The following is a 72,089-nucleotide window of genomic DNA, read 5'->3' on the forward strand; positions in this document are numbered from 1 at the left end:
CTCCCATGTTTCTTCCGGGCACCAAGGTTTGGCTTTCCTCCAGAAATATCTGGTTGAGGGTGCCATTATATAAGTTTGCCCCCAGGTTCTTCGGACCCTTCAAGATTTTGCGAAAAATCAACCCTGTCTCCTACAAGCTTCGGCTGCCTCCTACCCTCAAGATCCCAAACTCTTTCCATGTCTCCCTGCTGAAACCTGTGATCTTGAACTGCTACTCCAAGACTTCCACTCCTGCAGTGGCTCCCAGCACTTCATCAGATACTTTGAGTTTAAGGAGGTCCTGGACACTAAAAAAGTAAGACGAAGAACCTTTTATTTAGTAGATTGGATGGGGTTTGGTCCAGAAGAGAGGTCCTGGGAACCAGAAGAGAATGTCAATGCTCCTAGCCTCATTAAAAAGTTTCTCTCTCGTTCTGGTCCCAAGAGGAGGGGACGTAAGAGGGGGGATACTGTAATGTCCGTGGTCGCTGACCATGAACTCCATCCATTTGGTCAACACCCTTCTCTTCAGAGATGTCTGCACATGCGGCCGTCCTGTTCCACAGTGACCACTAGGGTGCGCTCGTGAGCTCAGTCAAGACTTAAAGAGGCTCTGTCACCAGATTTTGCAACCCCTATCTGCTATTGCAGCAGATAGGCGCTGCAATGTAGATTACAGTAACGTTTTTATTTTTAAAAAACGAGCATTTTTGGCCAAGTTATGACCATTTTTGTAGTTATGCAAATGAGGCTTGCAAAAGTCCAAGTGGGCGTGTTGAAAAGTAAAAGTCCAAGTGGGTGTGTATTAGGTGCGTATATCGGGGCGTTTTTAATACTTTTACTAGCTGGGCGCTCTGATGAGAAGTATCATCCACTTCTCTTCAGAACGCCCAGCTTCTGGCAGTGCAGACACAGCGTGTTCTCGAGAGATCACACTGTGTCGTCACTCACAGGTCCTGAATCGTGTCAGATGAGCGAGGACACCGGCACCAGAGGCTACAGTTGATTCTGCAGCAGCATCAGCGTTTGCAGTTAAGTAGCCTTCTCTCAAATACGCACTTCTCCAACTTGGCATGCAGGCGATTCTCCCTTAATCGCAGCAAAACCTGACGGACATGTCTCTGATGAGTCATCGGCTCCGGAGAAAAAATCAAGATGTCATCAAGATAGACCACTGTAATGTCCGTGGCTGCGGGCTGTCATCTCCAGCCTCCCGCTGACAGCCGCAGCCACGAGTCGGCAAGCGCTGGCCCCAGCCTCCTCCTCAGGAGACGCCAGCACTTGCATCCACTCACCTTCGCCGGAGCCCGCAGGGTGCTGCGCACGCTCGCCCCCGCTCTTAAAGGGGCAGCGCGCGCACCGGACATCTTGAATGACCTTTGACCCGTGAGTACCCTGGGCTATAAGAGGGGTCCAGCCCCCTAGTTCGATGCCTGAGCGTTGTTAGTTTTCCCAGTCTGTCTTGCAAATGGTCCCTTAGTGTTCCTGTTGTTACCCGTACCTTGTTCCCCGTTCCTGTTTCCCGTGCTTTGCCCTAGTATCTAGCCGTGCCACGTCCAGAGGAATCTTCCACGTCTGGAGGAATCCGCCACGTCCTGTGTCATCTGCCACGTCCAGAGGAATCTGCCACGTCTGGAGGAATCCGCCATGTCCTGTGTCATCTGCCACGTCCAGAGGAATCTGCCACGTCTGGATGAATCAGCCACGTCCTGTGTCATCTGCCACGTCCAGAGGAATCTGCCACGTCTGGAGGAATCCGCCACGTCCTGTGTTATCTGCCACGTCCGGAGGAATCCGCCACGTCTGGCGCAACTTGCGGCTCCTGTGTCATCCGCCACGTTTGGCGCCATCTGCTGCACCCATTCCATCTGTGCCAGAGCTGCGGCCACCATCTGGACTATTCAGGTACCCTTGTGCGGGACATTGTATTTCTGGGGTGTCCTGTTGTTTGGCCAGCTGCCTTCCCGCTACGGCGGTACGGCCTAGTGGGTCCACTAACCCGCTTCGTGACAACCACAACACAAACCTAGAGGAGGTCACGGAAGATGTCATTAGCAAACTCCTGGAGGACCGCGGGAGCGTTACACAGGCTGAAGATATTCATAGTGTCCATCACGGGTGTTAAATGCCGTCTTCCATTCGTCACCCCGGCGAATCCGGATTAGGTTATAAGCCCCCAGCAGGTCTAGCTTAGAAAATTTTTTGGCTCCTCGTATGTGGTCAAACAGTTCTGAAATCAATGGCAATGGATATCTATTTTTTACCGTGATCTGGTTGAGACCTCGGTAGTCGATGCAGGGTCGCAGAGAACCATCCTTTTTCTTGACGAAGAATAACCCGGCTTCTGCCGGGGATCTGGACTTCCGTATGAAGCCCCTCTCCAGATTCTCCTTAACATAGGCGGACATGGACTGAGTCTCTGGCAAGGAAAGAGGATATACCCTACCACAGGGAAGGGATTTACCAGGAATCAGCTCAATAGGACAGTCATATGCCCAGTGTGGGGGCAGCGTCTCCACCTCCTTTTTGCTGAAGACATCCCAGAACGCAGAATAATGAGAAGGCAATCCAGCCAAAGACTGAGGCAGAGAAGGCTGGGCCGGATGAATCTGTACCAGGCAGCGGTTGAGACACTCGGGACCCCACTGGAGGACCTCTCCAGAATTCCAGTCCAGGACTGGAGCATGTAGTCAAAGCCAGGGCAGGCCCAGCAGTACAGGGTTGACGGCTGTCACGTTGGGTTCGTGGACCCACTGGGCCGAACCATCTTGGCGGTAAGGCAGCTGGCCAATAGGACGCAGGTCAAAGTCTATAGTTCGTATAGGTACTGTGGCAGCTTGGACAGTAGCAAGGCAGGCTTGGCAGGAACTTGGCAGCAGGTGAACGTCAGGCGTGGAGAAGCAGGACAAGCGTGGTATACAGCACAGCACGGCACTAGATCAGGATACAAATATAGGATACAGGAACACTGAGATCAGTAAACACTAGGACGTCATATGCAAGACAGACTAGGAATACACAACAAAGCTCAGGCAAAGAACTAGGGGCCTGGACCCCCCTACAGTCCAGAGTACTCACGGGTCAAGGTTCATGAACGAGGTCCAGTGCGCGCTGCCCCTTTAAGAGCGGGCACGAGCGTGCGCACGCAACCTACGGGACCCGGCTGTGGTGAGTAGACGCGAGCACCGGCCTCTCCCGAGGAGGAGACTGGGACCAGTACCCACCGACCAGCGGCCGCCAGGAGGAGAACAGAGCCCGCATCCACGGACATTACAACAGTCTTAGACAGGACAAAGAATGAGATGAGTTCGGAATGAAGGACTCCCACTTGGAGCTTCAGTGGCTTGGTCACAGCTACAACTGGGTCTGGCAGAGGTAGTCCATTCTCCGATGCAACCACAAAAGGCTTCTACACAGGGGTTGTTGGCAACTGGAGAAGATCCCAGGTCTCTCCGAATGAAGTTAGCTGTGGATCCAGAGTCCAGATAAGCAGAGACCTGGAGCGTTTTTCACCGAATACTATGGTCACGGGAATAGACAATTTAAAAGAAAGTCCTTCTACACCCAGGGTTGTCTCTCCAACCAACCCTAGGCTCTGGGGCTTTTGGGGGCACAGACACACAAGATGACCTCCGAGGCCGCAATACAGACAGAGTCCCGAAGTGCGTCTGCATTGTCTCCTCTGGGTAGACCGCTTGAAATGGTCTATCCACAAAGACTCATTTGAAGGAACAGCTGATGAGGACAGCAGGGGTTGTTGCAAAGTAGGATAGGCTAGAGGGTCCTCCCTCCCGACAGGCCTCTTGTAACCATTGTCGGATCCTTATGTCAATCCGGGCGGCAAGAAGGATGAGGTCATCCAGGGTGGAATGCAGATCTCGAGCGGCAAGTTTGTCCTTAATCTCAGGGGACAGTCCCTGCCAGAATGTAGCCACCAAGGCCTCGTTGTTTCACAAGAACTCTCCTGCCAGCGTGCGGAAGTGGATGGCGTACTCGGCCACGGAAGTTTGTCCCTGGCAAAGGTTCAGCAAGGAGGCAGCTGCCGACGAGACTCGTCCAGGCTCCTCAAATACTGTGCAAAATGTCCGTAGGAACCCCTGGAAGTCACGGGTCTCTGGTCCTTGTCTCTCCCAGATAGGGTTCGCCCATGCCTGGGCCCTGCCAGTGAGGAGAGAGACAATGATAGTGACCCTTGCGCCATCAGTAGCAAATGCCCTAGCATACAGACTGAAGTGGATCTGGCACTGGTTCAAAAATCCCCTACAGGTATTTGCATTTTCATCATAGCTATGAGGTAGCGGCAGAGACAATCGGGGATCATCAATGCCTGGAGGAGTTGATCCTGTCGAAACCGGAGGTCTAGCATATCCGCCAACATCACTTGTGACGTCATCATAGTCTTGGATTGAATAGCGGGGTCCATGGCCTGAGCATACTGTCACGTTGGGTGCGTGGAGCCACTGGGCCATACCACCTTAACGGTGTGGCAGCTGGCCAACAGGACACAGGTCATAGTCTATAGTTCAATTAGGTGTACCTGTGGTAACTTCAGACAGTAGCAAGACAGGCTCGGATGGGACTTTGGTAGCAGGCAGACACCAGGCGTGGTGTAACAGGACAGGCATAGTACTCAGCGCAGCACGACTCCAACTCTGGCACTTGGTTCTGGATAGCACGGGACACAGATTACAGGAAGCAGGAATGGGAACACTGGGAACTAGGAAACACTAAGGGACCATTTGCACAGACGAACAAAGGTAAAGGACAACAACGCTCAGGCAATGCAGGAAGGGGCTAGGCCCTTCTTATAGTCCAGGGTGCTAATGGGCTAATTTGGTTCTTTATTTCAGGTGTGCGCGCTGGCCCTTTAAGAGCGGGCAGAAGTGTGCACCCTACTGAACACGGCCAAGCGAAGTGGAAGTGAGCGCTGGTGTCTCCTGTGTAGCACTATATACAAGGGGGGTAGCGCTGTGTGACACTATATACAAGGGGCGTAGTACTGTGTGGCACTTTATACAAGAAGGGGTGGAAGTGCTGTGTAGTACTATATATAAAGGGGCGTAGCGCTGTGTGTCACTATATACAAGATGGGGGAGCGCTGTGTGGCACTATATACAAGAAGGAGCGGAAGCGCTGTGTAGTACTATATGAAAAAGGGGTAGCGCTGTGTGGCGCTATATCCATAAAGAGAAAGTGCTCTGTGGCACTATATACAAGGGGGCTAGAGCTATGTGACACTATATACAAAGGGAGGGCAGTGCTGTGTAGCACTATATACAAGGGGGATAGCGCTGTTTGACACTATAAACAATGGGGGGTAGCGCTGTGTGACGCTATATACAATGGGGTTGCGCTGTGTGGCACTACAGTGAAGGAAATAAGTATTTGATCCCTTGCTGATTTTGTAAGTTTGCCCACTGTCAAAGACATGAACAGTCTAGAATTTTTAGGCTAGGTTAATTTTACCAGTGAGAGAAGGATTATATTTAAAAAAAAACTGAAAATCACATTGTCAAAATTATATATATTTATTTGCATTGTGCACAGAGAAATAAGTATTTGATCCCTTTGGCAAACAAGACTTAATACTTGGTGGCAAAACCCTTGCTGGCAAGCACAGCAGTCAGACGTTTTTTGTAGTTGATGATGAGGTTTGCACACATGTTAGATGGAATTTTAGCCCACTCCTTGTTGCAGATCATCTGTAAATCATTAAGACTTCGAGGCTGTCGCTTGGCAAATCGGATCTTCAGCTCCCTCCATAAGTTTTCGATGGGATTAAGGTCTGGAGACTGGCTAGGCCACTCCATGACATTAATGTGCTTCTTTTTGAGCCACTCCTTTGTTGCCTTGGCTGTATGTTTCGGGTCATTGTCGTGCTGAAAGACCCAGCCACGAGCCACTTTTAATGTCCGGGTGGAGGGAAGGAGGTTGTCACTCAGGATTTGACGGTACATGGCTCCATCCATTCTCCCATTGATGCGGTGAAGTAGTTCTGTGCCCTTAGCAGAGAAACACCCCAAAAACATAATGTTTCCACCTCCATGCTTGACAGTGGGTTCGGTGTTCTTTGGGTCATAGGCAGCATTTCTCTTCCTCCAAACACGGCGAGTTGAGTTAATGCCAAAGAGCTCAATTTTAGTCTCATCTGACCACAGCACCTTCTCCCAATTTCTCTCAGAATCATCCAGATGTTCATTTGCAAACTTCAGACGGGCCTGTACTTGTGCCTTCTTGAGCAGGGGGACCTTGCGGGCACTGCAGGATTTTAATCCATTACGGAGTAATGTGTTACCAATGGTTTTCTTGGTGACTGTGGTCCCAGCTGCCTTGAGATCATTAACAAGTTCCCCCCGTGTAGTTTTCGGCTAAGCTCTCACCTTCCTCAGGATCAAGGATACCCCACGAGGTGAGATTTTGCATGGAGCCCCAGATCGATGTCGATTGACAGTCATTTTGTATGTCTTCCATTTTCTTACTATTGCACCAACAGTTGTCTCCTTGTCACCTAGCGTCTTACTTATGGTTTTGTAGCCCATTCCAGCCTTGTGCAGGTCTATGATCTTGTCCCTGACATCCTTAGACAGCTCTTTGGTCTTGCCCATGTTGTAGAGGTTAGAGTCAGACTGATTAATTGAGTCTGTGGACAGGAGTCTTTTATACAGGTGACCATTTAAGACAGCTGTCTTTAATGCAGGCACCAAGTTGATTTGAAGCGTGTAACTGGTCTGGAGGAGGCTGAACTCTTAATTGTTGGTAGGGGATCAAATACTTATTTCTCTGTGCACAATGCAAATAAATACATATAATTTTGACTATGTGATTTTTTTTCTTTTTTTATATATAATCTATCTCTCACTGGTAAAATTAACCTAGCCTAAACATTCTAGACTGTTCATGTCTTTGACAGTGGGCAAACTTACAAAATCAGCAAGGGATCAAATACTTATTTCCTTCATTGTATATACAAGAAGGGGGGCAAGTGCTGTGTAGCACGATTTACAAGGTTGTAGCCAGTGTGGCACTATATACAAGAAAGGGGCAGGTCTATGCACTATATGCATAAAGGGGAAGCGCTGTGTGGCACTATATACAAGGGGGTAGAGCTATTTGACACTATATAGAAGGGGAGGGGAGCGCTGCGTTGCACTATATACAAGGCGGATAGAGCTGTTTGACACTAAAGACAATGGGGGTAGTGCTGTGTGGCACTATATACAAGAAGGGGAGCGCTGTGTAGCACTATAAACAAGAAGGGGGAAAGTGCTGTGTAACACTATATACAAGAGTGGGGTAGGCAGCGTGGCACTATATACAATAAAGAGGGAGGGCTGTGTAGCACTATACAGTATATAAGGGGTGTGACACTATACACAAAGGGGATAGCGCTGTGTGACACTATATACAAGAAGGGGGGAAGTGCTGTGTAGCACTATATACAAGGGGGTAGCCAGTGTGGCATTATATACAAGGGGGGTAGCACTGTGTGACACTATATACAAGGGGGGTAGCACTGTGTGGCATATATACCAGAAGGGGAGAGCGCTGTGTGGCAATATATACAAGGGGGAAAGCTCTGTGTGACACTATATAATAGGAGGAAAGCGCAGAGGGACACTATATACAAGGGGCAGACAAAAAATGGACAGAGGCAGCACTCCAAAATGCATCAGCAGTTTATTTTCAGTCCAACAGGACTTTTTTCAAGCATAAAAAACACACATCAGGTCATAAGTATATAAAGGCTCACAAAGCCCAATCAAGATAAAACAGTGATTAAGACATGATACAATATAAAACAGACTGCACAAAGAAAAAATGCAATGTGAAGTTACAGAAATAAATGCCAGTGACAATGTAAACATGCATAGTGGTGATTAACCCCTTGAGGACCAAGCTCATTTTGGCCATCAGGACCAAACCCATTTTTTCAAATCTGACATATGTCACTTTATGTGGTAATGACTTGGGAATGCTTTTACCTATCAAAGCGATTCTGAGATAGTTTTCTCGTGACTTATTGTACTTTATGATAGTGGAAAAATTTAGTCGATAAATTAAATATTTATTAGTGGAAAAACACCAAAATTTTGTGAAAAATTTCAAAAATTTGCATTTTTCTCAATTTAAATGTATCTGCTTGTAAGACAGGCAGTTATACCACACAAAATTGTTCCTAATTAACATCCCCCATATGTCTACTTTAGATTGGCATAGTTTTTTGAACGTCCTTTTATTTTTCTAAGACGCTTAGAACTTTAGCAGCAATTTCTCACATTTTCAAGAAAATGTCAAAAAGCTATTTTTACAGGGGCCAGTTCAGTTGTGAAGCGGCTTTTAAGGCCTTATATATTAGAAACCGCCAAAAATTCACCCCATTTTAAAATCTTCACCCCTCAAAGTATTCAAAACAGCATTTAGAAAGTTTCTTAACCCTTTAAAAGTTTCACAGGAATTAAAGCACCAAAGAGGTGAAATTTTCAAATGTAATTTTGTTTTTTGCAGAAATTAATTTTGAATAATTTTTTTTTGTAACACAGAAGGTTTTATCAGAGAAATGCAACTCAATATTTATTGCCCAGATTCTGCAGCTTTTAGAAATATCCCACATGTGGCCCTAGTTTGGTAATGGACTGAAGCAGCGGCCTCAGATGCAAAGGAGCACCTAGTGGATTTTGGGCCTCCTTTTTATTAGAAAATATTTTAGGCACATATGTCAGGTTTGAAGGGCTCTTGCGGTGCCAAAACAGTGGAAATCCCCAAAAATTATCTAGGGGTATAGTGAGCATTTTGAACCCGCAGGTTTTTTGCAGAATTTATTGGAAGTAGGCCTTGAAAATTAAAATCTACATTCTTTCAAAGAAAATGTAAGTTTAGCTAATTTTTTCTAATTTCCACAAGGACTAAAGGAGAAAAAGCACCACAGCATTTGTAAAGCAATTTCTCCCGAGTAAAACAATACCCGACATGTGGGTATAAACGGCTGCTTAGAAGGGAAAGAGCGCCATTTGGCTTTTGGAGCTCAAATTTAGCAGGAATGGTTTGCGGAGGCCTTGTCGCATTTTCAAGCTCCTGAGGGGACAAAACAGTGGAAATGCCAAAAAAGTGACTCCATTGAGAAAACTACACCCCTTGAGGAATCCATCTAGGGGTGTAGTGAGCATTTTGACCCCACAGGTGTTTCATAACTTTTATTAGAATTGGGTAGTGAAAATAAGAAAAATCCTTTTTATTCAATAGCTTTAGCTCCACATTTTTCATTTTCTCAACAAATAAAGGAAAAAAAGAACCCCAACATTTGTAAAGCAAATGGAGTACGCGTGGTCATAAACTGCTGTTTGGGCACACGGCAGGGCTCAGAAGGGAAGGAGCGGCATTTGCTTTTGGAGTACATATTTTGCTGCATTTGGTTTCTGGTCGCTATGTCGCATTTGCAAAGTCCCTGTGGAACCAAAACACTGGTTCCCCCCCCCCCCAGAAGTGACCCCATTTTGGAAACAACACCCTCAAGGTATTTACCTAGGGGTGTAGTGAGCATGTTAACCCCACAGGTGTTTTGCAGAAATTCGTGTGCACATGATATGGGAGAATGAAAATGGGATTTTTTTTTTTTAGATATGCCAACATGTAGTGCCCGGCTTGTGCCACCATAACAAGACAGCTCTCAATTATTATGCTGTATTTCCCGGTTTTCGAATCACCCTACATGTGGCACTAATTTTTTGCCTGGACATTCGACAGGGCTCAGGAGTGAAAGAGTACCATGTAAAATTGAGGCCTAATTTGGCGACGTATAGAGTATTGGTTCACAATTGCAGAGGCTTTGATGTGAAATAATAAAAGAAACCCCTGACAAGTGACCCCATTTTGGAAACTGCACCCCTCAAGGCATTTATTAAGGGGTGTAGTGAGCATTTTCACCCCACGTGTCTTTTCCATAAATGATTGCGCTGCGGAAGGTGAAAATTAAAATTTTTCCCTAGATATGCCAATTCAGTGGCAAATATGTCGTGCCCAGCTCGTGCCACTGGGGACACACATCCAAAAATTGTTAAAAGGGTTCTCCCGGGTATGGCAATGCCATATATGTGGAAGTAAACAGCTGTTTGGGAACACTTTGGGGCTCAGAAGGGGGGGGGAGCGCCATTTGGCTTTTGGATAGTGGAATTTGCTTGGTAATATTTATAATGTGGGGAATATGTGAGCTGGGCAGAGTACATCAGGGGCAAAGTCAGGTGGTATAATGATAAGGTAAGAAAAATAATAAAATAATCCATAGATGTGTGTTACGCTGTGATCGATCCTTTCTGCACAGGCCGGTGTCGCACTGATAAATGTCCTTCATTATCCCCCTTTTGGTCCACACTCCGCACCTTTGCAGTTTGGGGAATTTTGCCGGGAAAGTGTTGTCCTGGTATAATACGGGCACCCTCGCTTCGAGCAGATATGTTTGGGCCCTCCCCTTCCTGGTTCCCTAATTTTAGTGCCTTGATACATCGCCTTTTGAAACAGAAGAAATATTCCCCTAGGGCTGCACAACTGGATATTTTTCTTTCCTGACTTATTGGAGCCTTAACTAATTTTATTTTTTCATCGACGTAGTGGTAATAGGGCTGTTTTTTTGTGGGACGAGCTGTAGTTTTTATTGGTACCTTATTGGTGTACATGCGACTTTTTGATCACTTGTTGTCCTTTTTTTGGGAGGCAAGGTGACAAAAAAACAGCAATTCTGGCATAGTTTTTTTAGTTTTTTTTATACAGCCTTCACCATGCGTTATAAACTACATGTTACCTTTATTCTGCGGGCCAGTACGATTCCGGCGATACCTAATTTATAGAACTTTTTTATAACTTTTTGCACAATAAAATTACTTTTGGAAAGAGAATGTATTTTTTCCGTCGCCATGTTGGGAGAGCCATAACGTTTTAATTTTTTCGTCGATGGAACTGTATGAGAGGTTGATTTTTGCGAGACGAGGTATAGATTTTATAGGCCCCATTTTTGGATACATGTGACTTTTTGATCACTTTTTATTAAAATTTTTGGAAGACAAAGTGACCAAAAAACAGCAATTATGGCAGTGTTTTTTAGGTTGTTTTCTTTTACGCCATTTACTGCACGGGATAAATAACATAATATTTTTATTGTTTATGTCGTTACGGTCACAGCAATACCAAATATGTATGGTTTATTATTTTTTTCAATAATAAATGACTTGATAAGGGATGTAGTGCAATGTATTGGAACTGTCAGTTGTTCACTGACAGCAAGCCGATCAGGCTCCGCCTCTGGGCTGGTCCTAATCCGCTTCCGTAATGGCAGACAGGAGGCCATTGTTAGGGCTCCTGATGCCATAGTAGCAGTCGCCAGCCTTGCCATCGCATGGCAGGCTGCCGATTTGCTACAAACCTCTATGATGCAGCGATCGCAATGGATTGCTGCATTGAAGGGGTTAATGCCAGGAATCGGAGCTAGCTCCGGTTCCTGACGATAGATCGGGGTGACCTCTGTAACATACAGCGGACACACACTGCAGATGACGCCGGCTCAGCTTCTGAGCCGGAAGCTGAGCCGGCGCCATCTTGCCGATGGTACTGGAAGTCTTTTAGGCCCGCCTTCCGTTGCTGGCAAACCGGGAGGTAAGTATTAGGCCTCCGATCGCCTTTGCAGCCACCGGCAACCCAGCGATCACATTGCTGGGGTTCCGGTGGCTAAAAACTGCTCACATGCTGCGATCTCTATTGAACGCAGCATCTGAGGGGTTAATCGGCCAGATCGGATGCTAGCTCCGGTCCTGGCCGATACCTCAGGGTGCCAGCTGTAACATACAGTTGTCACCCGGCGGTGATGGTGCGGGCTCAGCTCCTGACCTAGCTTCATCTCCTTCACGTACAGTTTCCATCACGTTACTGTACGTGATTGGGCGTGAAGGGGTTAAGGGACTGAAACAAAGAAAAGACAATCCTGGTATCAAAAAAAGTGTTAATAGTAAAATAAATCACCCAGTTGTATATAATAATTGAAGTCATTCCAACCTGTCATTTACACAAACTGGAAGTACGAATTCCTCTTGGTTTCAGATGTCTATGTGTGAATACAGCGTATGTCACACACGTGTATTGGAGCTGCAATCCCCACCTGCAGTACATCGCAAAATTGCGCAAGATTGCAAGTAGTTCCCGTGCATGCGCACTGAATTGCACACATCGCGGCGGCCATCTTGAAAAAAACTGCTCTACTAATTAGTGGCATGTATGTAGGCTGGCATGTATGTATATATGTGAATGTATGTATGTTTGTATGTATATATGTGTATGTATGTTTGCATGTATGTATGCATACATGTATGTATATTTGCATGTATGTATGTTTGCATGTATGTATGTATGTATGTTTGCATACATGCATGTATGTTTGCATGCATGTATGTTTGCATGCATGTATGTCTGTATGGCCATGTATGATACTGTCTGCTGGCGCCCTGTATCTAAGCCAACTTTACGGCAGGCTTCTATACGTGGTACAACAGTCAGTATCACACATGAAACTGAAACTAAGCCTACGACATGTTTTATTCTTTTTTTTAGAGTTTTTTTTTTACAGGTTTGGTCGTTGGACTACGTCGGTTTCGAGGACTACTTTGATGACGCCTCTTTTTTCTACAATAAAGTGGTTAATGAGGGTTGTGTTGGGGGTGCTTTATTTCAATAAAATATTTTATCTATATCTTTGTCTTTTCTTTTCAACTTTTATTGCTACCACTTTAGTAATGGCCGCTGTCTGACTGACAACATCCATTACTAAGGTGAGGCTTAGTGTTAGCCGGTGCAGAGGCTAACACTAACCACCATTATTACCCCTATACCCACCACCACCAGGGGTGCCGGGAAGAGCCAGGTACGATCCAGTACCCGACCATCTGTTGTGATGGTCGGTACCTGGGGCGGCCGCAGGCTGGTATTATGAGGCTGGGAAGGGCCAAAAACAGTGGACCTTCCCACCCTTGTAAAGCTAGGCTGCTTCTGTGTTGTATCTGACTGGTTATAAAAATGGGGGGGGGACCCCACGTCATTTTTTTAAATTATTTATTATTATTATTATTTTTTTAAAAGACATGGGGTTCCACCCAATTTATCATAACCAGACACAAACACCACAGTGTTATTAGCCTGGGAATGTACAAAACCAGTGGACCTTCCCACCCGTGTAATGCCAGGCTGCTGCGGCCTTGTATATGGCTGGTTATTAAAAATGTGGGGGACCCAACGTCTATTGTTAAATTTTAAAAAAAAAACGACGTGGGGTTCCCCCCCATTTTTATAACCAGCCCGATACAACACAGCAGCAGCAGCCTAGCATTACAAGGGTGGGAAGGTCCACTGTTTTTGGCCCTTCCCAGCTTCATAATACAACAGATGGTCAGGTACTGGATCGTACCTGGCTCTTCCCGGCACCCCTGGTGGTGGTGGGTACCGGGGTAATAATGGGTGGTTAGTGCTAGCCTCTGCCCCGGCTAACACTAAGTACCGCCTTAATAATGGACGCTGTCAATCAGCCAACTGCCATTATCTAGGCACTAATAAAGTTTTAAAAAAAACACAAACACAATTTTTTTATTGAAATAAGAAATCCCCAACAAAACCCTCGTTAACCATTTTATTAAAATTTGAAAAAACGTAGATCTATGCAGTAGTCCAAAGAATCGAAGATGTAGTCCAATCGGTACATCAAAATCTGCAACAACATAAAAAAAAGAAGTTATCAATGTGAACAATACCAATACTTATACTCACCTACACACACACACACACACACACACACACACACACACACAAACAACCACACACAAACATATACACAAACACATATAAACACACACCCATATATACACACACACACACACACACACACACACATACACAAAACACACACATATACAAAAACACACACAAACATATACACACAAACATATACATGTATGCACAAACACACACATATACACACAAACATATACACAAACACATGTACACAAACACACCCATATATACACATACACAAACACACACATATACAAAAACACACACAAACATACACACAAACATATACACAAACACGCCCATATATATACACACACACACACACACACACACACACATATACACAAAACACACACATATACAAAAACACACACAAACATATACATACAAACATATACATGTATGCACAAACACACCCATATATACACAAACACACACACACAAACACACACACACACACACACATATATACAAACACACATATATACACAAACACACACACACAAAAATATACACACAAACATATACACATACACATAAATACACCCATATATACACACACACACACACACACACACACACACACACATATACACAAGCACATATACACAAACATACCCATATACACACACATACACACACACACATACACAAACACACAGATATACACAAACACACACACAAAAATATACACACAAACATACACACAAATACACCCATATATCCACACATAAACACACACACACATATACACACAAACATATACACAAACACATATACACAAACACACCCATATATACACAAACACACACATAAACACACACACATAAAAATATACAGACAAACATATACACATACACATACACACAAATACACACATATATACACACACACACACACACACACACACACACAAACACATATACACAAACACACCCATATATACACAAACACACACACACATAAACGCACACACATACACACACACATATACACACACACACACACACATATAAAAACAAAGACACATACCAAAACACACATATATATATATATATATATATATATATATATTTATTTACCTTTAGCGGAGCGCAGACTTCTCCTCGCGATGGGTGCCTTCCACTGCATCTCCTGCGCATGCGCCGAGATGCGCCTAGATGCGCTTTCACGAGTAAATTACATCCTCTGCTCAGGACGGAGAGGATGTCATTACGCATGGCAGGCCACCGCTAAAGGTAAATAGCGATGGCCGGGAACCTAGACAACGCGCAGGATACAAAGAGGGACCGACCTGGACTTCAATCAAGAATCGCTGGAAAACGACATCGCTGGGCGACGGACAGGTAATTAGAAAACTTCTTATTTTTACATGGGGGAGCTTCATAGCTACATTTATCAACTTGGGAATAACCCTTTAAGTGCATGAGACCCACTCATCAAAAGGTGTGTGCGTATCATGCCAAAAATTGCCACAGTAATCTAAAAACCAAAAAGGCTCAGGTGCAGGAGACCCACACATCAGAATGTGTGTGCGTGTCGTACCAACCAAAAAATGATGATGAAAAAAATTATAAAATTGAATACTAAAGGTTATTAATGAATAAAAATTATTTTTAAAGAATGAAAAAATATATAAAATAAAAGGGAAGGAAAGAGAAGAAGAAGGAATGACAACCGCCGGGCAGGAGATTCGTCTATCTATCTATCTATCTATCTATCTATCTATCTATCTATCTATCTATCTATCTATCTATCTATCTATCTATCTATCTATCTATCTATCTATCTATCTATCTGATTTGAAATAATGGCGCAGATGTTCATATTGGACACACAGAAGACCTCTAGGCAAACTCATGGATCATCAAATGAATCTACAAAAACTAGAATAAAAGAAAAATGGTGTCAATTAAAACCATTATGTCATTACTGGACACCTTAAAACCACCACACAGGAGATCCCGACACCCGCTACAAAAATGCTGCAAAGCACAAATTCTCATTTAAGCCCATAGGATGTATTGTTTTTAATTTCCAAATTCATCAAAGACCCCCACCCCTTAGACGCATTTCTACATGATCAATACCCATAACTTGTAAATCCTTCAAATCACACTTATGGTGGAGAAAAAAGTGTCTAGGTAGAGTTTTTAACAACTCTACCATTTCAGGTTTAGTTCCTCTTGCAGCCTCAATGCCGTTCACATGCTCTGTTGTCTTCACCTTGAGTTCCCTTGTGGTCAACCCAATGTATATCCTCGGGCACGGGCACTGTGTATAGTATATAACCCCTTTGGTGTTACATGTGATAGGCCATATGATTCTATACTTTGTCTCCCATGTTGAGTCACAGAAATCCTTGCTTGCAACAATATTTGGACAGGCAGTACAACGTCCACATGGGCGATAGCCCCAGCGTGGTTTACCTGCACCAAAAATGGATTTCACTCTTGTGGAATTGTAATGGCTGTGAACTAGTGTGTCACAGAGGTTCCTTCGCTCGTCTGGAGGCAATAGCGGGTCTCAGGGGTAACAACTCCAACAATATAGGATCCGTCCGCAGTATTGGCCAAAATTTCAATAGACATTGTACCATTTCCCCCCATCTGTCATGGTAGGTCGTCACGTACCTAGTTTGTACAGGCAGGTATTTCCTGGCTACAGTTTGAAGTAGTTTGGATTGGGTAGTCTTACAAGCTCTTTTATACGCCTTCCATATATTCTTTCAGTTATACCCTCTGTCCAAAAAAACGCTGCCTCAGGATGGATGCTTGTTTCTCAAAGTCTTCTTCGGTAGAACAAAGTCTCTTCATTCGGAGGAATTGTCCCATAGGAATGGCACTTATCTTTTGTCTGGGGTGTGATGAGGATGCATGTAGATACGAATTTACAGAGGTCTCCTTCCTGTGCACATCCATCTGAATGTATCCATTGCAGTCACGCTTGATAAGCACATCCAGAAAATCAACCGCCAGATCCTCGACTCTCCATGTTAATCTGATGCTGGACACGTTACAGTTCAGTTCTGCCATAAAAGAAGGAAATTCTTCCTTAGTGCCATGCTATATAAGGAAGATGTTATCAATGAACCTGGTCCAGAGGACGACCCTGTTCACTGATGACATCTGGTCCGACAAAAATAAGCCCCTCTCCCAAAGAACCAGGAATAAATTGGCGTAGGAGGGTGCGCATGTCGTCCCCATTGTCGTACCCTGGAGCTGTAGGTAGAAGGAACCTCCAAAAGTAAAGAAGTTGTGCGTTAGCACAAATTCCAGAATGGTCAAAATAAACGTAATCATATCAGGATTCATGTCAGTCATCCTCAAGTAATAAGATACTGCATGTAAACCAAACTGGTGTCTGATGTTGGTATACAGTGACTCAACATCACAGGTGGCTAAAAGCATATCGGGTTCCAGATGAATGCCCTCCAGTTTCTGAATGAAATCAGCAGAATCCCTCAAATAGGAAGGGAGTGTTTCCACAAGAGGTTTCAAAATAGCATCTATGTACTTACTGATATTGTCACATAAGTTCCCTCTCCCTGAAATGATGGGACGACCAAGTGGTGGTTTGGGATTCTTATGAATCTTTGGCAGTAGGTAAAGGCTCACTATTGTAGGTTCTTGTACAGTGAGGCACTCCCTCAATACAGCAGAAATGATGCCATAATCCAGGGCCTTCTTTAATATGCCCATTAGTACTATGCTGAAAGGGAATTAAAGGTCAACTTTTTATAGCAGGTAGGATTTCTTAAATGACGATATGCCTCCTTCTCATACATGTCTCTTGGCCGGACAACTACATTACCACCTTTGTCTGCCGGTTTGTATATAATATTCTTTAAAGTTCTTTACAGTGTTTAACACAATTATATTCAGGGGCATAGTGTTTGGAACTATTTTATTCAGGAGAGCAGTGCATGGTGCTATTATATTTAGGGGGACAGTGTGTGGCACCATGATAATTTTATCTTCGTTTATGGGTGTGGAAATGTTGGAGAAGTGAGGAGCCGAAGACATCTGAGTGGCAAATTCTGCAGAACTGGGTCATGGCCGGGAGAAGTAGTCATGAAGTCTGGACTGGATGGTTTAGAAAAGAGGAAAAAAAACTACTAGAATCTGAGAAGTCGTCACCTGCGAGTCACTAGATTTAAAGAGAATCTGTCACCTCTCCTGAAATGTGTCCCTTTCCTTTTTCCTATTGGCGGCCATCCACACACCCACCTCCTAATCACGTCATCCTACGCTCCCATAAGAGGAGTAGTTTTCTCGCCGCGCCGCCATTAGCCCCGTGTACCCCTGAGGACGCTACAAGTTAGCGAAACATGTCGGGGGGGGGGGGGGCTCTATTGATTTTAATCCCTGCCTCAGCCGGACTTACTGTCTACATTTAGATAAAGGCATTATTTGCTTTTTGACTGACTGTGTGTTCGCTGACACTCAGCATTCACCTTAGTTATCAGATACTCTGCTGCGTTCCCTCCAGCTGTTCACTCTGACTTCGGCTCTTGGCAGTGGTAAATTTTAAACTTATGTGTATGGTTTGTCCTTTGCTATACGTAGCTTAATAAAAATTTAAATCTAATTCCTATTATTAATTGGGTGGTCAGGAAATAGGGTTCTGTTTGCCTGCAGGCATCCCTTCTTTGACTATATATATTGTACCCGCTGACTACCCAGGGTCAAAATTTGTGTTTTTGTCCTAGTACTGCTGGGTTAATTACCCTTTCTTCTTTGACCCTGTTCACACTGTGGAACCTCTTATACCTATTTTCTAACTACTTGATATGGCCGGTTTTTTGTCCAAGAAACCTAATATAGAGACTTTGTCCGCTGAGGTGGCATACGTCTTTTCTACTGATAATATTCCTTTACATCAATTCGACATCCATACAGCGTTTAGGGATTTGCAGAAGACCTACCAAAAATTTGTACGTTCCTGTTGGGAAATAGCCAGTCTTGAAATTTATATACAACAGAAAATTGTCTATAGGGGATTAAGAATTAACATCACGCCTAATTCCCATCGTGACAACACCACATTCACAAAGGGGTGGGAGGACCTTCTTACTGAGAGCTCTTTGCGGATGCTCCATTACTTGTTGGAATTTGAAAAACAGAGCCATAGTAAGGTTGGTGCTCAACTTGAAAAAGAAATAGCAGATATACAAGTGTTTCAATCACACCCTGAATTTGGCGCTTTAGAGGCGAAATTGCAAAAAAACATTGAGAAACTACAGGGGGAAATTAAAGAACGTAAACACCGGAAATATATTCGTGACCGGAGGGACTTTGACATAGGGCAAATCTATACGTATAAGCCTTCTTTGTTCCTGCTCCCAAACGCACCACTGTATATACCGACTTTTCTGAGTCAGACACTTCGGGTACCGAACATTCTAGACCCACTGGTGACAGCCCTAGATTCGGAACTAAGCGTAAGGTCAGGAACAACAAACCTGGTTTCTCAAAGAGAACACCTACCTCATCAAAACAGCCCCCCACGGATTTCTTGAGCAGAAATAGACCATGTCTACCAGCTGTCTCCAACTCGTCATCTATTTTGTCTGTACCTGTCTCTTCATATGCCCAAAATGCCACAACAATGGTGGGCAACTCCCCACTACCCACTCAGGGTACTGCTTTGGGCGGTGGGAATGGCACTACCAACACTACCATGGGCTCTTCCATTACGTCTCCTTTTTTAGGACCACTCAATCTGCACTGGGGTCTCAAACAATAACCCCTAGTACACTAGCTATTAACAATGACAACATGCAGATATTCAACCTATCCTCACACGTATTGAATTCTCACCAGTTGACTCTGTTACAAAAGGGACTCTCCTATACTCCTGCACCTCCCTTTGATGAGTTCACATGGGCAAAGGATATTAATCTATTTGCCAGAAAATTGGCCCTACACAAACATTTTAGGGGCTCTATACAGGATGGTATCCGCCGGGATCGTCAGGAACAAAATACTATGAGGGATCTTGAGAGTCTCCTTCATGAGAATCAATTCGGAGTCACTGAGGCGGTGGGTCAATTTTCTTCATTACGCCCTAAGTCCAGGCTCACTCCCCCCTTCTCCCAATACGGGCATATTGATGTCTTTGTAAAAATGGTCTGTAATGACCTTAAGAAACTTAGAAGTGATAGATCTATGCCTTTTGGAAATCTTAATAGCGATGAAAGGCTGGCACTGGATGAGTTTGTGGCAATGCAGACCTAGTACTTAAACCTTCCGATAAAGGAGGCAATATTGTGATCATGGACTGTGTGGACTACACAGGTATGGTCCATAGGTTACTAGACGACCAAACAACTTATGTCACTCTAAGAGGCAACCCTACCATTGGTTACCTGTCGGAATTGTATGATCTTCTTATCAATGCTAAAAGTAATAACCTTATCACCCTGGACGAATTCAAACGTCTATATAATCCTACCCCCACTCTGGCAACCTTTTATGCCCTACCTAAGGTCCATAAGAACAAACGCCCTATCCCTGGTAGGCCCATCGTTTCGGGTAATGATAACCTGACGCAGGGGATAAGCCTTTATGTAGATGAGATTCTGTCCCCTTTTGTCTCTGCTTTGTCGTCCCATCTTAGGGACACCAAGGACACCGTCACCAGGATCCAGGAGATCAATGTCACTTCTACTACCATGTTGGCAAGCATAGACGTGGAGTCGTTATATACCAATATCCAACACGATCTAGGTCTCACTGCAGTGAAATATTTTTTGAGCACAAAGGGTACCCAATTTCAACGACACAATAATTTTGTTTTGTCACTATTACGCTTCCTTCTCACGCATAATTTTTTCACTTTTGATGCCAAATATTATCATCAGATAAAAGGCACAGCAATGGGCACCGTTTGTGCACCCACTTACGCCAACCTTTTCTTGGGTTGGTGGGAAGACACTATCGTTTTTTCCGACGACCTTCTTTATTTCACGTCACATATCTCCTTCTGGGGAAGATATATTGATTACATTCTCATCCTATGGGATGGGGATGCCAACACATTTGTCGACTTCATGTCTATGCTCAACAATAACTCTATTGGCATGAGTAGAGATGAGCGAACTTATCAAAAGTTCGGTTCGGCTAGTTCGCCGAATTTCACAAAAAAGTTCGGTTCGGACCGAACTAGTTCTGACCGAACCTGTCACTTACGTGCGCCGAGCATGCTACTGTCCAGGGTGCTGATAGAGTTAATGGGCTGCACTAACTCTTTCAGCAACCTTCACAGTACATGCTCGGCGCGCGGAAAATACAATTTAAATGTAATAAAAAAATAAAAATTATACGTTCGTACTTACTTTCCTCCTGTCCGGCCTCCAGCGATGACGTTTCATCCCTTTCGCCACTGCAGCCAATCACAGGCTGTAGTGGCGGTCACGCACGTCAGGATGACGCTTCATCCCACGTGACCGCCTCTGCAGCCAATCACAGGCTGCAGCGGCGACATGGATGAAACGTCATCGCTGGAGGCCGGACAGGAGGAAAGTAAGTATGAACGTATTATTATTATTTTTTGGCATGTATGTATGTTGGCATGTATGTATGTATGTATATCTGTGCATGTATGTTGGCATGTATGTATATATGTGCATGTTTGTATGTATATTTGCATGTATATATTTGCATGTATGTATGTATGTTTGCATGTATGTATTTTTGCATGTATGTTGTCATGTATGTATGTATGTATGTATGTATGTTGTCATGTATGTATATATGTGCATGTGTGTATGTATATTTGTATGTATGTATGTATGTATGTTTGCATGTATGTGTGTTTGCATGAATGTATGTTTGCATGTATGTATGCATGTTTGTATGTATATTTGCATGTGTGTATATATATATATATATGTATGTATGTTGTCATGTATGTATGTATGTATGTATGTTGTCATGTATGTATATATGTGCATGTATGTTGGCATGTATGTATATATGTGCATGTGTGTATGTATGTATATTTGCATGTATGTATGTTGTCATGTATGTATGTATATATGTGCATGTATGTTTGCATGTATGTTGGCATGTATGTATACATGTGCATGTTTGTATGTATATTTGCATGTATATATGTTTGCATGTGTGTATGTATGTTGTCATGTATGTTGTCATGTATGTATGTATATATGTGCATGTATGTATGTTTGCATGTTTTTATTTTTGCATGTATGTTTGCATGTATGTTTATATATATGTGCATGTATGTAATTATGTTTGCATGTATTTATGTTTGCATGTATATTTGTGCATGCTTGTATATATGTATGTATGTATCTTTGCATGTTTGTTTGTATGTATGTATGTATGTTTTCATGTGTGTGTGTATGCATGTATGTATGATAGTTTGCATGTATATATGTGTGTATGTTTGCATGTATGTATATTTGCATGTATATATGTGCATGCTTGTATATATGTATGTATGTTTGTATATATGTATGTATGGCCATGTATGATACTGTCTGCTGGCGCCCTGTATCTAAGTCAACTTCACGGCAGGCTTCTATACATGGTATAACAGTCAGTATCACACATTAAACTGAATCTAAGCCTACGACATGTTTTATTTCATTTTTTTTTTTTTTTTACAGGTTTGGTGTTTGGACTACGTCGGTTTCGAGGACTACGTAGATGACGTTTTTTTTTTCTACAATAAAATGGTTAATGAGGGTTGTGTTGGGGGTGCTTTATTTCAATAAAATATTTTATCTATATCTTTGTCTTTTTCTTTTCAAATTTTATTATTACCACTTTAGTAATGGCCGCTGTCTGAGTGACAACATCCATTACTAAGGCGAGGCTTAGTGTTAGCCGGTGCAGAGGCTAACACTAACCACCATTATTACCCCGGTACCCACCACCACCAGGGGTGCCGGGAAGAGCCAGGTACGATCCAGTACCCGACCATCTGTTGTGATGGTCGGGCTCTGGGGCGGCCGCAGGCTGGTATTATGAGGCTGGGAAGGGCCAAAAACAGTGGACCTTCCCACCCTTGTAATGCTAGGCTGCTGCTGCTGTGTTGTATCTGGCTGGTTATAAAAGTGGGGGGGACCCCACGTCATTTTTTTAAATTATTTATTTATTTACATTTTTTTTTTTAAAAAGACATGGGGTTCCACCCAATTTATCATAACCAGCCACATACAACACAGTGTTATTAGCCTGGGAATGGACAAAACCAGTGGCCCTTCCCACCAATGTAATGCCAGACTGCTGCGGCCTTGTATATGGCTGGTTATTAAAAATGTGGGGGACCCGTCTATTGCTAAATTTGTTAAATTCAAAAAAAAAAACCGACGTGGGGGTCCCCCCCATTTTTATAACCAGCCCGATACAACACAGCAGCAGCAGCCTAGCATTACAAGGGTGGGAAGGTCCACTGATTTTGGCCCTTCCCAGCCTCATAATACCAGCCTACGGCCGCCCCAGTACCCGGCCATCACAACAGATGGTCGGGTACTGGATCGTACCAAGCTCTTCCCGGCACCCCTGGTGGTGGTGGGTACCGGGGTAATAATGGGTGGTTAGTGCTAGCCTCTGCACCGGCTAACACTAAGTACCGCCTTAATAATGGACGCTGTCAATCAGCCAACTGCCATTATCTAGGCACTAATAAAGTTTGAAAAAAAAACACAAAGACAATTCTTTTTTATTGAAATAAGAAATCCCCAACAAAACCCTCGTTAACCATTTTATTAAAATTTGAAAAAACGCAGATCTACGCAGTAGTCTAACGAATCGAAGATGTAGTCCAATCGGTACATCAAAATCTGCAACAACATAAAAAAACAGTTATCAATGTGAACAATACCAATACTTCTACTCACCTACACACATATATACACGCACACACAAACAAACAACCATACACAGACACACACATATATACACAAACACAACAAGATATACACACACACACATAAACAGACAAACACACACATATACACGAACTCACACATATACAAACAAAAACACACATATCCAAACACACACACACACAGTTATACACACATACACGAACACATATACACAAACACATATACAAACAAAAACACACATACCCAAACACACATATACACAAACACATATACAAACAAAAACACACATACCCAAACACACATATACACAAACACATATACACAAACACACCCATATATACACACAAACACACACCCATATACACATATACAAAAACACACACAAACATCTACACACAAACATATACACAAATACACCCATATATACACAAACATATACACAAAACACATATACACAAACACACCCATATATACACACACATATACACAAACACACATATAAAAACAAAAACAGACAAAGTCACATACCCAAACACACATATATACACAAACACACACAAACACGGTTTCTTTTAAATGCTGCTGGGGAACCCGCTCGATCCACTATATAAGGCTGCGCTACAGTGCAGCATTTAAAAGAAACAGGATCCTGACCTGTCCATAGAGTTTAAGGCAGCACAGAGTATTTCAGGAGATGAGCGTGCAGATTCAGTGCTGCTGCGAACTCTGCTCTTACCATTACGTAGCTCTCAGTCTGTTACCTCTCCTCCACTCCTGTCCTCCAGAACACCTTCACATGATTGGCAACTCACCACGTAATGGTAAGAGCAGAGTTCACAGCAGCACAGAGTATTTCAGGAGATGAGCGTGCGGATCTTGTGCGGGGTGGTGACTTGCCAATCATGTGAAGGTGTTATTGAGGACAGGAGTGGAGGAGAGGTAACAGACTGAGAGCTACGTAATGGTAAGAGCAGAGTTCACAGCAGCACTGAATCTGCACGCTCCTCTCCTGAAATACTCTGTGCTGCTGTGAACTCTGTTCTTACCATTACGTAGCTCAGTCTGTTACATCTCCTCCACTCTTGTCCTCTATAACACGTTCACATGATTGGCAAGTCACCACCACGCACAAGATCCGCACGCTCATCTCCCGAAATACTCTGTGCTGCTGTGAACTCTGCTCTTACCATTACGTGGTGACTTGCCAATCATGTGAAGATGTTCTTGAGGACAGGAGTGGATGAGAGGTAACAGACTGAGAGCTACGTAATGGTAAGAGCAGAGTTCACAGCAGCACTGAATCTGCACGCTCATCTCCTGAAATACTCTGTGCTGCCTTAAACTCTGTGGACAGGTCAGGATCCTGTTTCTTTTAAATGCTGCACTGTAGCGTAGCCTTATATAGTGGATCGAGCGGGTTCCCTAGCAGCATTTAAAAGAAACAGGATCCTGACCTGTCCACAGAGTTTAAGGCAGCACAGATTATTTCAGGAGATGAGCACGGGCAGCCGTTCGTTTTTCCGAGCCGTGCTCCCATCATGCACACGACCGTAAAAACACCCGTTATTGCGGGTCGTAATTACGACCCGCAATAACGGGCTCATAGACTTCTGTTACCCACGGGTACCTTTCCGTATTCTCACGGGAAGGTGCCCGTGCCGTTAAAAAAATAGAACATGTTCTATTTTTCTATTTTACGGGCCGTGCTGCTATAATTATAATGACAGCACGGTTCGCAAAAGCGGCCGGCTGCCCGTGGCCGGCCGGCCGTGCTCGTAGTTACGAGTCGTAATTACGAGCACGGCCCGTAAAATAAAAAAATAGAACATGTTCTAGCTTTTTAACGGCTCGGGCACCTTCCAGTGAGAAAACGGGAAGGTACCCGTGGCTAACAGAAGTCTATGGGCCCGCTATTTCGGGTCGTAATTACGACCCGTGATAACGGGTGTTTTTATGGTCGTGTGCATGAGGCCCCGTAATGACGGGTGGCTACATGTGTGCACCCGTCATTACGGCAGCGTTGCTAGGCGACGTCAGTAAGGGTATGTGCACACACACTAATTACGTCCGTAATTGACGGACGTATTTCGGCCGCAAGTACCGGACCGAACACCCTGCAGGGAGCCGGGCTCCTAGCATCATACTTATGTACGATGCTAGGAGTCCCTGCCTCTCCGTGGAACTACTGTCCTGTACTGAAAACATGATTACAGTACGGGACAGTTGTCCTGCAGAGAGGCAGGGACTCCTAGCATCGTACATAACTATGATGCTAGGAGCCCGGCTCCCTGCACTGTGTTCGGTCCGGTACTTGCGGCCGAAATACGTCCGTCATTTACGGACGTAATTAGTGTGTGTGCACATACCCTAAATAGTCACTGTCCAGGGTGTTGAAAGAGTTAACTGATCAGCAGTAACTGTTTCAGTACCCTGGACAGTGACTACCGATCACAGTACCTGTAAAAAAAAAGACGTTCATACTTACCGAGAACTTTCTGCTTCCTCCAGTCCGGTCTCCTGGCCGTTGCCTTGGTGACGCGTCCCTCTCGACATCCGGCCCGACATTCCTTGATGACGATGCAGCCCATGTGAGCGCTGCAGCCAATCACAGGCTGCCGCGGCCTCTGCAGCCAATCACAGGCTGCAGAGGCCTCTGCAGCCAATCACAGGCTGCCGCGTCAGAAAAGGTCGGACTGGAGGAAGAAGAGGGACTCGTCACAAAGACAACGACCGGGTACGTATGAAATGCTTTTTATTTTATTTTTAATCAGCAGCCTCTTTTCTCTATCAGTGATTGATAGAGACAAGTGGCTGCCGATTTGGATAATGTTTTCGACCGGGTTCGGTCAAAACGGGTTCGGCCGAACCCGGTGAAGTTCGGATTCGCTGCGAACCGAACTTTACCGGAAGTTCGGACCGAAACCGGGTTCGGTTATCCCGGTTCGCTCATCTCTAGGCATGAGATTTACTTATGAAATTAATGATCGGGTGATCAACTTCCTTGATCTTAAGATCTCCCTGGACCCTGGTGGGGGTGTCCAAACCGATATATTTCGTAAAGCCACAGCTACCAATAGTTTTTTGCATTGGGACAGTCATCACCCCCCTGCCCTTAAGAGAGGGATACACATTGGCCAATACCTGCCGGCCAGACGCAATTGTTCCGACGAGTCATCTTTTCAGAGAGAATGTGATGGACTCTACCAAAAACTCTTGGCACGAGGTTATCCGAAAAAGTGGCTACATAGGGCTTATGCCAGGGCTAGGGCGTCTCATAGATCTGATCTACTTTCTGACAGAGGTGCTAGGTCTGCATTGTCAATGACTTCCAGTGGCATCCGTTGTATTGGCACTTTCGATGTTTGTTCCTCCCAAGTTGTTGGGGTACTGAAGAAGCATTGGTCTATCCTTACTGCTGACCCTGATTTAAAAGATGCCATCCCTGCCAACCCCGCTATCACCTACCGTAGGGGAAAAAATCTACGTGATCTTTTAGTGCATAGCCACTTTTCGTCAACCTCTTCTAATACCTCATCCACCTGGTTGAAATCGCCTGTCGCGGGTTTTCATCCCTGTGGCAGGTGTTCTTTTTGCCCCCTGATGCCTAGAGTTAAGAGTTTTACCAACCCTCTTGACGGCAGATCCTATGACATCAAACAGTTTCTCAACTGTCAGAGTAGTGGGGTTGTGTATTTGGCTAGATGTCCCTGCCCTAAACTGTATGTGGGCAAAACTCTGCAGGAATTGAGGAGAAGGGTGTCCAGACACCTTAGTACCATTAACCTTAAGGAAGATACCACTCTTGCCAGACATATGCACAGGTTTCACCCTGATAATCCGAAGTTGCTCCAATTTTGGGGCATTGCACAGTTTAAGTTGGGACCCAGGGCGGGGAATTTGGACCGTAGGCTTCTACAGGAGGAGGCACGGTGGATTCACCGTCTTGGTTCTATGACCCCTCAGGGGCTTAACGAGGGTTTCACATATAGTGCCTTCTTGTGATTTTACCTGCATTTCCCTTCTGTATGGATTTCTTTATTTGTATTGTATTCACTTTTATTGTCTCGGTTTCTTGACTATATAATCGGTTCCATCTATGTTTATTATAGCCTTCCTGACAAGGGGGCTGTGCATATATATATATCTATGTATTCTGCTCAACTGACCTTACTTGACCTAACTGTACATGTAATTAGCTTGGCGGCCGTTTTTGCTCTATTATAAAATGGAAAGGAAGACAAATATAAATGTTATTATACTTTTTATTATTTATTACTCATCATTCATTATTATTTTCAACATATGAGATGAGTGTTTGGATGTGCTGGTTTACATTGAGTAGTATATCAACAGGGGGTACATGTATTGCCTTCTGCACCTGGACTAAAGGGGACACTGACGGTGCTTGTGCCTATTCGGGCACTTGGCTTTGCTGTGCTATATTACACTAAGCCATGCGCTTGCTGCGGGGGCATGGTGGCGGCTGTCAGCTGCTCCCTGCACTAAGTCCGGCTCGGCTTCCACAGCGCCTGCGCCGATCCATTATGTTCCACTATGCTCCCGTCTTGTCCTGCTTTTGTTCTGAGTCCCTCAGCTGCCCTACTGCGCAGACGTGCCGTTTTCAGACTGTCTCGGCATTTTCGTCTGTACGATTGCGCGGCTCGCCGGCTGTCATAGGCTGCTTTATACGTGGCCTCCTGTTGGCTGTTCTTTCTCCCCTGCTGCTCTTACTGTCTTGCTCCGTCCTATTGGCGGCCATCCACACACCCACCTCCTAATCACGTCATCCTACGCTCCCATAAGAGGAGTAGTTTTCTCGCCGCGCCGCCATTAGCTCCGTGTACCCCTGAGGATGCTACAAGTTAGCGAAACATGTCGGGGGGGCTCTATTGATTTTAATCCCTGCCTCAGCCGGACTTACTGTCTACATTTAGATAAAGGCATTATTTGCTTTTTGACTGACTGTGTGTTCGCTGACACTCAGCATTCACCTTAGTTATCAGATACTCTGCTGCGTTCCCTCCAGCTGTTCACTCTGACTTCGGCTCTTGGCAGTGGTAAATTTTAAACTTATGTGTATGGTTTGTCCTTTGCTATACGTAGAAGCAAATGCAGGTAAAAAAATTTGGATCTTTTTGATGGCGCTGCTGAGTGGTGAAAATGATGTGGAACGGAGTCCCGAGATATTGATAAGTTCAGTTTAATGAAAGTGGCTACGCGTTTCGACGATGAACAATCGTCTTCATCAGGCCATGTACATATCAGAAAGGACACAACTTATATAACCTGTAGGTACAAATTAACATAATTGAAAAAACCGCCAAATCTGACGGGGTCAAGGTGCGATCATGACGTCACTCCCGGTTTTTTTTAAAAACTTCCACAATGTTCACATCGCCGGGCTATAATTACATATATATTATATATACATACATGCATAGGAATTGGAAATGAGTGAAAAAATAAGAAAAAATAATAAAAAGTGAGTAAGAAGACAAAAAAAAAGGTCAAAAATAAGGACTCAAATGAGTCAAGTGTTGAATAAATACATTTACGAGTATGCATAAATGCGTATAAATCACAAGTGTGCAGAGCTCCAAACAACCAAAAAATAGGTGAAAAGACATATGGATAGAAAAAAGCATATGATAATTGAAAACGTGATGAAACAAAACATCCATCCCTATAGCAATGCATCTGCATAATGCCGATATATGAGGACAATTCACTCAATAGGTGACCATACAGTGTCCAAAATAACTTTTTATTATTGCCATTCAATCCAACACTATATAGCCATTAAATCATATATAAGCAGGATAAAGAGAAATTAATCCCTGCATCCAAATACTTTCAGATGATGCTGCCTCAAAATCCACAAATTCATCAGAACAAATGATATCTCTGTCCTCATGCACATCCGATATAACCAAATGGGGTCCACTCTGAAATTGCAAGCAAAGAAATATTATATACCCTGAAAAATCTTCTCCACACACAAAAGATAAAACATAACAGAGGTTGGCACCTCCCAGGGGGCCCATGACCGCACAAACCCCCTCATGCCCAGTGGCGTCGCTAGCACCGGAGGGAGCCCCGGTGCCAGGACTGCACCTGTCAGGCGAGGGGAGCTTCGCATCTACTTAGCAGCCGTGGTCTGTGCTGCTTTAGAAGCTCCCCCTCCAGCCCCCCTTCCCTGCTCTAACCATCTCTCCTCTGCTGCTAGCTGTCGGGACATGGGGGAGGGGAAACTGTCGGCTGTGAGCAGGAGAAGAGCTGCAGTGAAGACATAAAACGTAAGTGCATGTATGTTTAATGTGTATATTCATGTATGTTTAATGTGTATATTCATGTGTGTTTAATGTGTATATTCATGTATGTTTAATGTCCATATTCATGTATGTTTAATGTGTATATTCATGTGTGTTTAATGTGTATATTCATGTGTGTTTAATGTCCATATTCATGTATGTTTAATGTCCATATTCATGTGTTTACAAGGTGTACTTTGTGTATAATGTGCATACTCGTGTGTACTTTGTGTACTGTGCGTACTTTGTGTATAATGTGCCTACTTTGTGTACTTTGTGCATAATGTGTTTACTTTGTGTACTGTGCGTACTTTGTGCATAATGCGCGTACTTTGTGCACTGTGCGTACTTTGTGCATAATGTGCATACTTTGTGTACTGTGCGTACTTTGTGCATAATGTGTGTACTTTGTGTACTGTGCGTACTTTGTGCATAATGTGCGTACTTTGTGCATAATGTGCGTACTTTGTGTATAATGTGCCTACTTTGTGTACTTTGTGCATAATGTGCGTACTTTGTGCATAATGTGCGTACTTTGTGTATAATGTGCCTACTTTGTGTACTTTGTGTACTGTGCGTACTTTGTGCATAATGTGCGTACTTTGTGTACTGTGCGTACTTTGTGCGTACTTTGTTCATAATGTGCGTACTTTGTGCATAATGTGCGTACTTTGTGTACTGTGCGTACTTTGTGTACTGTGCATACTTTGTGCATAATGTGCGTACTTTGTGCATAATGTGCGTACTTTGTGTACTGTGCGTACTTTGTGTACTGTGCGTACTTTGTGCATAATGTGCGTACTTTGTGTACTGTGCGTACTTTGTGCATAATGTGCGTACTTTGTCACTTTGTCTGTGATAGAGATAGTGTGTATATATACATACATATGTATAGTGTGTGTGTGTGTGTATATATATATATATTTCAGCAGAAATTCCGCTACAGAAAAAAAGCACCATTTCCTGTGGTTTTTACTGCAGTAAGTGGTGCGTATTTTGCGGCGTTTTCCTCAGTGTTGGGGGATGGTGACATCTCCTCTGAAAAAACGCAGCAATTCAGTCACTTTCCGCAGCAGGGATTGACATGCTGCAGTACGAGAAATACGCACCGCAGGACAAAATGTATGATCGGAAATTTTACGCAGCATCTGAATGAGATTTGTTAAATCTCACTCACTTTGCCACTACTGTATTCTGCGTATTTTCCGGGCGGAAAATGCGCAGCAATTCCGTTAAGTGTGGACAAGCCCTAATACAGTAGCAGCAGAGTAGATTAGATGTGAACCATTCTCTTCCACATGCTGCGTAAATGATAAGCGGGAAATAAAAAGCTGCAGTGCGGTTTTTTATTCTGCAGCATGTCAATTGTATTTACGTAAACGCTGCTCATTTGTTTCGGATTTTCCCCATTTAACTCAATGGGGAGGTAAAACCCGCAACAGATAGCAGATGTTATGTAAAAACGCAATTTAGAAAAAATAAAAATCTTATACTTGCCCAGAATTCTGTTTCTTCGTCCGGGCCGGCCTCCTGGGATGATGTTTCACCCCATGTGACCGCTGCAGCCAATCACAGGCTGCAGCAGTCATATGGGATAAAATGTAATCCCAGGGATGCAGCGACGCTGTGTAGCACTATATACAAGGGGGGAGCGCTGTGTGGCACTATATACAAGGGGGGGGAGCACTGTGTGGCACTATATACAAGGGGGAGTGCCGTGTGATACTATCTATAGGGGGCTGTGTGACGCTCTCTACAGGGGGCTGTGTGACGAACTCTACAGGGGTGTGTGGCTCTATCTACAGGGGTGCGTGTGTGTGTGTGTGTGTGTGTGTGGCTCTATCTACAGGCGGTTGTGTGTGTGTGGCTTTATCTACAAGGGGGTGTGTGTGGCTTTATCTACAGGGGGGTGTGTGTGGCTTTATCTACAGGGGGGTGTGTGTGTGTGGCACTGTCTCAACGGGGGGATGTGTCCCTACACAGTGTGATACTGTCAGTATGTAGGGACACATCAATGTGAAAGGGGAATCGTAACACCCATTTGTTAATGCTTGTGCAAAAAGGTAGTGATAGCAATAGTTACGGCGCGGCAGGGTGGTGGTGGAGAAGGGGGGCCCAAGTTTGGGTAACAGCCCAGGGCCCATGGTCTTCTTAATCCGCCACTGTGTATGCCTGCCTAAACCAAGGACATGTAGGTAAATCCCCTTCTGCTACTGCCCGCTGTGACATAAAACACCACAATACAAAATATCCCAACAAGACACCATTGTGCCCAGAACAAAACAGTAACCAACTTGTTGACCACCATGAGGAATATCTGTTCACCTCTCTTATTTTCTTTTTTTTTTTACTAATTTCTTTTTTTTTTGTTGTTTTTGTTTTTGAAACAACACCTTCCAAATAACCGTAAAGTTTGAGGCCTCTTGTTTTTTTTCTTTTTTTTTAAATACACACACCTTCCACCACCCACCAACTAACTCAAACCTTTATATAACCATACCTAAGGGAGGGAGGGAGGGAAAAATCCTGTCAAAGAGGCCGCACTACAGGTAACCAGCCCCTATATACCTTCTCTCCTTACCCTAAGCCCACCCCTTCTCCTCCCCTAACGCCCCCTACCTTACTCTGACACACCCCAAGTACCAGGGATGGGGAGGGAGACATTAACCCTCGCTTAACCCTTTCCCTGCAACAGTCCCTGGCTCAGCGGTTATATGCCTGTGAGCCCCCACGACTGTATGCATATAGCAACATTTAACCCATGCGTCTCCCCCCCATACTAAAATATAACAAACGACACGTAATTCTCTTTTAAAGTGGGGTTGACCCGGGGGTCGGCCACAGCTTTATTAATACAATAAAAATGTAAATAACATATTTATAAAATATATAAACACAATGACCTTAACAGAGGTCAATAAACAACCTGTATGCCTGCCTAAACCAAGGACATGTAGGTAAATCCCCTTCTACTACCGCCACCAGGTGACCGTGTACTCCTTAACTACAAGGCTCACCGACCCCCAACAAAAACAGAGCCTGCTCAACCCCATCCTGCAACCCCGACAAGAAAATATCGAGCCCAATGTCTGTCAGGTGCACCCCATCTGGCAGCAACAATCCCCTGTTGTCACCTTCCAACTCCCGATGACGAACCACCTAGCTCGTACAAATCAGGACACCCTGGTTTTCAAGAGGCGCCTCGCCCGCTCAATGGCATTCACATCCCGCGCCCCATGCCACACCAACCTAGGAACTATTTCCAACCAGACAAACACCAACTGGGGGAAAAAGGAAGCAAACCTCTCTAAGTCCGACTGTATCAGCGAGATTAACTCCCCCAACCTAACCGAACACAGATCATTGCCTCCCAAATGCACAACCAAAACAGTTGGTACCAGCCGATGCCGGCTGACGTCGACCACTTCGGGCAGTGCCTGCAACCAGCGCAGGCCCCGGAGGCCCCTCCAATAGATTTCGGCACTTGCAAAGTCCAACGATCTTCCACCAGGGCATATGGCAGCCCTCCTTTCCGCCCAGAACACATAGGAGCGCCCGAAAATCCACACCGATGGTCTGGAACCTAATACGAAAACTGAATTAATGCAAAATAAGATCCGGGCAAACGTAACCAGCAAAACAGTCCGACTTCCACCTACCGATGCGCCTCACTGCCGCATCTGATAACCCCAATTCGCTGGCCATCGTAGCCGCCCCAATACGGAACGAATGAGTACCGTACTCACCCGGCGGGTTTACCGACCCGGACCAACGCCTTACGGAAAATAGCAGAAAACTGGAACCTTGTAAGCGGCCGACCATCCGAATGCGACAAAAATTGGACCCCTCCACTACGCACCCCCAAGAAAGCCGACACCGCCGCCACCGGACAAGCCGACCCCGGAACAGGTTGAAGCGAAACCCAACAACCCCGACCAATTCGTCTTAGAGCGACGAATACGCAAACGAACCCCCACCGATGAAACCACTACATCTTCAAAAAGAAGGAACTAGCTCCGAAATCCGTAAAGCCCCGAAAAAAACATAACGAGAAAGCCACTGAAAACAACACGGATTAATACGGAGAAGAACAAACCGCTGGCAGCGCCCCTATCAATTCCTGCAATAAAGAAAAGGACACCGGACGACGCGACTCCCTCCTGGAGGCCAACTTCTTCCAACCCTTCAAGGCTTGCAAAATAAAAAAGGACTTGGTCACGTCCGACCAGCCCCTTAACTTGGAAAAGAAAGCAACCCCGGCCAGATGCCGCTGAGCTACCACCCCCGAAACACCACGCTCGCGCAAAGCTGATAAATACTCCAACGTTACAGTCGTACGCAGCACCGGATCTTCCCCCACCCGTCTATCCCCCACAGCACTCAACCACTCCTTCCACGCATTACCATAAGTAGCCCAGGTAGAGGGCGCCAGGGACGACCTCACCAACGGCACTAACTCCGATCCAGCAGCCTCCACAAAAACTCCGGGCAGCTGGTCCCCTCCCGCTCCGCCTGCGGGCAAAGAGAGCGAAAAACCTGCCAATGAAAACGAGATAAGGCGTCACAACCACATTATGAACACCTGGAATATGGCGAGCATGAAAACTGATGTTACACTGCAAGCAACGCAACACCAAATGACGGAGCAAAGCAAAAACCGGACCTGAGGAAGAAGTAAGTTGGTTAACAGCAAAAACAACACTCATATTATCCGTCCAAAACACCACAGACCTTTTGGAGAGGCGCACCCCCCACAATTCAACGGTGAACACTATGGGAAAAAGTTCCAACAACGTCAAATTTTCACACCAACCCTTGTCCCTCCAGGAATCGGGCCAAGCATCTGCGCACCACGCCGAACCCAGCAACGTCCCAAAACCAACCGCACCAGATGCGTCCGTAAACAATTCCAAGTCCACGCTGGAAACGGAAGGCGCCCTCCAACACGTACGCCCATTGTAGTCCTCCAAGAAAGTGCGCCAGACGCGCAAATCCGCCTTAACAGAACTGGAAATCCGAACATGATGAGAAGGCACCGAAACTCCCACTGTAGCCACGGACAACCTCCTGGCAAACACCCGCCCCATGGGCATAATACGACCCGCAAAGACCAACAAACCCAACAACGATTGAATCTGCCGCAACTCCAACTTCCGCGCAGCCAAAGCCATGTCCAATGAGGCACGCAATTTCACCACCTTGTCCGCCGGAAGGCGAAAGACCATAGCAACCGAGTCGATTTCAATGCCCAGAAAACACAACACCAACACTGGTCCCTCCGTCTTTTCCTCAGAAAGGGGGACCCCGAAACGCTGAGCGAGAAATTGAAAGGACCTCAACAAAAACTGACACTACCCCGAGGACCCGGGCCCTACAACCAAAAAATCGTCCAGATAATGAGTCACCGACCCAGAACCGGTGAGATCCCGCACCGCCCATTCCAGAAATGAGCTGAACACCTCAAAATAAGAACAAGAAATCGAACAGCCCATCGGCAAACACATGTCATAATAGAAAAACCCCTCCAACGCACAGCCCAACAGATGAAAACAATCCACATGAACAGGCAACAAACGAATAGCGGACGCAATATCCGACTTGGCCATTGTAATGACGGGGTAAGGAGACAGACAGGTGAGCCCTAATTTACCCGCCACTCAGTCCCTGCCTACTTGCAACGGCCCGTCCTAGGCGACAGCGTACAACTGGGCGACGGTCCCTACGCTCAATAAGTGCACGACAGACAAACAGAAAAGGGTACAGAGAAGCTAAGGGCAACACAGTGAGCAACAAGAGTAGTAAACGAGCCGAGTCAAACCAGGAGAGCACGAGGTACAAATCACAGAGCAGGAGCGTAGTTAGTAAAGCCAGGGTCAAAAATGAAGCAAGGTCAATAATCATAGCAGGAGCAGCAGAGCCAGGAAACAGAAAAGAATCACAGGCAAAGGAGGAGCAGGAAATGCAGGTATAAATAGACAGAGGGCGGAAGCTAACTCCGTCTGGCCAAGCTATGATAGGCTCTCCCACTCCTCAGCCTCCCAGCCTGACTGGTAGAAGATCCTGTCACTCTCTCAGACTTAGGAGCAGGTGCAGACTGATTACCCACGGGCGTCGACACAGAAGCTGTGTCTGGCAGATCCTTTACAGCCATAAGGGCACCTGCCCCCGCCTGACACACCAATTCGACTGCCCGATCAAACGAAACATACGAGACAGTCGCCAAATCACTGTCAATCCCGTCATTCACCGACCGCCCCTTAGGATGGGACAGATGGTGAATCAGACGGAACTTACCAGTCTCCTTCTTAGGAACCACCCCCAGGGGTGACACCCGAAGATTCGGGAAGGGCAATGCAGAAAATGGGCCGGCCGTCCGGCCAAGCTCCACTTCCTTTTCCACCTTTTCCCTAATGACGGCTGGAAACTCCTCCGCTGACTTCAAATTCCGTGACATAACCGGGTCCGCCTGAGCGGTAAACGGAATAAAGAACCCAAAACAAAAATCCACTCTAAGCAGGGCGGCATCCACCATCTTGGGATATCAGCTTAAAGAGGCTCTGTCACCAGATTTTGCAACCCCTATCTGCTATTGCAGCAGATAGGCGCTGCAATGTAGATTACAGTAACGTTTTTATTTTTAAAAAACGAGCATTTTTGGCCAAGTTATGACCATTTTTGTAATTATGCAAATGAGGCTTGCAAAAGTCCAAGTGGGTGTGTTTAAAAGTAAAAGTCCAAGTGGGCGTGTATTAGGTGCGTACATCGGGGCGTTTTTAATACTTTTACTAGCTGGGCGCTGTGAAGAGACGTAACATCCTCTTCTCTTCAGAACGCCCAGCTTCTGACAGTGCAGATCTGTGACGTCACTCACAGGTCCTGCATCGTGACGGCCACATCGGCAGCAGAGGCTACAGTTGATTCTGCAGCAGCATCAGCGTTTGCAGGTAAGATCGACTTACCTGCAAACGCTGTTGCTGCTGCAGAATCAACTGTAGCCTCTGGTGCCGATGTGGCCGTCACGATGCAGGACCTGTGAGTGACGTCACAGATCTGCACTGTCACAAGCTGGGCGTTCTGAAGAGAAGAGGATGTTACTTCTCATCAGAGCGCCCAGCTAGTGAAAGTATTAAAAACGCCCCGATGTACGCACATAATACACGCCCACTTGGACTTTTACTTTTAAACACACCCACTTGGACTTTTGCAAGCCTCATTTGCATAACTACAAAAATGGTCATAACTTGGCCAAAAATGCTCGTTTTTTTAAAATAAAAACGTTACTGTAATCTACATTGCAGCGCCTATCTGCTGCAATAGCAGATAGGGGTTGCAAAATCTGGTGACAGAGCCTCTTTAATCACGGGAACATCGCGGACACGCGCACCGGCGTCCTCCCCTCGACGAAGACCCGCAGGGCGGGCGACCACCGCCACTCGACGGGAGCACCTGACCGCTGCATGGGTACCTCCGTACGAAGAGCACTCATGCCGGAATTTACAAGAGGCATAAAATCGACAGTGTCCCTCGTTAAAGAGCCAACAGGCTCCTGCTCGACAGACACCCACACCCCCCCCACCAACCCCGTCCCCACAGGAAGTGGAAGAGACGGGGGCGGCGGGCTGAAAGGGCCGCTGCGCCATCATCAAGCGCAACCAAACATCAGTCGCTTTCGTATCCCACCCCACCTCCGGCCTCTGCGCCAGATGCCGACGGAACTCCTCGTCATACCGCTACCAGGCCGAGCCACTGTGCGATTTATACTCACTAAAAATCGTATCCAAATACACAAACAACTGCCCCGCAGACGCCGGCCGAGCCTGACTAAACACCCTCCCCAAAATAGCAAAGGCCTGCACCCAATTATTAAATGACCGCACGACCCTAGGCTTACTCAACACACCCCTTTCAAGTCTACGCTCCTTATCCACCGTCGACGAATCGACCGACAAAAGAGACCAAATATCCATATAAGCATTCTTCCCAATTTTTTCGCGCACCTCATCAGACACATGAGCAGCTAAGGGAGACACACTACAAAAATAAGAATCTCTAAAAGCGGAGACTGACGGAGTGGACATAGATGAGGACGCCTCCACCGTGGACCTCGCCCCCACGGCCTGCGACGACTGTGCCACGGGCAACGAGACGGCCCCCACCACCAGAGATTGCACCGCAGACAATAAATCAGTGGCAGACATGTTATCAGTATTCCAAGCCCGAAGGCAGGCATACTCACCGTGTCCAGCAGCAGACGCACCTCCTGGCGCGGAGGGACCCACTTCAGCCGGCGTGGCAACTGTGACCACCGAAACCACCTCTGGCGTAGGGGGCGTGACCCCTGGTGCTTCAACCGAGGAACGGCGACTTTGAGTCCCCCGGTCGGACGCATCGCGAATACTCCTGCTACCGCTCCGTGCGGCCCGCCAACTATCCAGGGAGTCGTCGGACGATGAGGAGTCAGACGGAGACCGCCTATACCGATGATAATGATGATGCCGATTTCTCCTTGATCGACTGCGTCCGGACACGTGGCGCCGCCCCGACCCAGCCCTACTCGCCCCGTGCCTTCTATGGGTCCGATCCCAGCACTCTCCACTTATACTTGCTGCCGACACAGTTGCCACCGCCGCCGGCCCAGGCAGCACCAGCAGCACATCATCGGGAGGGGCCGCCGCCTGACATGCCACCCGCCTAGCTGACCGGCCCGAAAAGAAGAGCTCCGACCCTTCAAAGGAGCCATCATCACCCGACTCGTCCACCCACTGCTCCCCCTCCCCTTCAAAACCCCCCACCTCCTGTCCCTTCGATGCCAGGAGCAGCGGCACGCTCCCATATGGGGAAGCAGCTGCAGCTGCCCCACGAATCCCCTCCTGTCCAGTGGGTGGGGCCTAAGGCCCACCACACCCATGGTTCCCCTGGTCCCCTGTGTTGAGGGAACCACATCCCCGACAACGGACGCCAACACCCCCGTTCCCGGAATCATCGGCGCCGGAGGAGGTAGCATTACCGACAGGGGAGGGGCCGGAACACTTGCCGCGCTCGCAGCCCTCGCTGTCGGCCGCGCCCCACCGGAAGTGGAGGGAGAGAGCCGGACCGGCGGATGAGAGGCCCGCGCCGAATGACGCCGCCCGGCCAAAGGAGCAGGAGCAGACTCAGCTGACACCCTCAGCAGGGACTGCAGCCAGTCGGTCGAATCTGCGGCGATAATGGCGCGCAGCGCCTGAAGCAGCTGATTACGGTCCATGATCAGCAGAAAAATCCTGTCAAAGAGGCCGCACTACAGGTAACCAGCCCCTATATACCTTCTCTCCTTACCCTAAGCCCACCCCTTCTCCTCCCCTAACGCCCCCTACCTAACTCTGACTCACCCCAAGTACCAGGGAGGGGAGGGAGACATTAACCCTCGCTTAACCCTTTCCCTGCAACAGCGGCTATATGTCTGTGAGACCCTATGATTTATACGCGTTTATGCATACACGTAAATGTATTTAAATTGGTGCTCTTGTATACATACCGTTCACTTTTGGATAGGGGCAAAATCGATCGCTTTGCCCTTTTCCAAGATGGATGCGGTGGTCCCTGGTTGTTGACGTAGTTCGCGGCGCAACATGGACTTGGGGCTCTGCTCACTTCCGGACGCCGTGAACTGCGTGATCGAGGTGTCGCCTCTCCTCGTGTATGCGCCAGTAAACATCCTCTGGACAAGTAAACGAGGTACACTTTCAGCTGTGTACTGCCTATTTAAATCCTCCTGTCATACTCGCGCGTTGGGGTGTTCTGACAGTGTTGTGGCAGTGGAATGGCTCATGGTGGGTTTGGATATGCGTGTCATGAGGTTTTCATGGTTTCTTTATGATCATTACCATACATGCCATTGTGGTCCTATTGAGGTTAGAGGTTATGTAATGTTGGTATAATTATAGTAATACTCATTGTACATATTTCATATACATTGATATGGTATGCATAGTATCACCATTGTTTGCCCTGCCTTATATTCAACACTGTCTATTTTTTGTACTGATTGTACATTGTTTTTATGGGTGTTATTTTTAACCCCTTCAGGACTGAGCCTGTTTTGGCCTTCAGGACGAAGCCGATTTTTCAAATCTGACGTGTCACTTTATGTGGTAATAACTCCGGAATGCTTTTGCCTATCCAAGTGATTCTGAGATTGTTTTCTCGTGACATATTGTACTTTATGTTAGGGAAAAAATTTGGTCGATAACTTTAATATTTATTTGTAAAAAACACCAAGATTTAGAGAAAATTAGCAAAAATTTGCATTTTTCTAAATTTAAATGTATCTACTTGTAAAACAGATAGTAATACCACACAAAATACTTACTAGTTTACATTTCCCATATGTCTACTTTATGTTTGCATCATTTTTTGAACATTCTTTTATTTTTTCTAGGACGTTACAAGGCTTAGAACTTTAGCAGCAATTTCTCATATTTTCAAGAAAAATTCAAAAGCCTATTTTTTCAGGGACCAGTTCAGTTCTGAAATGGCTTTGAGGGCCCTATATATTAGAAAGTCCCCATAAATCACCCCATTTTGAAAACTGCACCCCTCAAAGTATTCAAAACGGCATTCAGAAAGTGTTTTAACCCTTTAGGTGTTTCACAGGAATTAAAGCAAAGTAGAGGTGAAATTTACAAATTTCATTTTTTTTTCATTTGTAATAATTTTTTTCTAAATATAGATTTTGCTGATACCCTCACTTATTTATATATATACAAAGTGAGTTATGGGGAACCACAAGGTGTACACCACCAAATAATGTAATTAATATATTTTGGAAGTAGGGAGAAAGGAAAAGAGTTGTGGTTCCTATTGAAAATTGAAAAAAATAATAAATTTTATTAATATATTTAATTTAAAATATTCCTAAAATGTTTATTTCTCAATGTAGGTCAATTATTCAGCAGTGCAGAGGACCCCTTGTCCTGCACTTAAAGAACAGAATTTGTCTTTTATGCTACTATCATACAACAATATAGTTAGACTTGGTTAATAGCTGAGGTAAGTATAAATTCGATCCCATAGGCATATTGTATGCTCTGTGTGAATCAGTGTTAGCTGTCAATCATTAAACATTGTATCAGTTTTGTATGCACTGACATTTGTAATGTTTTCTATTTGTAAATAGACTTTGTATCAATTCAATTGCTGTGCAACACGTACTTTATCTATTTCTTTTGTGCTTTGCACTGATTGTTATAAACCTGCTATTGCTGTCTGCTTTTTGTAAACCAGCAAACAGCAGCAGATTGCAATTTGTTGCATATATCAGTGTTAGCTGTTGATTCGTATTTTTAGGATAATTTGCAACAGTCAATGTTGGTATTGAATTTTAATTGTAATATTTATTTTAAAGGTATTGTTGTCTATCATACAATTTTTCAGCAGTCCACATTTTGTTATAACACGCTGGCTTCCTCTGACAGAAGTAGTAACAGTGCGGTAGCTTGTATGAGTGAGCACTATAGAGAATGCTATGATTGTAGTGTGCTCTAATTTAGTTCCCTCCTTGAATTTGTAAGAGGCTATTCACAGTGGCACTATGCAGTATTTGAGCTGGTTAGCTTGTGTGTTATATAGAGCTTGCAACAACGATCCTCTGTATTGGGATCAGCAGCAAATTTAGCCGCTTGTTTCTCTTTTATTATGGACTGATTGCTGTCTGTTTTCTGTGAAAAGCAGCAAACAGCAGCAGATTACAATTATATAACAGGCTGCTTGTATATATCGACGTGCTATGTTCTGACCAGGCCACTTTTATATATCCTCATGTTTTATAAGCATTGTATTTTCAGTTAGGATTACGCTTAATAGTGTGCTTTCTTAGAAAGCTATTTGCTTCTTTATTTCCTTATATCTCAGTTTTTACAGAAAAGGCCGCACTACTTTGAGAAATAAACATTTTAGGAATATTTTAAATTAAATATATTAATAAAATTTATTATTTTTTTCAATTTTCAATAGGAACCACAACTCTTTTCCTTTCTCCCTACTTCCAAAATATATTAATAATTTTTTTCTGTACCACAGAATGTTTTACCCAAGAAATGCAACTCAATATTTATTTCCCAGATTGTGCCGTTTTTAGAAATATCCCACATGTGGTTCTAGTGCGGTAATGGACTGAAAAACAGGTCTCAGAAGCAAAGGGGGGTAAAAAGAGAAAAACCACGGCGCCACCTTGCGCAGATCAGTCGGTAAAGGTGAGACAATGATGCCGTATTACAGGTATTATGCTCACCTAAGTAAAGAGTTTAACAGGCATGTAAGAAAACCACAGTGCTGCTGCCAGATCCGATTCGGCATCCAATAGGGACCGCTTTAGGAGGAGAGTTTGTGCAGGAGAAAAGAGGATCAATCCAAGGGCGCTGCTGTGTGGTGATAAAGATATGATCGAAGTACGGAGATAATCGTAATAAAAGGAGTTTATTCGAATGAGTGGCTACGCGTTTCGACGATGAACAATCGTCTTCATCAGGCCATATGCACAATACATTAAACACGTCTTATATACCATCATGGTTCATAAAATGACACGAGTGAAAAAACCGCCAAATCTGCAAAGGTCAAGGTGCGTTCGTGACGTCACACCCGGCTTTTTACCTCTGGAACCAATCACAACATGGATCAGTGAAAAGTTATACATGTTCGGTATAGCACTCATACACAGTAAGTTTATTACAAAGGAAAAGATAAAAGATATATATAATAAAATAATGTCGACATATGAGTAATCAGAAACAAAATGAAAATAAAAACATGCCAAAAGAATAAAAAAGCACAATACGTGGAAGTTAAAAATACTGAGCTACAAACCAGTAGGTTGTTAGGTAGCAAACGAAGGACGCCAGGACGCGAACTTGGTAACCAGGGCAACCTGGCCGAGAACATTGCTACAGAGCATACGAGGATATGTTTTTGCTGTGGAAACTATGTAAGAATTAGATCTTTATTAAGAATATGTGTGCAATGTGCTGTACTTTATTGCCTAGATGGTTTGTTCGGGATTTTATGTGACTCTAAACAGAAGTGTTGCCAGGCAACTGAAAAAACAAAGAGGACGGGAACAGAGAACGAACTTTTCAGCACTCGCTATGAATAGACCAAAGAAGACCGCTTCGGGACAGGTCTGTAAAACATATGTATAATATAAATATATATTATACAATATTCTTAGAACAAATCTAGTTTGCAGTGTTCAGTGCTGTTGTGATTAGAAAGGGAAAACATTGTTATGTATTGCCATGGGGTGCACAGCGTATTTGTCGGCAAAGCGTAATATTGTATCAGCAGAATAGACAATTTACATAAAATGATTTATAAGAGAACGTGGTAAGCGGCATAAAAGGATCAGAAGGATCGGGCACTACATATACTACGTTAGGATTAACAGAAAATAGTTATATATAATGATTGGAGGTCGCAACCTGATGGACCTAATAAATACAAGTAAAAAATGCAAAAATGGACTCTAAACAGAAGTGTTGCCAGGCAACTGAAAAAACAAAGAGGACGGGAACAGAGAACGAACTTTTCAGCACTCGCTATGAATGGACCAAAGAAGACCGCTTCGGGACAGGTTTGTTAAACATATGTATAATATAATTATATATTATACATTACGTATATAATATTCTTAGAACAAATCTAGTTTGCAGTGTTCAGTGCTGTTGTGATTAGAAAGGGAAAGCACTGTTATGTATTGCCATGGGGTACACAGCGTATTTGTCGGCAAAGCGTAATATTGTATCAGCAGAATAGACACTTTACATAAGATGATTTATAAGAGATGTATGTAAAACAGTACGTGGTAAGCGGCATAAAAGGATCAGAAGGATCGGGCACTACAAATACTACGTTAGGATTAACAGAAAATAGTTATATGTACAATGATTGGAGGTCGCAACCTGATGGACCTAATAAATACAAGGAAAAAATGCAAAAAGGGAAGTAAATGGATATGAAAAGTCATGCGCATTTATTAATTATTTCTTATTGTGTAATGATGAGAATTATATGATATTGGGTAGTTCTTTGCATTTGGAAAAAATAAATTAGTCAAGTGTTGATTCAGAGATATCATTCAAGCCCCCTGGGTATAAAGTCTGTAATTTGAAAATCCAATAGTTTTCCCTCTGTTTAAGTTTAGTGTATCTATTGGGGACATCGTGTTGTATTTCTTCGATGGGTGTAACTGTGATTTGTTTAAATTGGCACTTGTGTACATACGTGAAATGTCGGGACACACTGTGCTTCAGAAAGCCTGTGTTCACATAAATAGAAATACAACACGATGTCCCCAATAGATACACTAAACTTAAACAGAGGGAAAACTATTGGATTTTCAAATTACAGACTTTATACCCAGGGGGCTTGAATGATATCTCTGAATCAACACTTGACTAATTTATTTTTTCCAAATGCAAAGAACTACCCAATATCATATAATTCTCATCATTACACAATAAGAAATAATTAATAAATGCGCATGACTTTTCATATCCATTTACTTCCCTTTTTGCATTTTTTCCTTGTATTTATTAGGTCCATCAGGTTGCGACCTCCAATCATTGTACATATAACTATTTTCTGTTAATCCTAACGTAGTATTTGTAGTGCCCGATCCTTCTGATCCTTTTATGCCGCTTACCACGTACTGTTTTACATACATCTCTTATAAATCATCTTATGTAAAGTGTCTATTCTGCTGATACAATATTACGCTTTGCCGACAAATACGCTGTGTACCCCATGGCAATACATAACAGTGCTTTCCCTTTCTAATCACAACAGCACTGAACACTGCAAACTAGATTTGTTCTAAGAATATTATATACGTAATGTATAATATATAATTATATTATACATATGTTTAACAAACCTGTCCCGAAGCGGTCTTCTTTGGTCCATTCATAGCGAGTGCTGAAAAGTTCGTTCTCTGTTCCCGTCCTCTTTGTTTTTTCAGTTGCCTGGCAACACTTCTGTTTAGAGTCCATTTTTGCATTTTTTACTTGTATTTATTAGGTCCATCAGGTTGCGACCTCCAATCATTATATATAACTATTTTCTGTTAATCCTAACGTAGTATATGTAGTGCCCGATCCTTCTGATCCTTTTATGCCGCTTACCACGTTCTCTTATAAATCATTTTATGTAAATTGTCTATTCTGCTGATACAATATTACGCTTTGCCGACAAATACGCTGTGCACCCCATGGCAATACATAACAATGTTTTCCCTTTCTAATCACAACAGCACTGAACACTGCAAACTAGATTTGTTCTAAGAATATTGTATAATATATATTTATATTATACATATGTTTTACAGACCTGTCCCGAAGCGGTCTTCTTTGGTCTATTCATAGCGAGTGCTGAAAAGTTCGTTCTCTGTTCCCGTCCTCTTTGTTTTTTCAGTTGCCTGGCAACACTTCTGTTTAGAGTCACATAAAATCCCGAACAAACCATCTAGGCAATAAAGTACAGCACATTGCACACATATTCTTAATAAAGATCTAATTCTTACATAGTTTCCACAGCAAAAACATATCCTCGTATGCTCTGTAGCAATGTTCTCGGCCAGGTTGCCCTGGTTACCAAGTTCGCGTCCCGGCGTCCTTCGTTTGCTACCTAACAACCTACTGGTTTGTAGCTCAGTATTTTTAACTTCCACGTATTGTGCTTTTTTATTCTTTTGGCATGTTTTTATTTTCATTTTGTTTCTGATTACTCATATGTCGACATTATTTTATTATATATATCTTTTATCTTTTCCTTTGTAATAAACTTACTGTGTATGAGTGCTATACCGAACATGTATAACTTTTCACTGATCCATGTTGTGATTGGTTCCAGAGGTAAAAAGCCGGGTGTGACGTCACGAACGCACCTTGACCTTTGCAGATTTGGCGGTTTTTTCACTCGTGTCATTTTATGAACCATGATGGTATATAAGACGTGTTTAATGTATTGTGCATATGGCCTGATGAAGACGATTGTTCATCGTCGAAACGCGTAGCCACTCATTCGAATAAACTCCTTTTATTACGATTATCTCCGTACTTCGATCATATCTTTATCACCACACAGCAGCGCCCTTGGATTGATCCTCTTTTCTCCTGCACAAACTCTCCTCAGAAGCAAAGGGGCACCTAGTGGATTTTGGGGCCTCCTTTTTTTAGAATATATTTTAGGCACCATGTCAGGTTTGAAGAGGTCTTGTGGTACCAAAACAGTAAAGACTCCCAAAAGTGACCGCATTTTGGAAACTATACCCCTCAAGGAATTTATCTATGGGTATAGTTAGCATTTTGAACCCACAATGTTTTTGCTAAATTTATTTGAATTAGTTTGTGAAGATGAAAATCTTATTTTTTTGTGAAAAACATAGAAATTTTTGCAAGGAATATAGTAGAAAAAACAACCCAACATATGTAAAGCAATTTCTTCCGATTATAGCAATACCCCATATGTGGTAATAAACTGCTGTAAGGACCCACAGCAGGCCTCAGAATTGAAGGAGCACCATTTGAATTCTGGATTTCTGATTTTGCTGGAATAGTTTTCAGTGCCGTGTCGCGTTTGCAATGCACTGGAGGGATGAAAACCGTGGAAACCCCCCCAATAGTGACCCCATTTTGGAAACTACACCCCTCAATGAATTTTTCTAGAGGTATAGTAAGCATTTAGGCCCCACACGTCTTTTGCAGAATTTATTAGAATTAGGCCGTGAAAATTAATATCAACATTATTTCCACTAAAATGTTGAATTTTTTAAATTTCACAAAGGATAAAGGAGAAAATGCACCCCAACATTTGTAAAGCAATTTCCCCCGAGTACGGCAATACCCCGCATGTGGTCATAAATGTTTTTTCATTGGAAAGTAATTAACCCTTTCCGAACTGATCCATGTTTTGCTTTTTCTTTTTCGTTTTTCCTCCCTGCTTTCCGAGAACCACAACTTTTTTTTTTTTCTGTCAATAGAGTGGTGTGAGGGCTTATTTTTTGCGGGACGAGCTGTAGTTTTTATTGGTACCATTTTTTGGTACATAAGACTTTTTGAGCACTTTTTATTAAATTTTTTGGTAGAGCGAAGGTGACCAAAAAACGGTGATTTTGCCGTTTAAAATTCTTTGTTTTTCACGGTGTTCACGGTGCAAGTTCAATAATGGTATAGTGTGTGTAATAGGTTGGACTTTTACGGACGCAGCGATACCAATTTTGTGTATTTTTTTTTTTTACATTACTTTAGAGAAAAAATGCGAAAATAGTTTATTTTTGGACTTTAACCCCTTAGTGACCAGCCTATTTTAGGCCCTAATGACCAAGCTATTTTATTCGTTTTTCTATAGTCGCATTCAAAGAGCTATAACGTTCTTATTTTTTCATCTACATAGCTGTATGAGGACTTGTTTTTTGCGGGATTAGTTGTGCTTTTTAATGGCACCATTTTTGGGTACATATAATTTTTATATTAACTTTTATTAACCTTTTTGGGGGGGATTATAAAAAAAAACTGAAATTCCGCCATTGTTCTATGCGTTTTTAAATTGACGCCGTTCACTGTGCGACGTAATTAACATGTTACCTTTATTCTATGGGTCGGTACGATTACGGCGATACCACATATGTAAAGGTTTTTTTATGTTTTACGACTTTTGCACAATAAAAACACTTTTGAACAAAAATTATTTGCTTTTGCATCGTCGCTTTCCAAGAGCCCTAATTTTTTTTTTTTCCATCAATGTAGTGATTTTTTGGGCTTGTTTTCTGCGGGACAAGACGTAGTTTTGAATGGTACTGTTTTGGGGTGCGTGGGACTTATTGATTCATTTTTATTATGACTTTTTTGGGGGGTAATGGAAAAAAATTGCAATTTCGCCATGGTTTTTTGCGTTTTTTTTTTTACGGTGTTCACTTTGCGGTTTAAATTACATATTAACTTTATTAATGGAGTCATTACGGTCGCGGCGATACCACATATGTGTACTTTTTTTTTTTTTTTTACACTTTTATTAAATAAAACCACTTTTTATGGAAAAAAATGGTTTTATTTATTTTTTTACTGTACTTTTTATTAATAATATTTATTTCACTTTGATGACTGATTTTATTAGTCCCACTAGGGGACTTTACTGTGCGATGTTCCGATCGCTGCTATAATGCTCTGGTATACTTCGTATACCAGAGCATTATTGCCTGTCAGTGTAAATCTGACAGGCAATCTGTTAGGACGTGCCTCCGGCGCGTCCTAACAGGAATATGTCCAGGGCAGACCTGGGGGCTTTTATCAGGCCCCCGGCTGCCATGACACCCCATCGGAGACCCGCAATTTCATTCGCGGGCCGCCGATGGGTGACAGATGGAGCGCACTCCCTCTGTAAACAAAGTTAAATGCCGCGGTCGCTATTGACGGCGGCATTTAACGGGTTAAACGGCCGCGATCGAAGTAAACTTCGATTGCGGGCGTTGGAGCAGGAGCTCAGCTGTCATCAGACAGCTGAGCCCCGGCTCCAGCCTGCACGGGAGACCCGTGCAGGACTTAGACTAGGCTGACGTGAAAAGGCGTCAGCCTAGCCTAAAGCCCATTAGTGACCGACGTGAAAAGGCGTATTAGTGGTCACTAAGGGGTTAAATATTTATTTCATTTTTTCCACTAATAATAACTATTTACTTTTGTTTTTACACATTTTATTAGTCCCCATAGGAGACTTGAACCAGCAATCGTTAGATCACTGGTAGAATACACTGCAATACTAATGTATTGCAGTATATTGTCATTTTTACAGGCTCCAGTAACAGCACGATCGCTATTTCTGTCCGTTAGTCCCGGGTATCAGCTGTAATACACAGCTGACACCCACAGCGTATGGCACAGGCTCAGCGCGTGAGACGCTCCATATATCACCCCCCACACCACGACATGCTATTAAGTCATGGTGCGCGAAGGGTTTAATGCGCAGCGCATGGTGAAGAGTGAAAATTACAATTTTCCACTGATGTGCCATTTTAGTGCACTATATGTTTTGCCCAGTTTGTGCCACAAATACCTCATAAAATTTTAACCGGGTTCTCCTGGGTATGGCGAGGCCATATCGGTGGACGTAAACGGCTATTTGGGCATGCTGTAGGGCTCAGAAGGGAGGGACGCCATTTGGCTTTTGGACCGCAGATTTTGCTTGGTAGTAGCTCTGGCGTTTTGCTGGTATTTCAGTTTATAATGTGGGGGCATATGTAGACTGGGCAGAGTACATCAGGGGCATAATAAGAGGGTATAATAATGCGGTAAATAAATAATAATCCGCAGATATGTGGCCTTTGTGGTACTTATAAATGGCGCCCGATCTTATCCGCTTTTGGAACACTGCACATTTTGCTTCGCCATATTCTGGGAGCCAGAACTTTTTTTTTTTTTCACCACCGGAGCCGTGTGAGGGCTTATTCTTTGCGGGACGGGGTTAAAGAGTGACTAACTGTGTTGTTTGTCTTCAATAAAGTATTTTTGTAATTTTCTACAATATGATTGATTTGGTCTTATTGCAGCATTTAGGGATACGTTTTTGGTGTTTATGCATCTGTTCCTAGGTCTGCTAGAGTGACTCGATCTGCTACCACTCAGGCTAGTAGGCTGAGGAATGGGAGAGCCTATCACAGCCTGGCCAGTTGTAGCTCCTGTCCTTGGTCTACTTATACCTCCATTTGCTGCTTGTCCTTTGCCTGTGATTCTCTTGTTTCCTGGCTCTGCTATTCCTGCTGTTACCATTGACCTCTGCTTCATATTGACCCTGGCTTGACTGACTATTCTCCTGCTCTGCATTTGTTACCACGTACACTCCTTGTTTGACTCGGCTCGTCCACTACTCTGTTGCTCACGGTGTTGCCATTGGCAACTGCCCCACTTCCCTTGCTTCTGTGTACCCTTGTCTTGTTTGTCTGTCGTGCACATATTGAGCGTAGGGACCGTCGCCCAGTTGTACGCCGTCGCCTAGGAAGGGCTGTGCAAGTAGGCAGGTACTGAGTGGCGGGTAGATTAGGGCTCACCTGTCTGTCTCCCTATCCTGACATTACATAATCACAGGCCCATATACCTTTTCTACCCTGGTCCCTGACACACTATGGACCCCCTTGAGGCCCTGGCTCAGCAAATGCAGGGTCTCTCCCTACAGGTCCAAGACCTTGCTCAGAGGTGCAACCAGCGTGATGCTACCCAGGTAGTGCCCTCCACCCCACCTCTTAAACCCCACCTCAAGTTGCCTGACCGATTCTCAAGGGACCGTAAGAGTTTTTTCTCCTTTCGGGAAAGTTGTAGGCTCTATTTCCGTTTAAGGCCCCACTCCTCAGGTTCTGAGAGCCAATGAGTGGGTATAATTATGTCCCAACTCCAGGATGGCCCCCAGGAATGGGCCTTCTCCTTGGCCCCTCAGGCCCCTGAACTCTCTTCTGTTGACCTTTTTTTTCGGCTCTCGGATTCATCTATGACGAGACTGACAAGACTGCCTTTGCCGAGAGTCAGCTGGTGACCTTACGTCAGGGTAAGAGACCCGTTGAGGAGTACTGTTCTGACTTTAGGAAGTGGTGTGTAGCTTGTCGGTGGAATGACCCTGCCTTGAGGTGCCAGTTTAGATTGGGTCTGTCGAATGCTCTGAAAGACCTGTTAGTTAGTTATCCCTCTTCTGACTCTCTAGATCAGGTTATGGCTTTAGCGGTACGTTTTGACCGACATCTCAGGGAACGACGACTTGAACGTTTTTGTGCCTTCTCCTCTGGCTCCCCTATGATGGCTCCCGAGGTTCCGTTGCTTCGTTCTTGCACGGAAAACTCGGATGAACCAATGCAATTCGGGGCCTCCGTGTCTCCGCAACAACGTAGAGAGTTCCGCAGGAAGAATGGTCTCTGCTTCTACTGTGGGGATGACAAGCATCAAGTGAACGACTGTCCTAGGCGTAAGAATAAGCAGCCGGAAATCTTCCGCGCCTAAGTGACCATCGGGGAGGTCACTTGGGCGCACAGGTATTTCCCATATACATGAAACCTAATAAGATCTTGCTTCCCTTTCAGGTCTCTTTTTATGGTAGGTCTGCCACCGGCAATGCCTTCGTGGATTCAGTGTCTTCTGCTAATATTATGTCTGTGGAATTTGCTATGTCTCTAGCTATGCCATTGATTGATTTGCCTAAATCTATCCCAGTAGTGGGTATCGACTCAACTCCACTTGCTAATGGTTATTTTACGCAGCATACCCCTGTATTTGAACTCATTGTGGGCTCCATTCACTTGGAGCAGTTTTATGCGTTGGTGATGCAGGGATTATCATCCGATTTGGTTTTAGGCCTTCCTTGGTTGCAGATGCATAATCCCATGTTTAACTGGAATACTGGGGATCTTACTAAATGGGGTAATGAATGCATGACGTCCTGCTTTTCTATTAATTTGCTTTCTCTCGCTGAGGAGGTGAACACTCTACCTGAGTTTATTCAGGATTTCGCTGATGTTTTTTCTAAAATAGCTTACCTCCTCATAGAGAGTACGATTGCGCAATCGATTTGGTACCAGGAGCCACGCTCCCTAAAGGTAGGATATTTAATCTCTCTTGTCCCGAACGTGAAGCCATGAGAGAATACATCCAAGAAAGTCTGGCCAAGGGTTACATTTGCCCCTCTACTTCTCCGGTAGGTGCTGGCTTCTTCTTCATAGGGAAGAAGGGTGGTGGTCTTAGGCCGTGCATCGATTATCCGAAACTAGAATAAGGTCACTGTAAGGAACCAATATCCCCTTCCTCTGATTCCTGATCTCTTCAATCAGGTTCAGGGGGCCCAATGGTTCTCTAAGTTTGATCTTTGAGGGGCTTACAACCTTATCCGAATCAGAGAAAGGGATGAGTGGAAGACTGCGTTTAACACGCCCGAATGTCATTTTTAATACCTCGTCATGCCCTTTGGGTTGCGTGATGCTCCTGTGGTCTTCCAGAATTTCATAAGTGAGATTTTAAGAGACTACCTGGGGGTATTTCTTGTAGTATACCTTGATGATATACTTATGTTTTCCAAGGACTGGTCCTCCCAGATTGAGCATGTCAGGAAGGTGCTCCAGGCCCTTCGGGAAAACAAACTCTTTGCTAAAAACGAAAAATGTGTGTTTGCGGTGCAGGAGATGCCATTTTTGGGTTACTCCTAACGAATTACGCATGGACCCTGCCAAGGTTCAGGCTGTGGCTGAATTGGTCCGACCTGCCTCCCTGAAGGCTTTACAGTGCTTCTTGGGGTTTGCTAATTATTATAGAAGATTTATTGCTAACTTCTCGGTCATCGCTAAGCCTCTTACGGACCTTACTCTCAAAGGTGCCGATCTCCTCCACTGGCCTCTGGAGGCGGTCCAGGCTTTTGAGGTCCTTAAGAGGTGCTTTATCTCTGCCCCAGTGCTGATTCAGCCTAACCAGATGGAGCCATTCATCGTGGAGGTTGACGCCTCCGAGGTGGGAGTGGGTGCTGTCTTGTCCCAGGGTACTAGGTCTCTCACCCATCTCCGTCCCTGTGCCTACTTCTCCAGGAAGTTCTCCCCCACGGAGAGTAACTATGACGTTGGCAACCGCAAAATCTTAGCCATTAAATGGGCATTTGAAGAGTGGCGCCACTTCCTGGAGGGGGCTAGGCACCAGGTAATGTTCCTTACCGATCACAAGAATCTGGTTTTCCTAGAATCTGCCCGGAGGCTAAACCCAAGACAAGCTCGATGGGCGTTGTTTTTTTACTAGATTCAACTTTGTGGTCACGTAAAGGGCTGGTTCTAAAAATATTAAAGCTGATGCGCTGTCGCGTAGCTTCATGGCCAGCCATCCTTCGGAGGAAGATCCTGCTTGTTTTGTCCCCAGGGGTAATCATATCCTCTGTTGATTCTGACTTAGTTTCCGAAATTGCGGCTGATCAAGGTTCAGCTCCCGAGAACCTTCCTGAGAACAAGCTGTTTGTTCCCCTGCAATTCCGGCTAAGGGTACTCAGGGAGAATCATGACTCTGCTCTATCTGGCCATCCAGGCATCCTGGGTACCAAGCACCTCATTTCTAGAACCTATTGGTTGCCTGGTTTGCTTAAAGACGTTAAGGCCTACGTCGCCGCTTGTGAAATTTGTGCTAGGTCCAAGAATCCCAGGTCCCGACCAGCGGGCTTACTATGTTCTTTGCCCATTCCCCAGAGACCTTGCACCCATATCTCCATGGATTTTATCACCGATCTGCCTCCATCCCAAGGCAAGTTGGGGGTGTGGTTGTAGTAGACCGCTTCAGTAAGATGTGCCACTTTGTGCCCCTCAAGAAACTACCCAATGCCAAGACGTTAGCCACCTTGTTTGTCAAACACATCCTACGTCTCCATGGGGTTCCTGTCAATATTGTTTCTGACAGAGGGGTACAATTTGTTTCATTGTTTTAGAGAGCGTTCTGTAAGAAGTTGGAGATTGATCTGTCCTTCTCCTCGACCTTCCATCCTGAAACTAATGGCCAAACTTAGAGGACTAATCAGTCTCTAGAACAATATTTAAGGTGTTTTATCTCTGACTGCCAAGATGATTGGGTCTCCTTCATTCCCCTCGCCGAATTTTCCCTCAATAACCGGGCCAGTAAATCGTCAGGGGTCTCCCCCTTTTTCTGTAATTTTGGATTTAATCCACGGTTCTCCTCCGTTTCACCTGGTGGTTCCAAAAATCCAGAGGTAGATGTCATTCATCGGGAACTGTGCACAGTCTGGGCCCAGGCTCAGAAGAACCTTGAGGCGTCCCAGAGCATACAAAAGACTCAGGCATATAAAAGACGTTCTGCTAACCCCTTGTTTGTGGTCGGGGATCTGGTGTGGCTATCTTCAAAAAAAATTTGCCTTAAAGTTCCGTCCAAGAAATTTGCTCCCCGGTTTATAGGGCCGTACAAGGTCATTGAGGTCCTTAACCCTGTCTCCTTCCGGCTGGAGTTACCCCCGTCTTTTCAAATACACATTGTGTTCCATGCCTCTCTCCTTAAACGCTGCTCCCCGTCCTTGGCTCCCTCGAGGAAACCTCCGGTCCCTGTTCTCACCCCTGAGGGGGTAGAATTCGAGGTGGCCAAGATTGTGGACAGCAAGATGGTCCAAGGCTCCCTCCAGTACCTTGTCCATTGGAGAGGATATGGGCCTGAGGAGAGGACTTGGGTACCCGTCCGGGATGTTCACGCCGGGTTATTGTTTAGGAAGTTCCATCTTCAGTTCACCAACAAGCCAGGTCCACCTAGGAAGGGTCCAGTGGCCCCTCATAAGTGGGGGGGTACTGTAAAGGATTTGCCTGACACAGCTTCTGTATCGAGGCCCGTGGTTAATCAGCCTGCATCTGTTCCTAGGTCTGCTAGAGTGACTCGATCTGCTACCACTCAGGCTAGTAGGCTGAGGAATGGGAGAGCCTATCGCAGCCTGGCCAGACGGTTCTAGCTCCCGTCCTTGGTCTACTTATACCTTCATTTGCTGCTTGTCCTTTGCCTGTGATTCTCTTGTTTCCTGGCTCTGCTGCTCCTGCTGTTACAATTGACCTCTGCTTCATATTGACCCTGGCTTGACTGACTATTCTCCTGCTCTGCATTTGTTTGCACGTACAGTCCTGGTTTGACTCAGCTCGTCAACTGCCCCACTTCCCTTGCTTCTGTGTACCCTTGTCTTGTTTGTCTGTCGTGCACATATTGAGCGTTGGGACCGTCGCCCAGTTGTACGCCGTCGCCTAGGACGGGCTGTGCAAGTAGGCAGGGACTGAGTGGCGGGTAGATTAGGGCTGACCTGTCTGTCTCCCTATCCTGACAGACATTACAATAGTTTAGTAAGCTCAGGCGGAATCTTAATGCCCAAGTATTTAAGCTCATTCTTTTGCCATCCAAATGTAAAGGAGGACTGAAGAATCTGTACTAATTGACCATTCAGAGATATATTAAGTGCATTGATTTTGGTAAAGTTAATTTTAAAGCTACTATAGTAACTGTATTCCCTAATAGTGGACATAAGGGAGGGTAGGGAAATAAGTGGTTGGGAGATATATAAGAGCAGATCATCCGCAAATGCAGAGCATTTAAGTTGGTGTTGACCTATCTGAATAGCTCTGATATCAGGGTTTTGTCTTATAGCATTTTATAAGCATTCCATTACTAGAGCATAGAGCATTGATGATAGTTGACAGCCCTGGCGTGTACCATTAATAATTGTGAAGGGAGAGGATAGTGAACTATTTACCCAAACTTGCGCCTGAGGTCTGCTGTAGAGGACTCGAATAAGGTTGATCATTACTTGGCCCAGTCCAATTTGAGTTAAAGTTGCTTCCGTGAATCCCCAGTCCGCCTTTTCTGCATATAACAAAAGTAACATACAAGGTATAGATTGTCGTTTTGCATAATTAATAAGGGAGAAAGTTTGAGTGAGTTATCCCAAGCCTCTCTGGAAGGTATGAATCCCACTTGATCCGGGTGGACTAGTGATCCAAACAGGCCCCCAAATCTATTCACAATTAATTTAGCATATATCTTAGCATCAGTATTTATAATAGATATAGGGCGGTAACTTGGCACTGCTATGGGTCTTTTCCCTCTTTAGGTATAACAATAATGTGGGCAAGTAAAAAAGCTGGAGGGGTGGGGGTAGCTTCTGATATGGCATGTAGGGCCAAAAGCAATTTTGGAGTGATTTCGTCATTCAGGGACTTATAAAAATCTGCTGTGAATCCATCAGGACCCTGACTTTTACTCAACGGGAGGTTATTAATTATATTTCACAATTCTTTCACCGTAAAGGGTGTTTCCAATTGAGCGTTAGGATCTGCGGGTAAACAAGGTAAAGCCGTGTCCTTAATATATTGTGAGAGAGAACGATTCTGTTTGGGAAGGGGGTTTATAGTATGTAGTGGAGGAAGGTTATAAAGTGATTGGTAGTATTCCAAGGACGCATCAGCAACTTTATCAGTCACATGCACCACATTTCCCAACGTGTTTTCGATCGAAGGATCATATAAGGCCGCTGTTTTTTCCCACAGTGCTAACGCAAAAAGTCTACTCAGCTTATTGCCCCATTCATAAAATGACCTGGAGCACAATTGTCGAAGGCGATTGCGTTTTCGATTGAGCAAGTTTTGAATCTTCTGACAGGTATGCGTACGTTTTAGGAAAGTGTCAGGTTGCAGCGTTTATTTATTTTGGGATTCTAACGAGTGTAGATCCAAGAGTAGTGAATGAAATTTAGCACCTGCTTACTTTTTTATTCTAGACCCATGTTTAATAAGTATACCTCTCAGGATGCATTTTAAAGTTTCCCATTTTATCGGTGGGGTGGTGGTGTCTGATTAGTGATCCTGTTGGAAGTGTGAAATCGATTGTCTGAGATCTGTTACACATACTGCGTCCATTAGGAGAGACTCATTGAGGGTATGTGCACACGGTAGCAGGCTTTTACGTCTGAAATGACAGACTGTTTTCAGGAGAAAACAGCTGCCTCGTTTCAGACGTAAATGCTCCTCCTCGCATTTTGCGAGGCTTCTCTGACAGCCGTAAATTTTGAGCTGTGCTTCATTGAATTCAATGAAGAACGGCTCCAATTACGTCTGAAAGAAGTGTCCTGCACTTCTTTTGACGAGGCTGTATTTTTCCGCGTCGTCGTTTGACAGCTGTCAAACGACGACGCGTAAATGACAGGTTGTCTGCACAGTACGTCGGCAAACCCATTCAAATGAATGGGCAGATGTTTGCCGACGTATTGTAGCCCTATTTTCAGACGTAAAACGAGGCATAATACGCCTCGTTTACGTCTGAAAATAGGTCGTGTGAACCCAGCCTAAGTCTTCAAGTGAATGACCGTTTTGCATTTGGGAAAAGTTTTAAAGCACAGAAAACCGGAGCATGGTCCAACAATAAAATATTTCCCATACTAGTTTTAGAAACCCGTGGCAACATTTTATGCTGGACAAAAATATAGTCAATTCTACTACATGAATTATGTACATGTGAGTAGAATGTGAAGTCTTTGTCATCGGGGTGGCTTAAGTGCCAGATATCGCACAATTGCATCTCATGTAAGACTTTACTAAATCAATTGAGTTTGTTAAATGCAAGACTCTAGTGTCCAGAAGACGTATCAAGGTAAGAGATAAGAGGGAGATTAAAATCCCCACAAAGTACAAGTTCATTTTGTGTGAAGGAGAACAATTCATCAAGGACTCTAACTAGGAAGGCAATCTGATCTATATTTGGGGCATAAATATTTGCTATAGTGTAAGTTTGTGGATCTATTTCGTGCAATATAAAAAGAAAACAACCTTATGTTTTAATCTTTATAATTTTACATGCAAGTGATTTATGTAGCAGGATGGAAACCCCTTTTGTTTTACTATCTGGGCTGCTGCTATGATATGCTGATGTATAGTAACGGTTTTTGAATGTTGGAAAGTGGCCAGTGTGGTTGTGGGTTTCCTGCAAACAGGCTATCTGAGCTTTCTGTTAATGAAGGGAGTAGAGAATTTGAGAGCGCTCTTGGTGCACATTGAGTCCCTGAACATTAAAAGAGGCAATAGTCAATTCTGACATTAGTAGAGAAACTAGAGTATGTCAGTCACTATGAGAAATAAAATGGGGGGGGGGGGGGGATAAAATAGGAAGAAATAAAAAGAAGTTGCTTGGGATACAATAGACAACAGACAAGAAAACTATACGTTCAAAATACAAAAATACAGTATTTTCTGTCAGTAGTAAACAATCTAGAAATAAAGTGCAGGCGTGCTAAAACGGCACTACATGCTAGTGTTGTATTACCTATGGGGGGGTTGTGAATGACACAGCTGAAGTTCAGTTACATGTGATGAGAGGGACTGGGTCATAAAGAGAATATCAATAACATCAAAATTCAACGAGGTATAAAAAAAATAAGTAAGCATAAGGAAGAAGCAAGGCACTAATTAAGAGATAGTGATATATACACATGCGAGTAAAATCAACAAAGAGTTCACACGGCAGCATCCGTAACGGCTGAAATTACAGGGCTGTTTTCAGGAAAAAAACAACTCCGTAATTTCAGCCGTCATGGCATGTTGAGGCGCTTTTCGCTGCGTCAATTATGGACGTAAATGGAGCTGTTTTTCCATGGAGTCAATGGAAAATGGCTCCATTGACGTCTAAAGAAGTGACAGGCACTTCTTTGACACGGGCGTCTATTTACGCGCCGTCTTTTGACAGCGACGCGTAAATTTACGCCTCGTGGGAACAGACCAACGTAAAACCCATTGCTTTCAATAGGCAGATGTTTGCCGACGCTATCGAGCCACATTTTCGGATGTAACTCGAGGTGTAAAACGCCCAAATTACGTCCGTAAATAAGCCGTGTGAACATACCCTAACAGCGTTGTGATCTTTCTATTAAAGTGTGTTGTCCACGGACTTGATGTTGCGGTCTTGAAGATAGTACACGTGTGTTGTCATCAGTGCCCCAAGGTGAGGTCAGGTTAAACAAGCCCAGCGGTTCTTTCAAAAATGTTTCCCAACCTGGGAGAGTCATCTCTGGAATATCTAACTTCTGCAAGAAAGAAGGGAGTTCTTCTGGAGAGGTCAAGACTGCAGATTTATTTCCCATTTTCACATGGAGAGCGAATGGGAAGCCCCAAATAAACAATATGTAGCGGTCTTGAACAATATATAGGAGAGGTTTTAGAGCCGCTCTTTGTCTGAGTGTACGTGTCATGATCTAGGGGTATGTGGACCCACTAGGCTGCTCCACTGTGGCAGACAGGCAGCTGGCCAAGTCACAGTCTATGCAAAGTCTACACAAGAGGTTCGTAGCACAAGGGTACCTGAGATAGTCCAGATGGTGGCAGAGGCATTTGCATGGATTGGACTTGATGTGATAGGTTGCGCCAGATGGTACCAGGAGTGTATACTAGTAGTCATGGAAGGTTGCGCCAGACATGGCGGAGGATTTCAGGGATTGCAGATGACACCAGACGTGGTGTATACCAGCAGGCATGGCAGGTTGCACCAGACATGGCAGAGTTTTTTAGGGATGGCAGATGACACCAGACGTGGTGTATACCAGCAGGCGTGGCAGGTTGCGCCAGACGTGATGGGGGATACCAGGAGTGGCATATAACACCAGGCGTGGTGTATAACAGCAGGTGGCACAACACTAGACAGGCTCAGAAACTAAACATAGCAAGTAATACAGGATACACTTAGCAGGGCACAGGAAAACTAGGAGCAGGATGATACTAAGGGACCATTTGCAATACAAACATGGGAAAACTGCAACAACGCTCAGGCAAGGAGTGAAAGGGAAAAGCCCTTTTATAGTCCTTGATGATTATGGCTAATTAAATATATTTTACATGTGCGCGCGCGCTGTCCCTTTAAGGGCGGGCAGGAGCACGCGCACACTACGGGACACTGCAGAGCGGAGCAGAAGTGAGTGCTGGTGTCTCCTTGGAAGGAGATGCCGGGCAACACTGACAAGTCCATGGTCGCGGCCGTTGAGGGGTGAGTAGAAACGACGGCCGCGGCCGTGGATGTTACAGTACGTCTTGACAAATCAGGAAACAATGTCAGTTTGGCACCATCACAGTCTATGCTTTGCAGAGATCTGGCACTTTGCATTATTTCTTCCTTAGTAGCAAAGTAATGTATCCGACATATCACATCTCGTGGCTTAGATGGATCCGTACTATGCACACAAAGAGCTCGATGTGCTCTGTCTATCTCAATATGGGAATCTGCTGGTCTTTCCAGAAGAGAGTTAAAAATGCCTTTGAGAGTAGGAAGGAGATCAAAAGTGTGCATTGTTTCCGAGAGACCTCTAATCCTTATGTTGTTCTTTCTATTTCTATTTTCCAGGTTAACAAGTTGAGATATATGAATCAACAACACATTCTTATATCTCAGAATCCCCGTGTGTTTAAACTCTTGAACAGTAGCGGTAATCGAAGACTTGAAGGCTTCCAAGTTTTCAACTCTATTACTGAGATTATTAACTTCTGTTTTCACTTGATTTAGTTCCAAGCTTTTTTAGATCTATGGCTAGTCTGTCCATATCATTCTTAGTCGGTAGTAGGGCTAGTAGGGCTTGCAATTCCGGATGTCCTTTTAGTGTATTGACCGCCTCCTCAGGTGTGGGTGGGTCAGGAGAGAAGCAATTTCTGGAGTGAATCCTCTCATATCGGTCAAATTGCTGGAATGAGGTTTTGCCAAGTTTACTTACGGTCGGAGGTATTTCATCCTCATTTAAAGAAGAGTCCCACAGGTCTGAGCAATCAGGGGTTAAGGCCGTTGCTTTCGGCAGGGTAGCAGGCGACTGAAAAAGGCATTTTTCTACAGGCGGACTATGTATATCATCCATATATGGACAGTGACAGTGACGTCGGCAGCAGTACGGGACTCCCCAGACAGAGCATCAGCTGATGCTCTGCTCGGGAACGCCAGCTAAAGGAAACCCCTAAAGTTCCTGACCAAATGTGGGGAGTAGCGCTGGAAGTCCTGAGCAAAGCGCTAGCTGATGCTCTGGTTGGGGACTCCAGCAATAAGCGATGTGACAACCCCTTGCCATAATGCCATTGTTAACACGCCGACATGAACAGTACAGGCAGCAAGCCCTCAGTCATGTGAAGCCGTGTCGGCGCGTCATCAATATTAGAAAACTGCATGACTTCCGGGAACAATTCACTGGGTTTGAACGGCACCATTTAATACCAAATTTTTAATTAAAGTACATTTGTCAGTGACTCCTTTTTACATATAAATATAAATGCAAAGCAATTTTTTTTAAATATCTGGTCCCCGGATAATGCCTTCAAGTGTGTCTACACGCTAGCGCGTCATGCCACGCCCTCCCCTCCCTCCCATACAGGTTATTTGCTGAATTTAGTGAAATTATGCAGTGAAATTTAAAATTACATTTTTTCTGATTTGTCTTTTGCTGGTACTTCCGTTTATAATGTGGGGGCATATGTAATCTGTGCGGAGAACATCAGGTCATAATAAGAGTGTATAACAATGGGGTAAATAAACAATAGTCCGCAGATGTGTTGCCAGTGCTCCACTGATAAATGGTGGCAAATCTTATTTGGAACACTCTGCACATTTTGTATCGTCATATTCTGAGAGCCAGAACTTTTTTATTTTTTCTCCAACGGAGCTGTGTTAGGGCTTATTTGTTGCGGTACAATTTGTAGTTTTCATTGGTATAGTTTTGGGGTTCACGCAATTTTTTTAATCACATTTTAATAAATTTTATGGAAAGCAAGTTGACCCAAAACCATCAACTGACAATGTTTTTTATTGTTTTTTTCTTTACAGTGTTCACCGTGGGCTATAATTGACAATTTAACTTTATTCTGTGGGTCGATATGATTACTGCGATACCTTATGTTTATAGCATTTTTTTATGGTTTGCAATGTTTATTTTTTGTGTCACCATATTCTGAGAGCTATAACTTTTTTATTTTTCAGTTAAAAAAGCTGTGTAAGGACCTGGTTTTTGTGGGATAGGTTCTAGTTTTTATTGGTACAATTTGGAGGTACATGCAAATTTCTGATCACTTTTTATTCCATGTTTTGGGAGGGGGGGTGAGCAAAAAATAGCAATTCTGGCATTGTTTATTTATTTATTTTTGCGGCGTTTACCGTGCTGGAAAAATAACATTATCATTTTATCGTTTGGGTCGTTACAGGCACGGTGATACCAAATATGTGTACTTTTTTAACGTTTTCAGTTTTTCCTATAATTAAAGTCTTACTATAGGGAAAAAAAGCAGTTTTTGTTTTTATTAACTTGAAACTTTTATTTTTACACTTTTATATAACATTTTTATTAACTTATTTTCACTTTTTTTTCTGTCCCACTAGGGGACTCGAAGGCCCGCATCTCTGATCTTTCCTCTAATACATTGCACTACCCAGGTAGTGCAATGCATTAGAGCGGTCTATTATTTACTGACAGCAAGGACTATTAGGTCCCATTTCTGGACGGGGCCTAATGGGCTTCCGTACGTGGCATACTAGGAGGCCATTGTTAGCCATAGCAACAATCGGGATCCCTAGGATAACAATGTGGCGATGCGGATAGCTACAAATCACTAAGATGCCGCGATCGCTTTTGATTGCAGCATCTAAGGGGTTAATGGCAGGGATCGGAGCCAGCTCCAATCCATGTCATTATTATAGTAACATACAGCTGACACCCGTGACTGACGTCGCAGGCTCAGTTTCCGAGCCTGCGCCATCTTCCTTTTGCGGCTGGAAGCCTTTTAGGCCCCACCTCCGTGCGGGACCTAACAGGCTTTCGTAATTGGCAGACAGGAGGCCATTGTTAGGACTCCAGCCTGCCAAAGCAGTCATTGCATTGCGGTGTTCCGATCTGCTAGTAAATCCCACAGATGCAGAGCTCACTTTTGAGCGCTGCATCTAAGGAGTTAATCAGCTGGATCGGAGGCAAGCTGGCGATGCTGCGGGCTCAGCTTCTGAGCCCGCACCAGCAACACAACGTACTAGTGCGCTGTCTTGCGTTAAATATATTACGACAACAACGTACTAGTACGTGGGATGTCGTTAAGGGGTTAGTTCCACCATTTGTATAATGTGTTTACAAGCTAAAGTAAAAACTTTTGTACGTATAATATTGGGCACACTGACAGTGGATTAGTATTTATTTACATCCTCGATATTCTACACAATCTTTAACATATTGGCAAATATTAGAGCTGTCACAATACCAGAATTTGAACTTACATACCGATACTTAGTGTAGTATTGAGGCTCAGTATTCAAATGATATTTTGCCAATATTACAAAAAAAAAAAAAAATATATAAAGTCCTTTTTCTGATGTGAGGAAAATGGTGTTAAAAATGTAGTACCTCGGGGGCGTGGCCTGGCTGTTGAGGAAGATGGACGCATAAGCAGAGAGCTCCTGCACCCTAACGGCAATACAACAGAGTAAGACCTATTACATGGTCAAACTGAGACCTGAAGTGGATCCAAACACTCCTAAGATGCCGAGGAAGAAGAGAGTGGTAACAAGACCGGTGAAATTGACTGACTTCTATCCCCGCCAGTCATTCGAAGAAAAAGAAGGGGAGGATGAGGAACCATCGCGGGATGAAATACCTCCGGATTATAATCAGAGCCGGAAACAGAGAACCCCCATACGTTCCAGACACAACTCGGAACCGACGGGAAGTCCGGGGCTGAGATTCATTGCCGGGAGTCAGCGGCACCACGAGACGGAAGGGCGAACGGGGAGACCGCAGCGCTCCACACCACGTGGGACGGTAAGATCGGCGCCATCTTCACCCTTAGACGGAAGTTCAGATCGAATACCCGAACAACTGCACAGTCCAGAAGATCTCTTGGATGGGGTAAGAAATCTTACAAATAACAGTATCATACCCCTGTCGGAGACAGAGACGCCTGACTTTTTAGGTCACTTACCTCCTTCTACAGACCCAATTACAGCAGACATGATGCGAAACATGTTGCAAGCATTACATAAATCTATACACAATAGCCTGACAGGCCTTATCCAGCCATTATCTACTTCCGTACAAGAAGTGGAACAACGGGTAGTACATCTTGAAAATAAAATGGGAGAAATCACCTCTTCTCACAATGAAGTAATAGATGCTCATTATGGCCTAGTGGAAGATGTCACTCAACTTAAAATCAAAATGGCTGACATGGAAGACAGGACAAGACGCAACAACGTAAAGTTCAGAGGAATCCCGGAAGACATACTAAAGCAAGACCTAAATAAATTTGCACAACAATTTATTAAAAGCATGGTTCCGGAATGTTCACAAAATGATCTGATTATAGATCGTATACACCGTATACCGAAACCGAAGCATCTTGCTGCAGAGATTCCGAGAGATGTGTTAGCACGAATACATTTCTTCCACGTTAAGGAAAAGTTAATGGAAGCGACTAGAAAGAAAGAAGGGAGACCGCCACAGTTCCAAAAGATTTTGGTATTTGCTGACCTCTCGGCAACAACACTACAAATGCGCAGACAACTGAACCCAATCACGTTGGCACTCAGAGAACACCAGATCCTATATAGATGGGGATTTCCAGTTAAATTACTGGTCAAACACCAGAATAACATACATGTAATTCAAACGCTGGAAGAAGGCAAAGAGATTCTAAACAGATGGAATATTGTGATTACGCACTCAAAAACACCAATGGGGAACCCTCCACAACACCTTAGAGAAGACTGGAAGAAAATATCTAAACATGGATCCACACAACACTGAAGATCAGGATTTTCCAATATTGAGGCGATAGAACACTTATGGGTGCTCGAGACGTCCATCTTGGTTCGACTTCAGGATGACTTCCCCCCCCCCCTATCTGTATGTTATACAGGCTTTGTTACACAGTTTTTTGCCTTGCAGAACTAGTCCATGAACACAGACCACGACAAGATCACGTATCGAGACTTTCACAGTTCCTGCCTTGTAGCAGACAAGATCATATCCACATCACCGGAAGACCGTATCGATCGATTAAACCTGTAAAGTATATGTTGATGCATAGTACTTATATCCCCATAAGCAAATGTGGGAAATGTGGGATGTATAGATTCATGTATTGGCATGTAGGAGGAGTATTATTGACGGACAACACTGATAGTATTTGTAACCATGACTATTAAGATTGCATCCTTAAATGTTAAGGGCCTTAATGTTCCTCAGAAACGGAGTTTTATGTGGGCAGAGGTAAAGATATTAGCATGCGACATATTTTGTGCTCAGGAGACCCATATCCTATCTAAAGATGCTCACCGCATCAAATGTCATAATTTTCCACATATCTACCAATCTCATTATAAAACCAAATCTAGGGGGGTGATGATGGCGATTAAGAACTCACTAACGTTTCAGCAGTTAAAAGTACACATTGACCCCAATGGTCGATATATCCTGTTGGTATGTTTGATTAACAATGTTAAATATACCTTGGTAACAGTGTATGCACCTAATACACGTCAAATACACTTCTTACATAAAGTGTTCAGGAAGATAGAGAAAATCAGAGAAGGTAAATTACTAATATGTAGGGATTTCAATATGGTAATGAACACAGCCTTAGATTCCACATCTGGTAATATAACTAACCAAACCTCCTTGAGGAACCTGATATGGAACAAAGAATTATATGATAGTTGGAGGATTCAGCATGGCACGGAAAGGGACTTTTCTTTCTTCTCTAACCCACATAACTGTTACTCCAGAATCGACATGTTTTTTACAGATAAGAATCTTTTACTCCTTATAGACAAAACCACCATAGAAACCATCAAATGGTCAGACCACGCAGCTATAACGCTTTCCTTAAAAAAACATCATATATCTAATCCCACATTTATGTGGAGATGCAACCCGTTTCTGCTATCACACTCTAAATTTCAACTAGATTTAATACGAGATTTGAAGGAATATTTTGAAATGAATGATAAAAGTGGTATACATATTAACTCACTGTGGAATGCCCACAAGGCGTTCATAAGAGGATCACTGATAAGAGTGGGTCATATTGCCAAAAAAATGCGTCTAAGTAACATAACGAAGCTAACGGAACAAATTCAATCACTAGAAACACTTAATAAAACAACCCCTTCCCCTATACAAACAACTAAGTTATATAATTTGCGCCAAGAGCTCAGATTGAACATGATCTCTGAATACGAGAAAAATTTACGCAAAATAAAAACAAAATATTATTCACAAAACAACAAAGCGGGTAAATTATTGGCGGCTCGTTTAAAACAACATCATCAAAAATCTAGAATCCCATACCTTATAGACCCAAACAAACAAGCTCAAATTTTACATCCGGTGGATATCGCTAACAAATTTAAAGATTTTTATGAAGCTCTTTATAACATTAATAGAGACCCTTTCACATCTCAACCAACGGAAAATAAAATCAAAAATTTCCTAAACGACATTTCTCTACCAAAATTATCAACGTCTCAATTAAATAGTTTAAACGCTCCAATTACAGAGAAAGAAATATCTGACATTCTTAAATCCTTACCACCAGATAAAGCACCTGGGAATGACGGTCTAACCAACGCTTACTACAAAACATTCCATAAACTCCTTTCCCCGTACCTATGTAGGTTTTTCCAGGCAGCCCAATCCTCAGGGGTTTTTCCCAAAGAAAATCAAGAAGCAATTATAATTACACTACCCAAACCTGGGAAACAAAACGACCAACCACAAAATTTCAGGCCCATCTCATTGCTGAATATAGATCTGAAAATATATGCCAAAATATTAGCGAACCGCCTGGCTCCCATTTTACCACATCTAATAGCTGAAGACCAGACTGGTTTCATAAAGGGACGACAAGGTTCTGACAACACTAGAAGGGTGATAGGTTTACTACACCACATTGAAAAAAATCATATCCCAGCCGTACTATTAGCGTTAGACGCGGAGAAGGCGTTTGACCGCATATCGTGGAACTACGTCTTTTCTACATTAGAATATATGGGCTTCTCAGGGAATATAATGTCGGCCATTCAAGCTTTATATTCAAAACCCTCTGCCAAGATATACACAAATGGTGTGTTCTCTGGATGATTTGATATTTCGAACGGTACCAGGCAAGGATGTCCATTATCACCCCTCATATTTGTATTATCCATAGAACCACTAGCTCAATTGCTCAGATCACATAAAGAAGTAACGGGCATTCAGGTAGGGCCGACAACTCATACAGTATCTTTATATGCAGATGATGTGATATTATCGTTAGCTGAACCAGAGAGTTCTTTGGAGGCTGCAATGGAATGTATAACAAAATTTGGTCAGGTATCTTTATATAAATTGAACACGCAGAAATCTCAGTGCCTCCCCCTAAACCTCAATACCTCAACCCTACACTTTATCCAATCTAAATACCCTTTTCAATGGAATAACATGGAAATTACATATCTAGGCCTCACTTTGTCAGCAAAACATAAGGAGCTGTTTGGGGTAAATTATATCCCTTTAGCACAAAGCCTTCAAGAAGAAATGAATAGGTTGCTCAAAGTGGAAGTGTCATGGTTGGGCAGAATCGCCGCGTTCAAAATGCTTCTCTTACCAAAGTTATTATATTTATTCCGAACGCTTCCCATTCACATACCTAGTTCATACTTCTCTCGTCTCCAACGTACTATGTTGAATTACATTTGGGATAAAAAGAAACCGAGGATAGCATCACATATTCTTATCAAAGATAAAAGGGTGGGAGGTTTAGGTGTCCCTGACTTATTTGGATACTACGTCACGACAATAACTGCACAAGCAGGGACATGGTGGAAGGAGGGCAATACGAAACCTTGGGTGAACATGGAAACATCTTACTTAAAATCAGGCAACTTAAAATCGCTTCTCTTCCTAACATTAGGGAACATACCAGTTCCAAGTGAAATTTCACCCCTGACCAGAACTACCTTAGCTTGTTGGTCATTTTTACATACCTCTGCAACACAGAAACTGCCTATATCTAGGTCATATATACCATTAGACTTTATAGAACTAGCTATGCCATATATGACGCTCAAGGGCTGGAAAACACAAGGAATAACTTCCTGTGATCAATTGTTTCAAAATAACCAAATAATAAGTTTTGCACAGCTAAAATCTACACACGGAATTCCTCAGAGGGATCTATTCACGTACCTTAGAGTAAAACATTTCCTTCACAGTCATGCTAATCTGATATTCCAGGGGAATCTGGTAGTAATAAGTGGATTCAACAAAGGGAAAAAAGGGTTAAAATATCTTTATGATTCTATGTCTCTCGACACTGAATTCCAGAAAACCGGACCTATTAGGAGATGGGAACAAGACATGGGGAAAACGTTTACAGACCACCACTGGATTACAGCATTCAAATGGATGCATATCTCATTAAGATGTGTTTCTCATGTAGAAGCAGCAACCAAGACTTTTCTGAGGTGGTATTACACACCAGATCGTATACACTCTATGTTTACAAATGTATCCCCACTATGCTGGAGGCACTGTGGTAAGGAAGGTTCGCTCATTCATATATTATGGGAATGCACGAGTATCAGAAGTTACTGGATAGAGGTGATTAAATTATTATCTGATATATTCTCTATGGAGTTGAGGCCTAACCCACAACTTGTTCTACTGTTTTTAGAACTAGATATGATTCCAGTGGAACACAGAAGGCTAATGTGTAAAATATTAGTTATGGCAAAACTAGTTATAACACGCTATTGGAAACAAGTGATAATTCCTTCAATGGATGAACTGATCTCAGCCATTAACATTTCTTATTCTTACGAGAGGGCGATAGCATATGGAAACTGTACGATCGATACTTTTGGAAAACATTGGAAGGCATGGATAGAATATCCTCTCTGTCTCAAATAATAGAAGAATACAATTCACATAAGATCAGAGCAAACTACTGATAAGGCTAGTAACTTATAGCAAAAGAAGAATAAACACAGAAATAATATAAATGTTCGGGAAGTAGGTTCTGCTGGCATATGTTGTTTATATGATGTTTATATATGTTGTTTATGTCATCACACAATTTCTGGAGACCCCAGATAAGATAGAAGGACTATCTGTATGCTCATGAAGGTTGAATAAAGATAAGCTAACCAAATAATCGCTGTAGGTTAGATTCATGACATATGATGCAGATATGTTTTGTTTATACAATCAGAGATGACAAGTTTGTATTTGTATTGTATTTGTATTTACCTGAAAAACTTTAATAAAAACCATTGAAACAAAAAAAAATGTAGTACCTCCATGTTTCTTTGATCTCTGCTGTTTCTCTGATCTCCGCTGTTAGAGCGGGGCTGCGGCTATTTTTCTTTTTTTTCCCCAATTGTATTTATTAACCCAGGGGCGTAGCTAGAGGCTCATGGGCCCCGATGCAAAAATTCTTACTGGCCCCCCCCCCGCAAACTTCTCATGGCCAACGGTCCGCTTTCAGCTGCATCGCTGGGTCTCCTAAGTGACCCAACAATGCAGCACTAGCAGCCGGGGCGTCACTAAGGCTGGGTTCACACACACTACTTACGAACCTAATTCGGGCATTTTAGCATTGAATTACGTCCGAAAATGCGGCTCAAAAGCGTTGGCAAACATCTGCCCATTCATTTGAATGGGTCTTACGATGTTCTGTGCCGACGGTCATTATTTTTTACGCGCTGCTGTCAAAAGGTGGCGCGTAAAAAAGACGCCCACGTCAAAAAAGTGCCTGTCACTTCTTCAGACGTAAATGGAGCCGTTTTCCATGGACTCCATGGAAAAACAGCTCCAATTACGTCCGTAATGGACGCAGCGAAAGACGCCTGCACATGCCATTACGGCTGAAATTACGGTGCTGTTTTCTCCTGAAAACAGCACCGTAATTTCAGCCGTAACAGACGCTGCCGTGTGAACATACCCTCAGGGCTTAAAATGTCCGGGAAATAGCCCCAATATATATGTGTCCGCCCCAAAAAAAGTGTGTATATGAGACAGCATAGCATATCTATAGCACTACGACCCTATAAACTATGGATAGGATTAGATACAGTGGCTGAGCAGACAGTATCACACATGATAGGATTAGATACAGTGGCTCAGAAGGCAGTATCACACATGATAGGATTAGATACAGTGACCCAGCAGACAGTATCACACATGATAGGATTAGATACAGTGGCTCAGCAGACAGTACCACACATGATAGGATTAGATACAGTGGCTCAGAAGGCAGTATCACACATGATAGGATTAGATACAGTGGCTCAGCAGACAGTATCACACATGATCGGATTAGATATAGGGCCCAGCAGAAAGTATCACACAAGATACGATTAGATACAGGGCCCAGCAGACAGTATCACACATGATTGGATTAGATACACAGCTCAGCAGACTGTATCACACATGATAGGATTAGATATAGGGCCCAGCAGACAGTATCACACATGATTGGATTAGATACACAGCTCAGCAGACTGTATCACACATGATAGGATTAGCTACATGGCCCAGCTCAATGACATTGCGGCTCCAGCGCTGGATCCAGGATAGGTAAGAATAATAATTTTGCTTCTTTATGTGTTACTGATTATTTTTGTGTGTTTGTGTTTTTTTACAGGTTCGGTTGTTGGACTTTGGATACGAGGACTTCAATGACGGTGTTTTTTTTATTCTCAATAAAATGGTTCATGAGGGTTGTTTTTTTATTTCAATAAAATATATTTTCTATGTGCAACCTCCATTACTAAGGCGGGGCTTAATGTTAGCAGGTGCAGAGGCTACACTAACCCCCATTATTACCCCGGTACCCACCGCTACCAGGAGTACTGGGAAGAGCCGGGTACGAACCAGTACCCGACCATCTGTAGTGACGGGCAGGCACCGGGGTGGCCGCAGGCTGGTAGTATTAGGCTGGGGAAGGCCAAAAACAGTGGCCCTTCCCACCCTTGTAATGCTGCCTGCTGCTGCTGTGTTGTATCTGGCTGGTTATGAAAATTGGGGGGGACCCGACATCGTTCTTTCCAATTATTTTTTATTTTTTATTTTTTTAAATGACGTGGGGTCCCCCCCATTTTTCATAACCAGCCAAATACAATAAAGCAGCAGCAGCCTAGCATTACCAGGGTGGGAAGGGCCACTGTATCTGGCCTTTCCCCTCCTGATAATACCAGCCTGCGGCCACCCCAGTGGCCGACCATCACTACAGATGGTCAAGTACTGGATCGTACCCGGCTCTTCCCAGCACCCCTGGTGGCGGTGGGTACCGGGGTAATAATGGGGGTTAGTGTTAGCCTCTGTATCGGCTAACACTAAGCCCTGCCTTAGCAATGGATGCTGTCAATCAGCCGGCGGCCATTACTAAGGCGGTAGTAATATAGTTTAAAAAAAAAAACACAAAGACATAGAAAAAATATTTTATTGAAATAAAAAAAAAACCCATACAACCCTCATTAACCATTTTATTGATAATAAAAAAGAAAGCTGTCATCGAAGTAGTCCTGGAATCCGCCATAGTCCAACGACCGAACATGTAAGAAAACACACAAAAAATGATTAGTAACACATGTGTTAGGGTATGTGCACACACACTAATTACATCCGTAATTGACGGACGTATTTCGGCCGCAAGTACCAGACCGAACACAGTGCAGGGAGCCGGGCTCCTAGCGTCGTACTTATGTACGGAACCAGGAAGGTAAGTAAAGTATGTTACTATAGTAACAGGGGCCCGCGGCCCGAGTTACTATAGTAACTTTTTATTGATGTGGTGCGGGGGGCCGTGGGCCCCCCTGGCTTCGGGGCCCGGTCGCAATTGCGACCGCTACGACCCCTATAACTACGCCAGTGTATTAACCTCTTCGCATACCTGCATGTCCAGGTGAGCAGTAACTTTGCGCACCTGGGCGTGCAGTTACGTCCTCGCTTTAACAGTTAACCGCCACACGGCGCTACACTGTAGCGGCGGTTAACTCTGCAGGGTGTCTGCCCTGCTCTCCGTGTTACCGATCAGCGGCCCATTGCCGCTGATTATGCCAATTAACCCCTTAGATGCGGCGGTCGATTGCGATCGGAAGCCTCCACATTTGTGGGGGCTGGTAATGCTTGTCACAGCAACTGGAGGCCAGACAATGGCTTCCGGGCTGCCACCCGGACGCTTGTCCTCATAGGCTTCCTGTCAGAGTGACTGTCACGTCAATATGACAGTTAGAATAATTACACTACGTAGGTAGTGTAATGTATTCTAGCAGCGATCAGAGCTGCAACTCTTCATGTCCCCCAGTGGGACAAGTAAAAAAAGTTAAGTAAAGATAATAAAAATGTTTTAAAAAAGTGTAAAGACTTCCGGTTCCGGCGCGCACATGAGTAGACGCGAGTAAGGAGAGCTCCGTTAACCCGACTCAAAAACCGGGGTCCCGAGGCTTTGATACCTGACCTGAGGCTGCTGGCCGACAACCCTACGTACAGGCTTCTCTCCGGCGTATGGAGAGATATCTGGTGAAAACCGGGACCCCAGGATTAAAATCACAGGCCCTGCAGACTGACGACATGCTGCCGCT

Source organism: Rhinoderma darwinii, chromosome 8 (genome assembly GCF_050947455.1).
Source record: "Rhinoderma darwinii isolate aRhiDar2 chromosome 8, aRhiDar2.hap1, whole genome shotgun sequence".
Classification (NCBI taxonomy): domain Eukaryota; kingdom Metazoa; phylum Chordata; class Amphibia; order Anura; family Rhinodermatidae; genus Rhinoderma; species Rhinoderma darwinii.